Below are 72,089 nucleotides of genomic sequence, written 5' to 3' on the forward strand. Positions count from 1 at the left end.
TGCCATCCCAGCCAGCAGCTTTGGTGAAACCTCATGAGAGACCTTGGGTCGGAGGTATCCAGCTAACCAAATCTTGATTCTAGACACACAGAAATTATGAGATTATATGCTTGCTCTTTAAAAACAGAATTCTGGGATAAATGTTAAACAGTAATAGTTAACTATTTATACTATATGTGAAATCTTGCTTTTGATGAAGTATGGAATTAAGGCCTCCTAATGATCTTCTTATATCCTCTCTCTGTTGACTTGAGACAGAAAGGAAGCACTTCTCTATTCTTTTCCTCTAAATGGAGAGTGATTGAACTCAAAATGCTATAAACTCTTAAAAAAATTACCTTCTATATTTCAGTCACAAATATTTTGTATCTTTGATGTGGGCAAGGGGATTTTGTAGACCAGGTTTTTATAAACCTCTTTTCCAGAAGATTCTGAAATGACATATTTATATTCTTAAACCCTCAACCAAAATGTATCTAAAATCCTATTACATTTGACACTATTTTAATCTTATTATTGTTCAAATAATAAATATTCGTAAAATATACATTTACTTAGTATTATATGTTCTCAATACAGTAAAGAACGATTTAGGTTTTATGCTGCATTTTCTGTATAGTACTATGTTTCCTGAAAAGATAATTTTTAAAGTTTACTTACAGGATCCAAATTCCTAGCACAGAATTTTGCATATAATATGTTGCAAAGGTAGTAGATATTATACTGAATTAATGTCAAATAAATTTACTCCTGCAATGTGAGTCTTTGCTCTTTCCACCTCTTACTAGTGAGACATTTATATTTTGGGTTTTGCCACTACCACTGTATCTAGTCTTCTAATTGGTATCACACATGCATCAGGTGCATATATGCACCTGATGAATTCAAACTCTACATTCAGGCTTTTGATAACACAACTTTGAAGTAATTTTTTCATCTGTTTTTAAAATATTAGATCAAAGAGAACAGTCTTCTATATGTTTTCTTATCCCTGAGACCCAAATACAGCCCAAGAATTCTTATAGACAATTACAAAGGAAAAGATTATTTCACAATTTTGCAAAAAAGAGAAAGTGAGGAAATAAACATAATTTTGTTTCTTCTTAGAGAAAGGCTTTATTCGCAGTCCCAATAAATGGAAGGAAGGGTCTTCATTTTAGCAATTTTGAATCATAGATGAATCCTAAGAGTGAAACAGGTGATGATATTTTTATGAAGCTATCAAGTAGCTAGAAAATATCAGCCTAGAGAACATTCATGGTTAACATGTAATATGTGTTTCTTGAACTTAAAATGTAGAAACAGTAGGATCTGCTTAAATTAGGTGTAATATATACTATTTCTCAGAAACCAGTAAACAGCAAAGATTTCCAAATGTGTCTCAGAAATTTCCCTTCATTTGTATATGCTTTTAATTTTTCTTGCCTGAAGTTTGCAAAATTTCATCAGATGATCTCTAGTGCTGTGAAAATAGCTGAGTGGAAGTGGAAAAGAAAAAGACACAAACCCTTAAACCAGCAGGGTAGAGAAAATATCCTGCAGTCCTGGTGAGAAAGCCACTTTTCATGAGAAGGTCTTTTCATTAACTTATTTTTTACAAACTTAATAATTTTGATACTCTTAGATCACATATAGATAATAGATTTTATTCTGTCTAGAGTGAGAAAATAGAAGCAGTGGAAAAACAACAGGGTTCAGATTAATAGGAGATGACAACTTGACCAAACAGGAGGTGGCAGCCCTGCTGGCACCATGGCTCAGTGGCTGTGACAGGCAATTAGCGATCAGAGCAGACCAGGTGTAATGGAAGGCAGCAGCAATTCACTGAGTGCTTCCTGGTACCTCCACCAGCTTATATCATTCATATGTTTGCAAAGACAAACACTAATGCATGCCTTTTTATAAATAATATGTGGGTAAGAAGAGGCGGAGGGGAAAGAGAGAGGTGGGGAGAGAGTGAGAGAGAGAAACGATGTGAATAGAAAAAGTAAAACAAACTAGTTCTAATGAAAAAAGTGAGAAAATCTCCCAACCAACAACATCATAAAATAAAGATAAGCTGTTTAACAGCATTTTTAATTTTTTAACATGACATCATAGGCTTTGAAGGAATTTTTAGGAGTCATCTGGTATATCCAATGAAAAAAGAGTTATTTTTCTACACATGCAGCAGTTATGCTTTATTGTTTCTTAAAGTTTGCTCTACACATTTCTGCCTCAATATAAGTAAATAAAATTAGGAAATTTGTGTCAGTGAAAATAAAGGCTTATTCAGTAATGTGCCGGTTTGAATCTGTTGTGTATCCCCCAAAAACCAAGTTCTTTAATCCTTATTCAGTATTGCTGGGTGGGAGCTTTTTGATTGCATGGAGATGTGTCTCCACCCATTCAAAGTGGGGCTGCTTACTGGAGCCCTTTAAGAGGGAACCATTTTGGAAAAAAGCTTTAGAGCCCACGCAGACAGAGACTTTTTGAGACGAAGAAAGAAAACACCCCCGTAGAGCTTCATGAGACAAGAAACTGGAAGAGAAAGCTAGGAGACATTGCCATGTGCCCTTTCAGCTGAAAGAAAAACTATGAACTTCATTGGCCTTTCTTGAGTGACAGTAACCTCTTGGTGCCTTAATTTGGACATTTTCACGTACTTAGAACTGTGAACTTGCAACTTAATAAATCCCCCTTTTTAAAAGCTGTTCTGTTTCAGGTATAACACATTCTGACAGCTTGCAAACTAAAACAAATAATATAGTATTTGTTTAAAAAATTAATGTTTATTCTCTATAGATAGCTGAAGTAGGCATGGCAACTATTGTAATGTCCTGCCTAAATTTAACCATATAGTAAGCTAAATGTTATTTCTTTCATCATAGTGGTCCTAAAGATCTATCCTCAGAGACATACTACCTTCAACAAAATGGAGAATGAAATTAATACTATAGTTAGTAAACAGCCCTTTTCCCAAACAAGTTACATTTTTATTCTTGCACACACATTGTAGCCATACACTACTTACTCTCCAGCAACCTTTATCAACCTCTTTAAATTAAATACTGAATGTTTGAATAATCTTCATGAAATTAAATACTTGATATATAAAATTTTATTATAGATATAGAATTACGTAAACTACCAGAGAAAACCAGCAGCTGGCGTTATTGATATATCACATAATCATAACATGGCCTACAATATTAAAAAAACAAAAAAACAAAATGATGCACATATCTGCAATTAAGCAATGAGGAAGGCAGGAAATGTTAAGATGCTAATGTATCAGGTATATACATTCAGTACTGGTCCACTAGCACATGTAACCATTTTGAGTTTCCATGATGATTTTGAGGCAGGTGACTCTGAACACTCACTATTTAGATGCACTGTAAAGTGAAATGAAAATATAGAACATTTATTAGAATGCATCAGTTTTCCAAATCCAACTTTATGCTAAAGAGACTTTAATTTCTGTCTCCAAATGTGCACTAACATGAAATTATGGGATTTGAAATTTCTTTTAAGGTTAATTTAGGAATCATGTTTTTTTTTTTTTTTTTTTTTTTTTTTTTAGTTATAGCTCTATTTAGATCAATCATCTCATCACCAAACTAGGTTCCAAATTATTTTTAAGCATTTCAAATAAAACAAACTTACTTTTAGAGAATGAATATATAACATTTTTAAGGATATTGAAAAGAATGTGCCACAGGATTTTAATACCAATTTAAAAGTGAAAATAAAAAACAAAAAAGACATTTTTAAGCATGATAGTAACACTGATGTAATATGCTGTTGCAGGTGTTAACACACATGTAGATGCACATACTTCCCACAACAAAAGTATGAGTTTTTCCTAAGTGCCAGGGGTGATTCTCCTAATACAGGAGATATAAGAGACAGAAGTCAAGACCTTTGCTCACAAAGAGTTCATAGTTTCATGAAATGAAATGAAACCTAAGCAAATACATGATAAAATAGAACGATATTCACGGTACAGGCTAAAGAATAACAGGCGCTCATTGAAAATCTGGAAAAAATATCCCAGAAAAGCTAGTTTGTTTTCATGGATATATTAGCCTAGGGCTTTCAGTGCAATCATCCTTCAGAACACATCTAAACATGCTAGATAAAATATAAGATGAATCTTCTTAAAAACATAGAAGAGAGAGAAATATTGATACAAATTTGCTGGCAAAATTTAAGCACCATAAGACCAGAGGAATAAACAGAGCACTAAGCTGCTTTTGTCCTGATAAATTTGCCTTGAAGAACTTGACCCTCAGTATTGATAGTTTCACCAGCTATAGGAGACAGAAGTGATAATCTGCAGCCTGTCCCAAATGGAGAGTCCTTGGAGAACCTTGAGAAAGAACCTTGCAAAATTAATCTTAGAGCTATCTCACTGAGAGTTAAAAAATGAGGTTGAATAAAGCAGAGTAAGGATGTAACAAAAAGCTTACAGTAAAACTATAAACAGTCTTTTGATTTAGATCCCCAAGCCACAATTCCTGGAATTCCCCAAATAACTTTAGCCATCCATTTATTAATGTGGTTCTGGACTAGAAGAATCCAGGCATTCAGCCAAAGCAAATTTAAATATTCTCATGAGAAATTTACCCTCACATAGATTATATTATGGGTTTATAGGTTTCAAAAGTTAATGGAGATAAGTATCAAAGATTATTATCTGTTCACAGATAAGCAAACTAATTACAAGAACTAAACTGATTAATTAACAGAAATTATTAAGGAAGAAAAACTAAAAAAAAAATTGGCTAATTTCAAAATAATGAATGAAAACATCTGGTAATTAATAATGCAACAATTTAAATTATAAAAAAACAAGCACAACCATTGGGTTTGAAGCAAAGCAGATCCAGTTAAAGAAAAAAACAGCAAATAGAAGTCTAGTCAAAAGGCATTACTCAGAATGTATTAAAAAGAGAAAAAGAGATGGAGAGTAAGAGAGAGATTAAAATTGATAAACAACAGAGTGAGACTGTCCTGCAAATATTTGAGTCCTAGAAGTAAAGAGGAGGAAAACAGGACAGGTAATAGTTGAAATGTAAAAGGATGAGAATTTTTGTTACTAATTTAAAAAGGAAATATGAAGATTTAAGAAATACACTGAATCTCAAGAAGTATAAAGAAAAAAAGTCATGCCTAGACACATTTTTAGAGATATTGTGGAAATCCATAGTCAAAGAAAATAAATGTAACTATACAGAGAAAAGTAGGTTACCTTCAAATGCATAGCAGTTCCACTGAAAGCTGATGTATCAACAACAGAGAACAAGGAGAGTAGAATGAAATCTTTATTATTCTAAAGGAAAATAAGAGTCATCCTAGAATTATACAGTCAAAGCAAATATATTTCAAGAAAGAAGGTGAAACAGACAGTTTTAAATAACTATAAACATAGGGGGCTTACTAGGTGTCAGAATGCAATATACCAAAGATGGAATGGCTTTTAAAAGGGGGTATTTTTTTAAGTTGTAAATTTACAGTTCTAAGGTCATGGAAATGTCCAAATTAAGGTACCACCAAAGGTTACTTTCTCCCAAGAAAGGCAAATGAATTTCAGGGTTTTTCTCACAACTAAAAATATACGTGGAGAACACGGCGATGTCTGCCAGCTTCTTCCCCAGGCTTCTTGTTTCATGAAGCATCCTTGGAGACGTTTTCCTTCTTCAGCTCCAAAAGTCTCTGGCTGCTGGACTCTTGTGGTTCTTGTGGCTCTAAAAAGGGACTCTCTTCAAAATGTCTCCTCTTTTAAAGGATTCCAGTAAACTAATCAAGACCTACCTGGAATGGGTAGGTCACATCTCCATGTAATCAAAAATTAATACCCAAAATTGGGCATGCCACATCTCTGTGGAGATAATCTAATCAAGTTTCCAATCTATAGCGCTGAACAGGGATTAAGAGATCCATAAAATGGATCCAGATTAAAACATGGCTTTTCTAGGGTACATAATCCTTTCAAACCAGCAAACATACTCAAAAATAACACTTGATTATATGTGATTATGATACATGTGCACGTGTATATATTTTTATATATATACATATATATCTGCATATGTGTGCATATGAATTATATAAATGTGTGTGTGTGTGTATATATATATATATATATGCATATATACATCACACTGATCCTGTAGATAGCTACTTTTATTATCCACATTTGTTCTATACGAGGAAACCATAGCATAAAGGGTTCACTAATTTTCCCAAGACCACATAATTAGTTGATGCCATTGTGGGGGTGGGGTGGCATAAATTGAAAGCCTCCTTCCTCTAGAGTCTTTTGTCTTTACCATTATAATATTGTTCTTCCAAAAAATAAAAAAAAATTAAAAAGCCAACAAAACAACTAGTGAAGGACTAGTTCTTTATTAGTGAGGAAACACTAATTGTTATATAATTGAAATATAATTGTTAGATAAGCAATTTAAAATACCAATAAATTTATATCAGAAGAAATAATTCAAATTCTTCAAAATTTTGACTATCTTGTATAAATGAAATTTCTTAATATCCTGAAGTGAAATTACAACTATGAAATATTTACAAATAAAATTGAGTTCATGTATGTGAAAACACATCTTTGTCCAAGCAGAGTAGGTGCTCAATATATAGCTTCTTATTGGAAACAGTGAACTGTTCCCCATAAATTATTATTCTGAACTTAGAGAGAGATATTGAATAGATTCAGAGGATTACTAGTCATTTTTGCCTTTTTCCATTCTAGTTAGTCTTAGAAGAAAGGGTAATCCACCTCCTACCCAAGTTGAATTTCAGATTTGGCTCTGACTTCTATTCCTTCCTCCCTTCTTAGGGATCTTATTCCATTTGTTGCTACCTCTTATTAATACCTTACAAAATAAAGAGGTCTAAGTCTTTTCCATAAAAAAAGTTTTCCCTCTTTTGAATAGTCACAGAGAATTAGCCACTGACTTTACCAATACTATTTTCAAATCTTTGTCTTCTCTCCCTCACTCATTTCCTACTCAACTCTCTTCCTTTCCTGACTTCTTCTTAATTTCTTTTGAAATTCCTTTCACTAATGTCTAAATCTTTAAAAAAGTAACCAAGCCCCACTGACATTTTTCATTTCTCGCATTATTTGATTTTTGGTACAATTTGTTACTAATGACTACGTTGTTTCTAAAAATTCTCCTCTGCCAAGGAATCTTATTTATCCTTTCTGAGAGATAAAAATATGATTTCTTGAGGATATTTATCATTATAAATATATAATAGTCAACAACCTGGAATTGACAGATTAGTATTTCAAAAAAAAAAACTTCATTCATTCTCACACTACTGGCTAATTCCACTTCTGCAAGCTTATTTTCCTTGAATGAAATTTTGAACTGATTCCATAACTTTGGATTTCTATTTTCCTTAATTAATTAAATCTGTTTTTTATTGAAATAAAATTCACCTTATGTGAAACTCACCATTTTAAATAGTTTATTTTAATGATTTTTTTTTTGTATATTTTCAGTTTTGGTACCTTTTAGTCTTTCTAATATTCTCATTTCAGAAATGTTATTCCCTAGTCAAATAAAATGACCTAAATTCCAAACTCTAATTGCATTCATAGCTTTTAAATGCTGCTTCAGACCTGGAAATCTGTAAGAGGAGATGGTGGGATGATGGTAATGACTGGGGGTGTACGGTGTGTTTCTTCTGTACATACTCCTTCAGCTCCTCCCATACTTGATAACTGTTACTTTTGCCTCTTTCATTTTGGGGAACCTCTGTAGAAATAGAATTAGTCACAATGTTACAAAATAGATAATCTAATGATCCAGTGGAGGTGCTTTGGGATTTGGGAGGCAAGCTTGTGGGGCCCTTTTGAGGACATCTGGGAGATTTCTACCCTGGGAACCTCTAATTTCAATTTCCTTTCCTCAGTAATATTTACTCTTGCTAACAACATATAACTTGCTCCTTCAGTTACTGGTTATCCATTAATCCATGCACAAAGGTCTTCTGTTAAGGTTTGTATTCGTTGCAGTTATCTAGAGTAACAGAACCAACAGGAGGTATCTGTAAATATGAGATTTATAAAGGTGTCTCATGCAACCATAGGAATCCAAGAGTCCAAAATCTGTAGACCAGGTGAAGTTGGCAACTCCGAGGAAGGGTCTTGATGACCACCATAAGAAAGTCTTGCTGGCTGAAAAAGATCAATGAAAATTCTCTCTTCTTCCTTATAAGTCTTCAACTGACAGGATCAAATCCAGTTATCTCATTTGAGAGAGACACACCCTTAGATGATTGTAGATGTAATAACCCACAGCTGCAGTCAACTTGCTGATGATTTAATAAACCAGCCTTTCAGGTTGTCAACTAGATGCAAAATATCTTTGCAACAATGGCTAGCCAAGTGCTTGCCTGACTAGACGATTGGGCACCATCATCTGGACAAGTTGACACCAGAACCTAACCATCACAGCCCACCCATTGTCAACTTGACAGCTATACACCACATCTTGAAACATGCTTAATTTCTAAATAGAACGCAATAACAGACATATGTTTCACCTAACAATGCTCACTGTCCTGTGTACAACTGGAAACATACTACATCTCTCCAGAATAGAGTGCAAGTCCTTAGGAAACATTAACTCTTAAACTTGATGTCCTATAACTTAAATACTATAACATGAGTAATAAAACTTATGTCACATGACAAGAGGAAAACAAGGTATTTGCTATATGTACAAATATAAACATACTCATAACAAAACAGGGAGGAACTATTCATACCATCAAGTCTTCATTTTTGTAATTAGTCATGTGGTCGTAGTTCATATTTATGACTATTTTCTTCCACTACGCATTCCATGTTCCCTCTGCCCTCAGCAAGCACTTCAGCTAACAGTGGTTCTTTGATTAGGGGGATGACCCAAACTTTTGTTCCTGAAGTTTCTGAACTACTGGTAGTCCTGCCTGGATTGGGATATTGTAGTACTGAGACACCCTGGCGGTTCTCCTGTATTACAAGAAGACTTTTCTTTACCTTCATTGAGTAGCTGCAGTCCTATATCCCCTTGATAGGATCAACCACCCTACCTCAAACAATACTGCAATCCCCTTCCTTGTCTGTTGATTCAGAGGCACGAGAAGCACAAAGTGGGCAGTTGGCAATCATAACTTCCAGTACAATGGAATAGTTGATTTGTTTCCTGGTAGGAGCATTCTTCCTTTTGGAACTCAGGCTGCAGACCATCAGTGCTTAAGGTTTCAGGACAGGAAGCAAAAAGTTTTCTAGTGGATCACTAGGGTGATAGTGATTGATGCCAGCCCCATTTCCACTCCTTGATTCCTGGACCTGCAAATCCTGGTTATGGGGGAAAGAGCACCATACAGTGGATGCTGATTCAGAGCATACACAACCTCCTGGAGAACATTGCTCCAGCCCTTCAAGGTATTGCCACTTAGTTGGCACCATAATGGGGTCTTCAAAAGGCCATTCCAAACTTATATCAACCCAACTGCCTCTGGATGATAGGGAACATGGTAAGACGAGAGAATTCCATGAGTATAGACCAATACCCACAATTCATTTGCTGTGAAGTGGGTTCATTGATCAGAAGCAATACCATGTGGAATACTATGAGAGTGGATAAGGCATTCCACAAATCCACAGATGGTAGTTTTGATAGAAGCAATGAATGCAGGGAAAGCACACCCATATCGGGAGTATGTATCTATTCCAGTTAGAACAAATCACTGCCACTTTCATGATGGAAGTGGTCCAATGTAATCAACCTGTCACCAGGTAGCAGTGAGTGGTACCATATCAGCAATTGAGTATGGGTGTCTGTTGCTGGCAGATTGGGCACTCAGCAGTGGCTTAGCTAGCCTTGGTGGGTGGAAGTTCATGTTGCTGAGTCCATGCATAACTTCCATCTCTACCACCATACGCATTTTGTTCAAGAGCCCATTGGTCAATGGCAGGAGTGGTTGGGGAAAGAGGATGACTTGGATCCACAGAACAGGTCATCTTACCCATTTGATTATTAAAACCTTCCTCTGCTAAAGTCATCTTCTGGTGAGCATTCACATAAGACACAAATATCTTCATGTTTTTTGCCCACTCAGAAAGGTTTATTCACATACCTCTTCCCCAGATCTCTTTGTCAACAATTTTCCAATCATGCTCCTTCCAAGTCCCTGACCAATCAACCAAACCACTAGCAAAAGTCCATGAGTCAGGACACATATGCACCTCTAGTCAGTTCTCTTTCCAAGAAAAATGAACAAACAGGTGCACTACTTGAAGTTCCTCCCACTAGGAAGATTTCCCCTCACCACTGTCCTTTCAAGGTATCTCAGAAAGGGATTTTAGTTCTACAGCTATCCACTTCTGGGTGATACCTGCATATTGTGCAGAACCATATGCAAAAACGAGGCCAGAGTTTTCTTTTCCTCAGTCAACTGACCGTAAGGAACTCCCCAAGAGGCCATACCTCTGGTCTGGGAAAGAGAAGGTAATGTGGCAGGAGTACAGGCCATAGACATTTAGGCCACTTCCTCATGTAACTTACTTATGCCTTCAGGACCTGCTTGAACCCTATCTCTTATATCCCATTGGAGTGCTACTGGCATGCCCAACTTTATGGCTTGGTGGGTCAGACAAGACTCAGCTCATGATAGGCAAGTTAGGTCTCATGATAATGTGGGGGCCCATAGTTAAGCATTCAGTCTCTACTAAGGCCTAGTAGCAGGATAAAAGCTGTTTCTCAAAAGGACAGTAGTTACCTTCAGTGGTGGTAAGGCTTTAATCCAAAATCCTAAGGGTTTGCATTGCGATTCTCCTGTAGAGACCTGCCTAAGACTGCAGATATTATCTCTATTTGCCACTGACACTTCCAGCACCATTAGATCTTGCTGGATCACATGGCCCAAGTGGTAGAGCAGCTTGCATAGCCACCTGAACTTGTCACAGAGCCTCCTCTTGTCCAGTCCCCACTCAAAACCACACCTTTTCTGGTCCCTCAGTAAATGGGCTGGGGTAGCACACTTAAATGAGGAATACATTATCTCCAAAATTCAATGAGACCAACTAGGTGTTGTGCCTCTTTTTTTGGTCACAGGAGGGGCCAGATGCAAAAGCTTATCCTTCACCTTCGAAGGGATATCTCAACATGCCCCACACCACTGGACACCTAGAAATTTCACTTAGGTGGAAGGCCCCTGTATTTTTGTTGGATTTATCTCCTATTCTCTGACACACAAATGCCTTACCAATAACTCTAGAGTAGTTGCTGTTTCTTGCTCACTAGGTACAATCAACATGATATCATCACTATAACAGACCAGTGTGATGTTTTGTGAGAGGGAGAAATGATCAAGGTCCCTGCATATAAGATCATGACATGAGGCTGGAGAGTTGACATACCCTTGAGGTAAGACAGTTAAGGTATACTGCTGGTGTTGCCAGCTGAGTGCAAACTGTGTCTGGTGGTCCTTACTGACAGCTATTGAGAAAAAAGTATTTGCCAGTCTGATCAATAGGTGCATACCAGGTACCAGGAGATGTGTTATTTTGCTCAAGCAATGATACCACACCTGGAACAGCAGGTGCATTTGGAGTCGCCACTTGGTTAAGTTTAAGATAATTCATCGTCATCCTCCAAGACCCATCTGTTTTCTGCACAGGCAAAACAGGAGAATTGAATGGGCATGTGGGGGAAACCACCAACTTTGTACTCTTCAAGTCCTTGAGAGTGGCACTAATCTCTGCAATCCTTCTAGGAATCTGGTATTGCTTCTGATTCACTATTTTTCTAGGTCATGGAAGTTCTAGTGGCTTTCACTTGGCCTTTCCTACCTTAATAGCCCTCACTCCATGAGTCAGAGAACCAATGTGGGGATCTGCCAGTTGCTGAGTACGTTGACTCCACAGATAACCACAGAATGGGTCCGGGGATCCACTGAACCCACTATGAGATGATACCCGTGCTAAACTCCAAAAATCACCTGACCCTCTCAAACCCCTACACTAACTCATGGACCAAGGTGGCATTTTGGGTCTCCTGGAATTAGTGTCACTTCTGAGCCAGTTTCTACTACCCCCCCCACCCCCCCGCCCCCCGCACAGCTAACCTGGTAAAAGGCCATAGGTCCCTTGAGAAAGGCTGGGAGGAAGGTCAACAGTGTAAATTTTGGGCAGTGTAACAGTGTCCCTCCCCAAGCGTACCTGGTCCTCACCTCATTTAAGGGGCCCTGAGTCTGACAAGTATCTCAAGTCTGGGAATTGCTGAAGGGGCCATGAGTCTCTGCTTTTGTAAATCAAAAGTTCAACTTATGTTGAAGTTAAACTTATGTTCACTTGATCTAGAATTCTTCTTCAAGTACAGTTCACCCAACTAAGATCCTTTATAAATCTCATATTTTCAGACATCTTTTATTGGCTCTTTTTCTCTAGAGAACCCTGAAAAATACCTCCTGTGAAGTGGCTCTTGAGAAACAGAATCTTAAAAATGGGTTTTTACAATTTGTTTTCTACTGTGATTAGACCCTTAGTTTCACAAAACTCCTTAATGGTGTCAAAAACATTCTCACCCAGAGCCTCACCTCATATAAGCATACAATTAGCAGAATCTAGTGGTGATATTTCGCATATCTCTTTTGGCAACTCACCTCATGGACTGCCAGTCCCATCCTGATTATTGGAAACAGAGTCATTAGTGCCTGTGAGTCTAATCAGAGGAGAAAGTTGTCTCACACAACCATGGAAATCCAAGAGTCCAAAATCTGTAGGGCAGGCTGTGAAGCTGGCAACACCAATGAAGGGTCTGCACGAACTCTACAGGAGAGGCTTGCTGGCTGAAGATGCAGTGGAAAGTCTCTCTTCTTCCTTAAAAGTTTTCAGCTGATTGGCACAAATCAGCTGATTGGGTTATATCATTGTGGGAGGCATGCCCTTAGTTGATTGTAGATTTAAGCAGCCACAGCTGCAGTTAGCTGACTGATGATTTAATAAGCCAGCCTTCTAGTTCATTAATCAGCCACGAAATATCATTGCAGCAACAGTTAGGCCAGACAAGACAACTAGGCATCATGTCCTAGTTGACACCAGAACCTAACCATCACCAGGTTTCATTTTTTCTCTCACTTGACCTGCATCAAACTTAATGGAAGCAATGTAACTTTGTTGCCACAATACCCTTTCTATCTTTGTAGAAATGTAGTCATTCATAGAGCACTTAAGTAGGTCACCTTGCTCTCTGCTGTCAACATTTGTCAGATAGCAATCTGCTTCCTCAAACTCCAGAGAATATGTAGCAGGTATTAGAGGAGATTATGCAAAGTCATGCACCCTCCATCTTCTCTTGTGATGAAATCAAGACATCATAGCATGGTAGAACACTCTCCTAAGTAATCAACTTTCCAAACTGTTGAAGAAACTCTCCTTCCCACACCATTTTTAGTTTTATGAGAGATGGTTTCTAATGCTTGTGGAGTTTCTTTATAGGAACAATCAACCACTTTAATTCAGTACGTGGGGCTCTGTGGTGGCTTGGGTATGAACCCATTATGAATAGGACCATTTAAAGAAGTTTGGTTAAGGTGTGGCTCACCTGAATTATGATGGCCCTTATTCCCCTTACTGGAGGCCTTATAGAGAAGGCCACAGAGAAAGAAGCCACTAGGAAGAACAGAAAGCTACAAGTCAAAAGAACAGAAGAGAAAGGAGATGGTGCCATGCACATTGCCATGTGACAGAAAGTTCAAGGAACCCCAGAGATTGCCAGCCAGCCAGAAGATACCCACCCCTGAGGCAACAAATTCCTGCTGTTAAACTGAGCCCATGGATAGTATTTGTTTTAGCAGCTAGGAAACTAAATCAGGCTGTTAGCATCTACTGTACTGTTTCTTACTTTTTTTTTTGTCTAAAATGATTCTAATTTTAAAAGATCTACACTATTTTTGGAAGTATACACAAATCATGATTAACCATAGTAATTTATAAAGTGAGTATTGGAGGAGCAGGTACGGAATGTATGAGTGTCAAGGAGGCGCTTCCTTTTCTGTATGTCCACAGTGACTAAGAGAGAAAAAGTACAGATACTGTATGCAATGTCCTTGAGACTGAATCCTCATTCTATTCCTTACACTAGGGAGTGGATCTGAAGGGATTCTAACAATAATTTCATAGTGTTTATTTTTCATATTTTTATTTATTTTAATAAAATCAGAAGTATATAAAAATAAATACAACTTTCTTAACCTACTAAGACATGGAGAAAAAGAGTACAGAGATCAGGCATCTCATATATATATAGTAGGTAATATCTGTCAATTTCTCCATTTCTAGAGAATTATTATAAAGATAAATATGGAAAACAACAGTAACTTTCACCCTTGTTTATGCACACATTAGAAGCAGTTTCAGTTACTGCACAGAATATTTGATTATCTTTCATGTTTTCTTTCACAGAGAATAATGACATTTTTTCTGTAAGCTGTATGGTGGGGGTCACATTTCATTCTTTTTTCCATTTGACTATCCCGTTATTGCAGCACCATTTGAATTTTTTGTGTGTATGCTGTATGGTGGGGGGTCACGTTTCATTCTTTTATCATGTGACTATCCCATTATTGCAGGACTATTTGAATTTTTTTTTCTGGAGACCAGGAAGTGCATGGGCCAGGAATTGAACCCAAGTCTCCTGCACAGCAAGTGAGAATTCTACTACTAAACTACCCTTGCACCCCCCCAATAATGACATTTTGAATGACTGACAATCAATAAGATATAATGAATACAGGAATCTGATAGCATCATTTTAGAGTCATTCAGATAAGATATAATGAATACAGGCATACAATAGCATCATTTTTAAGTCATTCAAATAATTGGCATAGTTACCTTAATAAGAGGATACAAAGCTACATATTTATGTAATAACACTGATTTTTTTTCCTGTTGCTCTGTATTCAGGGTAGATTTTACATCACATTTAGTTAATTTCTTACATTTTAATTCCTGTTTACTATTAATATTCTAAACATTGTTATAAGGCACATTTTTTCATACTTTCATCTTATTTGCAAGCATATTTAAAGCTTATTAAACCTTTTGTGCATGCAAAATTATAGAAGATAGGGATAATAAACACTTGTAGACCCTCAACCCTGCTGAGGTCATCAGACCTTATGAATACTACCTGTTACTCATACCCTTTTCTTCTACCCTGGGGAAAGAACTATTTAAAATATTCCATGTGCATGCTCACTTTTGCATGTACACAAATGGCATATTTGCATGTGTACAATGTACATAAATGGTATCACAATGCATGCATCTTTATGCAACTTGATTTCTTTTTCATAACTTCAGATTGCTAGTGTGATTTGTTTTTTTAAATTAGAGATGTTGTGGGTTTACAGAACAATCATGCATAAAATACAGAATTCTTATATACCATCCTATTATTAATACTTAGCTTGGAGTGGTATATTTGCTACAACTGATGAAAGCACATTTTAATTAATTGAAGTATTAATTATAGTCCATGGTTTATTCAGGGCTCACTGTTTGTGTTGTGCAGTTCCAAAGATATTTAAAAAAAATTTAATCTAGTAAAATACATATAACTTAAAATTCTCCTTTTAACCACATTCAGTTATCAAACTCAATGCTGTTAATAATGTTCAGAATGTAGTGCTACCATCACCACCATCCATTTCCAAACTTTTCCATCATCCCAAATAAAAACTCTGTATATTTCAAGCCTTAGCTCTTCTAGTCCTTATATCTGAGATTAAAGTGAATAAGCTGAATACTCTTATCAATATAATATATACACATACACACATTCTTATGCATATAAAAGTACCTAAATCCTATAAGCAAAACACATATATGTGTAATAAGGGTAAAGACTTTGATAACTATGGAGAGTTTACAGACTTCATTCTGAAATTATATTCCAATAAAATTATATCAAAACCAAAATTAAATACCCAATAATTAAGAAATATTGTTTAAAATAACCTCTAGATTAGAGGGGAAAATAGCATTAAAATTGCAATTTTTTTGCACATTGACAGAGTGTACCACATCAACTATGGATTAGGGAAATTAAAAAGTTTATATGACTACTCATTTTAAAAAATTGAAAATAAATGAACTAACTATTGAAATTAAAGGAGATAAAAAATAAAAAAGAACAAAATATCAGGGGTTCTCAGAGAGAGGGAAGGATAAAATTAAAAGATGAATTAATGAATCCAGAGAGAAAAGTAGAAAAATAAGTAAGCCAGGAAGACTAAAACATTGCATTTAAAAGAACTTGAAGATACTTGATAAAGACTTGTAATTTAAAGGGTGCCACTCTACGGTTCTTTCTTTTTAAGGAATTAATACTTTTATTTGTGTTTATTCTCAGCAATATTACTATACCTACACAGAGGAATACTACTTGGCAATTAAAAAAAAAGTACTGAAACATGCTACAAAATGGATGATCCTTGAAAACATTATGCCAGTCACAAAAGGTCCGATATTGTATAATTCCATTTCCATGAAATGAAGCAGAAAGGAAGTTAATGGTTGCTTAGGGTTACTGGATAGGAGGGAGTAATGGGGATTGACTGCCAATTAACAAGGTTTCCATTAGATGGTATGAGAATGTTCTAAAGTTAGATATATGTATATGTATAAGATATGTCATTCTAAAGATAAGTCTCTCTAACACTCTTGTGTTCTAAACTATGTCCTTGTTGCCATTAAATAGTTTGCTGGACATCATTATAATGAGTATTACTGAAAATATAAATGGCTTTGAAAAAGTAGACTTTTTGTTTCTTATCGGTGGTATGCATCGATTTCTTTGAGGTATCATCAATAGAACATAAAGTTTAAAGAGTTGTGCACCATTATGCTATTTAATTTGAAATCCAAGTCTGGAAAACAAAAGTAATTAAGGTTATAAAATCTGTCATTTCACTTTCAGTTTATATCAGAGCTAGATTGTGAATGTCTTCAAGACAGACGTCATCTGACTTGTCATTTTAAAAATCATTGTGGTCAGAAATTGCTCATTCTTTAATTTGATGAAATGCCAACAAAATTTGAATAACCAAAACAATATCTATCATCATTTCTTTAAACTATATTTGTTAGGCAAAACTACTCCTTTGTTCAGATTTTATGGTCTCTATTTGCATTTAGTTTACCTGCACTTTTAGAGGACTTAATAAACACTAAGCTATTAGCCATTCTAGAAATCTAGGTAGATGAAAAATATAATTATTCTTATAAAAGAAAGAAGGACATATCAGAAGAACTACATTTGAGAATAAAAAATATTTTCTAAGTCACTTTGGAGGACTGGGGAGATAGGAGGAAATATTCAATTTCCCCATCTGGGGGAATTCCTGATATTCTCACAAGCAGTGGGAACAACCCATTCAATAGTTTGAGCTCTTGAGCTTAGGGTTTGCCTCCATGAAGCTTATTCCTGCAAAGAAGAAGGTAAGCTTACTTAAAATTATGCCTAAAAATCACACTCAGAGAACCTCTTTTGTTGCTCAGATGTGGTCTCTCTCTCTCTCTCTCCAAAGCCAACTTGGCAGTTGAACATACTGCTCTCCCCATTATGTGTGGCATGACTCCCAGGGGTGTTAATCTCCCTGGCAACATAGGACAGGACTCCCAGGATGAGCTGGAACATGGCATCATGGGGTTGAGAAAGCCTTCTTGACCTAAAGGAAGAAAAGAGAAATGAGACAAAATAAAGTTTCAGTGGCAAGAGATTTCAAACAGAGTTGAGAGGCTATCCTGGAGGCTATTGTTATGCTTTATATAGATATTCGTTTTCAGTTTATGGTATATTGAAGTGGTTAGAGGGAAGCACCTGAAACTGTAGAACTGTGTTCCAGTAGCTTTGATTCTTGAAGATGACTGTATAGCTATATGGCTTTTACAAGGTGACTGTGTGATTGTGAGGACCTTGTATCTGATACTCTTTTTTTTTTGGTTTTTACATTTTATCAGAAAATGGACCCAGGTTTCTGGCATGGCAGGCAAGAACTCTGCCACTGGGCCATAATGGCCCACCCTGATGCTCTTTTTATCTAGGGTATGGACAGATGAGTTAAAAAAAAATGGACGAAAAATACATAGTGGGGGGCATAGAGTGAAAAAATGGGTAGATTGAAATACTAGTGGTCAATGAAAGGGATGGGTAAAGGATGTACATGTTTTTTCTTTATGTTTCTTTTTCTGGAGTGACGTAAATGTTTTAAAAATGATCATGGTGATGAATACACAACAATGCGAAGATATTGTGAGCCACTGATTATATACTATGGATGTACTATATGTATGTGAAGATTTCTCAATAAATATATATATATATATTTAAAAAGGATGGCATTCTATAACTTTTTTTTAACTACAGTACAAATAATCATTTATTTTGTTGCTGCATTAGTTATCTATTTGCTGATATAACAAATTATTACAAGCTTGGTGGCTTAAAACAACACAAATTATCTTACAATTCTGCAGATCCCAGTGTCTCACTGAGTTAAAATCAAGGTATCAGCAAGCCTATGTTCCTTTCTGAAGGTTTGAGTGAGACTCCATTTCCTTACCTTTACCTTGCCTAGAGACTGCTTACATTCCATGGCTCATGGCAGGTTGGGTCTTTTCTATGTTATATCACTCTGACCTCCTGTTTGCCTCCCTCTTCCATTTTTAAGGATGCTTATGATTACCTTGGGCCCACCCAGATATTCCAGGATAATCTCTGTATCTCAAGGCCCTTAATTTAATCACATCCGCAAAGTCCCTTTCGCCGTGTAATAGAACATATTCATCGGTTCTGGGAATTAGGAGGTTGGGTTCTTTGGGGCAGGAAAGACACATTATTTTTCCTACCACAGTTGTCCTTGTCTTTAAATAAATAAAAACATGTCCATAATAAACTAAGCAAACAGCAACAACAAAAAGACAGTAATGCTTTAAATAGAATATAGAATTTGAGATGAAATTCCCTTTAGATTTGTACTGGCGTCCTGTTCTAAAGATGAATCATAATTAGATACATGAGAATAAAAAGAATAGGTTAACATTCACTACCATGAAAGGAAATACAACTACCCAAATGAATCTGTCAACTATTTGAATCTGAACAGAAACCACAGAAGCTTTCTATCTTCCCATATACTATTTCGCCTTGTCAGTCAGTCAGGAACTACCATTCCCACAAAAGCTATAGTGTGTATTATAAAATAAGATGTTACATTAACTCAAACTAGAGTAAAAGTAGCTGAGAGGAATATACTTGGGCATACTGACCATAAGTTGCTATAAATCTATAAAATAAAATGCCCAAATGATTATTTTACATATATATATATATATATATATATATATATATAGATAGATAGATAGATAGATAGATAGATACATATATATATATGTATGTATGTAGTTGAGAAATAGGACTTACCCTTTTGAAAGGCCCAAATTCAACATGAAATGATATCATTACATTATAAGACATTTTTAATTCCCCATAATATTCTATCCATTTAACTTTTTCAATTTCGCTTCATATTGTTTTTGACTCCAAGAGTAATGTTGGATGTACTCAAATTATAGCCAGCATCTATCAGTTCTTTGAGTCCACTGTTAAAAGTACTTATGCTTGAATCCAGAACCCAAGGATCTTCAATTATTTGTGAAATGATGATTTTTCTTGTATAAAACAGTCTATTTTATTATTAAACTTTTTCTCTGCCAAGAAGATCACGTCTGGATAGTTTAAAACAAACTTCTGTACCTCATGTTCAGCACTATCAGGAGAAAACAACTTCTCTTTGATATTTGTGTAGTTTCTTTTGGCATAGTCATAGGAAAGGTCTAGGATTTCAGTTCCTGGACTACATATCAGAGCAAGCAGTTCCTCATTGTCCAAGTTGAAAGTTAATTGCAAAAAATCAATGTTAGCTTTCACCCATTTGGTGCTTTGAATTAAAATGAAAGCGTTTTTAAAAATTATCTTCCTGACCAAATCTCTGGGATCATTGTGGCCCAAGGACAAACAGATGTTTTGCAAAAGTTAACCATCTGTTTATTCACATCAGTATTGTTGGAGAAGGTATGTAGTGCATTGGTTAACTAAAGACAAAGGAATTTATAGGTCAATCCAGCTGAGCAGAAGAATTTTATATTATTCTCTAAGTTTAGATTGTTATTGGACAGAAAACAGGATTCTGGAGAACGTTCCAAAATATTTACAATGTCAGATCTGATGTAATCTTTCTCCACAGATCTCATCGTTTTGAAAGACTTTCAGATGTGAGTGTAATGGCTTGTGGATATCTTGATATGATGCTTGCAATCACTTCTTTGCTAGCTCCTTTGGCCAGAAGAAATACATTCAGATCCTGTTCATTAGTTACCATGCTATTCAAACTCCAGGCTGTCTTTTCTTTGCCATGTCAATATTCTACTCCCATTATCAGTAAGTTGTTTAGAAGCTCATCATTTTCTGAAGGCTTATTGGCTACATTATCATACTTCACACTATAAAGCCTAAAAGAAACTGATTTGAAGAAGATTTCTGTTGGAAATTGGGTCATCCAACATCTTGAACCAAAGAGAAAGTTATTTCTCATCCATATGAGTTTTCTTGGGGCCAAAATGCTCAGGTAGCTCAATCCTTTTAGAAAACTCAATTGTCTTAAGGAAAAGGGACTTTACATCCTTCCAGAAAAATTCAAGAACATCTGTCTTTCCTGAACAATTGAGCCTATGCACTGTAGATGGACTCTACAGTTCTCTTACAGTTATTTCTATCAACATGTTTCATTAAGTTTTTGCTAATCATCTATCGTAACTCCTATTAACTTCAGTCTAATATATAATAACATATTTATTTAATAAAGATGGCACAAATTCGAGGTTTTATTTAAATTTGATAAAGATAAAACCACAGTGAAACTATAGGCACTTTTTCTTATCATTTTGGATGAAACATTCTTGAAAAAAATGTAAGCCAATCAGTTATATACCACTATCAAGATAATTCTTCAAGAATGACAGAATAGCTCAACATTAGAAAATCTATTAATATGAAGTATTAAATAAGCACATTACAATTATATTAATATGTCAGTAGATCAGGAAAAATAATTGAATACATTTCTAAAATATTCTTGAAGAAGAAGGGAAAAAGTTCTTTAACATAAAGGAGTCTATTACTGAAAGAACAATAGTGTAGATAATGTTTTGAATGCATTGCCATAAAATTACAAAGAGGCAAATGATACAAGAGAAAAAAATGCATAAATATTTATAAAAAAGCAAAACTTCTTTTAATTTGATGTGTTTTATTAGAATGAAAGATCACTGTAATAGTTGTAGTTTTTACTGAAATCTCCTCCTTTACTAGGAAAATATAAAAATCTCAGAAAATATTAAAATCAAATGTAATGGGGAAGCAGTTTCAGAATGGTGGAATAAGGGCATCTGGAAATCTGAACTCCATAGGAGCAGCAAAATCACTGGCAAAAACAAAAACAAGTTAAAATACACTCTGACAGAATTCTGGAAATTAACCAAAGGCTCACAACAATTTGAGGAACTTTTTTTTCAAGTAAAAGAGCTGAATATCAGGGAAAACAGCAAGATTTATGGTGTTTTAATATGTCCTATTTCCATTCTCTTCTTCCAAATCTTCTGAAGCCCTGAAAGGCATAGCTTCAGAACCATACCAGCAGAGAAAACTAGAAGCCTAGGAGACATGGGAGGAGGCAGCAGAATGGATATCCCCAGAGAATTGTCACTATTTGACCCATCTGCCAGCTTTGTATAAAAGCAAAGTTTACATGGTTTGTCTTTTTGACCTAATAGAACTTACACAGAGCAAACAGCCATGTATTTTTAGCAGCAAATTTTAACACAGCTTCCTGAGGCCATGGTGACATTTTAGGGAAAAAGAGAGGCTGACCAGAAACTTGAAAGAAAAATCTGGCAATGTGATGCTTATAGAGCGCTTTCAAATGCAGTAACACATTTCTCTGAATCAAGAAAGCAATGCATATACGCGGTTGCCCAGACGAAATTTGAAAGGGCCCTGATCTCTCACCTCTGGCTGACCCTGAAGCTCTGGGCAAGTGGGAAATGAAGGCCAAAGTGGAGTTGTAAACTATTAGAAGGTTGAAGATGTGCCCCAATAATCACGTAGTCCCATAGCAAAAAATCTCCCTGCAAAGAAAATCTCAGGGCCAGATGGTTTCACAGGGGAATTTTGTCAAACATTCCAAAAAGAACCAACACCAATCCTGCTCAAACTTTTCCAGAATATTGGGGAAAAAGGAACTCTACCTAACTCATTTTTTTGAAGCTAATATCAGTTTTATACCAAAATGGGGTAAGGATGCTATCAGAAAGGAAAATTACAGTCCAATTTCCCTAATGAAAATAGATGCAAACATTCTCAACATAATATTAGCAAACTGAATTCAATGACACATTAAAAGAATGATACACCACAACCGAATGGGGTTTTACCAGGATTTCATATAATCATATAAGTGATTATATGAAAACCTGATAGCCAGCATCATACTCAATGGGGAGAGTCTGAAAGCTTTCCCCATAAGATCAGGAATGAGATGAGATAATGATGCCTACCTGTCAGAACTATTATTCAACATTGTGCTGGAAGTTCTAGCTAGAGCAATAATAGGACAAAGAAATAAACAGTGTCCAAATTGGAAAGGAAGAAGTTAAAGTTTCATGATTTGCAGATGGCGTGATACTGTACTTGAGAGGTCCTGAGAAATCTACAAGAAAATTACTTGAGTTAATAAAGTCAGCAAGGTGGCAGGATATAAAATTAATGTGCAAAAGTCAGTAATGTTTCTATACAAAAGCATAGAAACTGAGGAGTCAGTTAAGGAAAAAAGTCCATTCAAAATAGCAACTAAAAGAAATAAGTACTTAGGCATGAACTTAAATAGGGAGCTAAAGGACTTGTACACAGAAAACTGCATAACATTACTAAACATTGAAAACTATATAACATTACTAAACATTGCTAAAAGATCTAAATAGGTGGAAAGACATTCCCTGCTCATGGAGAGGAAGGCTAAATATAGTTAAGATGTCAATTCTACCCAAATTGATCAACAGATTCAACACAGCACCAATAAAAATTCCAACAACTTACTTTGAAAATTTGGAAAAGCTAGTTACCAAATTCATCTTGAAGGGAAAGAGAACTCAAATAGCTAAAAGGAGGCTAAAAAAGAATGAAGTGGGAGGATTAACAGTCTTTGACTTTAAAAGCTATTGTAAAGCCACAGTGGTCAAAACAACATGGTACTGGCACAAAGAGAGAAGCACTGACCAATGGAATCTAATCAAGAGTGCAGAAATAGATCACCAAGAAATAGACCAACTGATTTTTGCAAGGCCCCAAATCCTCTAAACTGGGACAAAATAGTCTTTTCGATAAATGGGCATGGAAGAACTCTGTATCAATAGCCAAAAGAATGAAAGAGGATCCCTCTTACACCATGTACACAAAAATGAATTCAAAGTGGATCAAACACCTAAATATAAGACCTAGCACCATAAGGCTTCTAGAAGAAAATATAGGTAAACCTCCTCAAGGCCTAGGAATAGGAGGTAGCTTCCTAAACTTTATACCAAAAGCACAAGCACAAAAGAAAAAAAAATACACAAATGGTAACTCCTCAATATCAAACATTTAGCACCTCAGAAGACTTTGTCAAAAAGGTGAAGAGGCGGCCTGAACATGGTGGCTCAGTGGCAGAGTTCCTGCCTGCCATGCCTGAGACCCAGGTTTGATTCCTGGTGCCAGCCCATGTTAAAAATAATGTGAAGAGGCAACCAACATAATGGGAAAAATTATTTGGAAATTATATATCAGACACAGATTTGATATCCTGTATATGCAAAGAAATCATACAGTTCAACAATAGAAGAACAAACAACCCAGTTATAAGATGGGCTAAAGATATGAATAGGCATTTTTCTGAAGAGCAAATACAGATGACTCAAAAGCACAAAAAGATGTTCATTTTCATTGGCTATAAGGGAAATGCAAATCCCTTATAATGTAATGTAATGTAATATATAAAGTAATGATGTGAATGAACGTGTGGGACATTTGGTGAGGCACAATGAAATACCACCTCACCCCTATAAGAACAGCTACTATTAAACAAACAGGAAATTATAAATGTTGAAGAGTATGTGGAGAAATTAGGACACTTATGCATTGCTGGTGGGAATGCAGCCACTATGAAAGACTGGTGGTCCCTTAGAAAACTAAATATTGAGTTGCCCTATGACCCAGCAATAGAACTACTTGGCATATTCCCAGAGGAGCTGAAAGCAATGACACAAGCCAACATTTTCACACTGATGTTTTTAACAGCATTATTCATAGTCATCAAAAGATGGAAACAAACCAAATGCCCATCAACTGATGGGTGAATTAACAAAATTCCATTAACATACAATGGAATATTATGCAGCAGTAAGGTGAAATGATGTCCTGATGCACATGACAAGATGGATGAGGCTTGAGAACATAATGCTGAATGAAATGAGCCAGACACAAAAGGACAGATACTGTATGATTCCACTTTTATGACCATGGTAAAGGTAATATCAGAGGCTTATAATACAGAATACAGGGGACTCAGAGATACATAGAAGCTAGTGAAAGGTTAGCTAATGAGGTTGAATTCCAATGTAAAGGAATAGATAGAAGTGAATGCACTTCTCTAGTGGGTTTATAAGTAACGTTACCGTATTGAAGATGAACAAGACTGAAAAGGGTTGTATAGATCTATGTGTCCCACTGATTAACACTTGAAATATACATTATTTCTTGCAAGAACTACTTCAAAGGTATGATTCATTAAGTCCAGGGCAAGAGGGAGAACTGCTATTGCATACTGTGGGCTATGTTTAAAAGGAAACCCTCATTAGTATCACAGCAACACCAGGGATAAATAATGGGAGGAAGAACAAGAATTAAGGGGAGATTTAGATTTCCTATTTGGAGAGGGTGTGTGCATTGGTTATCTCTCTCTTGGGAACAACAAAATTATCTAAAATTGAGAGTGTTGATGGACTGTGGACTTTGGGCACTATGCATGATCTCTGATGAATGCAGGTGGCTCCAGGATGCACTGACTGAGAAGTAGATTGGTGAACAATGGTGAATACTTATGAATGAATGTTGTGGTACTACAAAAAAGGAATAAAGTCGTGAGGCAAGTAATGATGTGAATGAACGTGTGGGACATTTGGTGAGGCACAATAAGCCAGAAACAAAATAACAACAATCGTCTAATCACCTTTAGAAAATGCTTACAAGAGAAAAGGGGCCTAGATTGTAAACTTTTATAGCAGACACATTTAGTCCAGAGTGGTAATTATAATTTCTGGATTTTGAGAGTCTGTTATATATACTTATGTAATATAGAACTTGATATATATAAAACCTGATATTTAGAGATAAGAACAGAGCCCATCATGTTGGGATTAAAGTTATTCAGAATGGGGCGGGGAATGTTGGTGCAGTGGCAGAGGTCTCACATGCCATGGCAGAGACCTGAGTTCGATTCCCAGTGCCTGCCCATGCAAAACAAAAACAAAAAAAACAAACAAAAAAAAACAAAGTAATTCAGAACACAGAGGTAAGGAAGACAATGTCTATGTTTTAGAACACACATAATCTTTTGAGACCAAAGGAAGAAAGGTTTATTTGGTTTGGAACCAAAATTTTCTGAAGCACATATTTAACTCAACCTATCCAAACTATAAGATTGCTATGGATTGCTATGATAATTGGGGGTAGGGGTGGGGTGGAATTGTTAGGATTATCAACCTCACTGGAGACAATTAAACAAAGAATACTCTCCTAAGGATTAACAAATAATACATCAAAATAAAGAAGATTTTAAAAGAAGTATTTTTTAATTACTGGTGAGATTAATGCAGCAAACAAAAAATAATAACTCGTGTTATTATTCATGGACAAGCAGATGTGTCAAAACAAGATGAAGTAAGAAAATAAGATGTAGAGACTTAAGTAAGAAAAAGTGTAATTTTTGAAATGAAATACATTTTTAAATATCTTGACTACCATACTAGGCACAATAAAGTAGTACATTGGTGAATAGAATATTGAATAAAGAATAATTTTCTAGAACACAGCATAAAAATGAATATGGAGTAAAGTATAAAAGCAAAGCTAAAACACAATGGACAGACCAGAAGTTCCATCATTTGTCTAATAGGTGTTCTGAAGGAAACCCCAGAAGAAATAGTGCCTGCTAGGGATTCCGAAAAAAGAAATTTAAATTTTTATATTGAAAATTCTCAGTATGTATTCTGCAGAATATACAAAAATAAAAATGCACATATACATATAACAGTAAAACTCCAAAGTGCAAGGATAGATAATAGAAAAATCTAAAGTGATATCAGAAGGAAGAGCAGATTACTTAAAAAGTAACAAGATTGAGTTGGCATCAAATTTCTTGTTGGCAATGTAGGATCTGTGAAGACAGTGGACTGAAGCATTCAAAGGCAGAGGGAAATAAAACTTTGAACATCTACTCTGATACTCAACTAAAGAGTGAAGGGGAAATAAAGGCATTACGGCCAATAAAGTCTCAGTAGCTTTACACTACACACTCTCACTTGAAAAACTACTATCATTTTAATTCAAGGAAGAAGAAAATTGATCTTAGAAGGAAGGATAGAATGGCAAAGAAACAGTAATAAAAGATAATAGTAAATTATATTGATAACTATCAATAACTTAATTCATATCAGAATTATCAGTGGGGGCAGCAAAAATTCCCTGAGATGGCATTTTTAAAACCCTTTGTGTCAAGATGATAGAGGGCTGCTATTAGCATTTAGTACTTTGAATACATGGGACATTTTTGAACAAAGAGGTATTGTCCTATCCCAAATGGCTGTAATGCTATGGTTAAGAAATGCTGCTGTAAGCAATGATACTTACAATAAACAAAACCCAGCAATTTAACTTGTTTATACAAATTGTAAATAAATTTCAGTTCACACTAATATGGGAGAAGGGAGGGAATAGAGTTGTAGGCCATTGTGATGAATATATCACAAATGCTGAAGTTCATATAGTCACGTCCTACAGGATTGAAAATCTGAATTCTACCTTTCAAGCTAAACCAGCAGGGAGGTAAACAGAATAGGAGAAAAAAAAAACAAAACTTGGATCCCAACCAATACTGCTGGACCACAGAGAACACTTGATGAGAAGGAGCAATGAAACAGTTATATAATAGACATTCATGGTAAATAAATTAATATAAATGATGGTGGTGTCTAGGTGCTGGCAATATATTAGTATTTTCTTTTTTATGTTTCTCTATATTTTAATATGCCAAACATGAGATGTAAACAGAGACTTAAATAAATAAATATTAAAGCTAATTAGGAGTCTGGGTGTGGAATAATTATCTCCAAAATAATACATTTAGAACTTCCAAAAGTGATTATAAGTGGAAATGGACACAAATATATGGTAATGCTTAATGAGAAAGTTAGGAGTACATAATGGAAATTATAAAATTTTATTTAAGGACATAAAATAAGAACTACATAAATGTGCAATATTCACATTTCTAAATGAAGAGAATTAATACTTGGAAAGTGCTAATTATTCTCAAATCTATTTTAAGTTCAATGCAATTTTATTAAAAATCCCAAAAGGATTCCAGGAAGAATTAGACAATGAAGTTTCTATCTGTCTCTGCTTTTATAGCAACTCCTTCATTTTACAATAATTGTGTTTGATCTGTTTACCTAGGAGAAATTGATAAGGCCTCTCACCATTGGCAGGACTTAAAAAACCCAGGACTGTCAGTCCTGTGATTCCACCTTCCTGGCCATAGTGAAATATTCACATGACTCGAACCAGTCTATATTTAGGGTAATGCCCTGGATTTCTATATCATAAATAGCAAAAGGAGCTAATGCCTTAAATGGGGGAAAATAGAAAAATCAATCAAATCTGCATGGCATGTGAACCTAGTTCCAAAACTCATTCTTGATTTAACAAACAGTTTTACTTTGATAATATTTATTTTTAAGTTTTTAAAATTTAATATTTAAATTTAAATTTTAAAATTTTCTGATAAAAGTTTTCCATCATAGAGAGGCATGTTCAAGACTTTAATTATTGCTATGATTGATATATTAAATATTCATAGGTGGCCTTTTATATAGAAATATGAGTATACCAAAGTGATTGCAAACTTTGCAAACTGCTTATTGCTACAGGCAATACTCATTATTTGATATTTATTATAAAATAAATGTTTATATTTTTAAATATATGACAAATCTTAGAAAAATAGAATTTGATTGCGCAAAAGTGGAAAAGTTAAATCAAATCAATGGCCCTTCCATAAAATGATCTGTAGTATATGATTCAACTGAAACTATGGCATTTGACTTCACATTAGAATTCATATAAGTATGATTAAAGGTAGAGCACAGCAAAAGAATATATCATAAGCAATAAAACAAAATAAGTCTATTTGCCTTTGAGGTTCTTATGTGACTTATAGGTTGAAACATATTAGATTCATGGGGAGAAAATCCCAGGCTAGGTAGATGAAAAATGAATCTATTGAATATTTGGTAGAATTAAAAAACAATGTTGAAGCCTAAGGAAATGTCATTGAGTGAAATAACATTAACTGCCTGTGGAATAGAGCATGTTTCGCTCTGAAATGGATTTTTAGTAGACTTTTTCTCATCATTTCCGAAGGTATTAGCCAAGAGTGTAAAAAATGAAAAAGCCAGGCAGCACACACACTTACATCACTGTTCTTTCCTACTGCCCATCAAGCAAAGTTAACTGTCACTGCAGTGGGAGGATGGATTAATGTATGGCTTACTGTAGCCTGACAGTCCCATCTGTCTTCAACTGTCCTGCGAGCTTGAGGCATGTCTAATGGAAGATCGCCTAGAAATGGTGCCCCTCACTCATTCTACAAAGAACTTTTTATCCATACAGCATTTGGCCAAAGCCATGGGCCACGTCTGAATTCAATACGGAAAAAAAAAACAACAAATAAACCGGAGGATGAAGGAAAAGAACACAAGAGAGTTGTAAGCCATAATTTGATTGCGTGAGCTTTCCTTTGTGTTTCAATTTGGACATCAAATAACGTTGACTGAAATCGCATGCTGAAATCTTCTTCCTTATCTGCTGATATTTTTGAAGAAAAAAAAATAATCTCCAACTACAATAAAACCTTGATTTGAGGAGGATTCATATCTCTGTTTTTTCTTCTTTTCACCTCCCCCTTCCTTACTGATTTGTTTTTGCTTTCTGGTGAGTCTAGTCACGGTTGAAGGATCGGCTGGGACCTTTTTTTTCCATCTTTGATTTCAGCTGTTCTTGAGGATATTAGAGATGTTTTAATGAAATAACATGAAGCTAGTTTCTACATTAGCATCTTGCTACAAAACTTCACTTGCGTTGGAGACAGTGCAACCTGGGTTCATATTCCAGCATCCTGCTTTCTTGCTGCATAACAGACTTGTGTGTCTGAACTTCCTTGAATGTTTTCAGAGCTCAGAGAGTCCATACTTGTTTTGTGACCATGGGAGATGCAGTATAAAAATGCAGTCAATATAGATTATATCAGATTAAGTCATTCCTAGTAAGACTCAGTGTAATCAGTTTTTTCCACAAGTATTCATTCAATTGAAGCTATTTTTATTCTATGTGTTAGGCACTGTGGGAAAAATAAGCAAGCAAATAAACAAATGAAGAAAGCAAAATATAGTGGACCTACTTTTTAGAAGGCTAAAATCTGCTTGGCAACGTAGAATTTTGAACATGGGCCACAGATTTAGAGATTATCTTCTTTAACGTGTTTATCTAGTAGATGAGACAACTGAATTTTGAGAATATCAAAGTACACGCTCAACATCACATAATAAATGTGCTAACACTAGAAAGTAGATTCCTAAATGCCATCAGCGTTCTTTACCCTGCTGTATAGATAAGAGAGTAATAACAAGAGTGGGGATATAGGAAGGGAAAGAAAAGTACAAGCATGTTGAAAAACAATAACATATAGATAGTCTAGGGATGAATTCTTTGAACTGAGAACTAGGTAACAAGAAGATGTATGGACACGAATTGGGCAAGAGACGAAGGAAAATAATTCACAGAATGAAACATGCATAAGCTTTAGTACCAGAATGGAGATAAAATAAATTTATTTGGGAAATAGTAGCAGACCTCTATGAGTACAGCACAATCTTATCTTACATGTATGAAATGGGTTGCTAACAGACAGGAAGCAAGCCAAGCTGTGATTAGAAAGATATTGAAAGTTTAACTGGATAGCAGGTCTAAAAAATAAAACACAAATGTCATCAAATTCTTTTAAGTTAGTATTTAGTTCTGTATACTTATGTAAACATTAAGAAGAAAAATAAAATAAGAGAACTCACCCATCAATATTTATCCAAGAGAAAGCCCTTCTGAGAAACATAGTAATATAAAAAGCAGACCATAAAAGAATAGAGTAATACACTTGACTACATAAGCATTTTAAAATTTTTGTATAAATTTTAAAGTCAGTGTACAACACTAAATTCAGTTCAGAGATATAGAATGTTGGAATAATAATCATGTTTATCATAACACCAAGATAATAGGAAAAAACACACAAATTAACAACTTTCCTTGAATCCATCAGAGTAGTGAGGTCTCAGGACAAACAACTATCCCACAATTTGGGGAGAGAGGCAGGTGCCTGCAGGGAGAAAAAAGACTGGAACATTTGTTGGCCTGTGATAGACACTTTCGAATACCACATAAGCAGGTGAGAAGATTCAGCTACAATAACAAATTTCTGAAGGTGAACTGCAGACTGATGTGACAGTGCGAAGTTTCTGTGGGTCACAGACACAGGGGAATTCCTACCCTCTTCCAGGTGTTTTCTTGGGTAAACCCACCAGGAGCTATCATACACCCAGAAGCTCACATAGAAGATCACACAGAGTCCTGATATAACATCCCCTGTAGTCCTAGATGGAGGAAAGAACCTGGTCCTATCACCTATATCTCCCTGTAGTAGGCAGTGTTTTAAGAGGGTTCCCAAGATTTCCCTTTCTGCAAGTGTCCATGCTCTGAATACTTCCCAGGACTATGAATATAGTGGATTTTATTTCTATCATTAAGCTGATTTATGGCACCACAGACCATAAAATAAGGAGATATTCTGGTGGGCCTGATCAAATTACACAAACTTTTTGCATGCAGAATGTTTGCTCTATGTGGTGGTTTAAGGGGGCATCAGAGAGATGGCACACATTAGCAGGATTTGACACACTGGCTTTAAAGATGAATGGAGTCACATGACAGGGAATGCAGGTAGTTTCTAAGAGTTTAGGGCAGACACTTGCTCAGAGCCAGCAAGGAAAGGCAGATCTCAGCCCTACAATCACAAGCATCTGAATTCTGTCAGTAATGAGAATGTATGTGGAAGGGGATTTATACCCAGAACCTCCAAAAAGAACTATCTTGCTGATTTCTTTGGATTTCAGCATGCAATAATTGAGTAAACACCCCAGTGACATGATGCCAGACTTCTGTGAGAGATTAGAGAAGATAATACAGATATAATGCAAAAAAACTGAAAGATAATAATTTGTTTATTTAGGCTACTAAGTCTGTGATAAATTGTTACAGCAAAAGCAGAACACATTCACTCCGCAGTGGAACGAAAGTTTTAATTTAAAGGGGAAAGGACAACAAAACTGTAGGCTGTGGGTACTGATGGAGCCCTACGTCATCTAAGGGAAGGAGGTGGGGCAACAAACAAAAGAAAAATCAAAACGACAGCCAGCCAACTTAGTGCCCAAGAGGGACAGGAATAACTGCTAAGTCCAGTATTACATCTGGAGGAGGGGCGGGATCATTAGTGAAGATCGTTTCCCTAAGATACAGGTTTACAGCGTCTGCCTACATCAAAGGCTTACTTGAAAGCTCAGACAATGTACCCCTTTCTACCCCCACCATGCTAGCAAAATACTATACACCATAAAAACAAGATCATAAAAGGAATTTGAAATCTCTGTTTAACTTAGTGTAATGTTAGCAACAACAAACTTCAAACCAAGTTCAGCTCTTGATAAATTGGCACAAGCCCCCACAGTAAAGTCACAGTAGAAAAAGTGTGCTCATATCCAAGCAAAAGCACTTACCTTACTCTCTACTATCCTAGACACAAGGATTTCAACAAGTTAAGCAGTAAACAAAGGCCTCAAGCACATTATTGGAAAATTGATTATGCAAATTAAAAATTTCATTTTAACCGTAGCTGTTGTGAAATCTTTAGAACTGTCACAGCCACGTGAAATATCTTTATGCTTAGAAGGAGGTCAATAGGATGTGGATATTATTATCAGATAACTCATTTTCATTAATTGAGTTATGCATACTTGTTTATTTCAAGGTGAAAGGCAAAGCAGATCTTGTGATAACTCAAGTCTGTAAACTTTAAAAGGTATTTTGTTCAGTATGAGCTAATTTAAAGACAGATTCTAAAGAAAACCAATCACTAACAAGCACTATAGAGAATCACAAAAAATTTAGAGAAAAATCAGTTTAGCTCTGTGAAGAATAAAACCCACCAAGTTATTCTAAAACTAAAAGTCCACTATCAGGGAAACAAAAAATGTGGTCGATGTTAGCTTCAGAAAGGCTTTAATTCAGTACCATTTTATACTCTTTACCAGGGCAATAGGGTTTAGATTAGAATTTGAAGCGGATAACTTCACCAGTTGAGATTCATGTGCAAAATATCTGAGTTGTGGAACATATAAAAATCTACTTTTATTGTTTTGAGATACACATTGTAATTAAAAAAAAAACTTTTAAAATGTTTGGCAAAAAAACTAACTTTGAGGACTTACATTTAAGGAATAAGCTAAGCACCTGTTCTAGTTTGTTAGCTGCCGGAATGCAATATACCAGAAACAGAATGGCGTTTAAAAGGGGGAATTTAATGAGTTGCTAGTTTACAGTTCTAAGGCCAAGAAAATGTCCCAATTAAAACAAGTCTATAGAAATGTCCAATCAAAGGCATCCAGGGAAAGATACCTTGGTTCAAGAAGGCCGATGAAGTTCAGGGTTTCTCTCTCAAGTGAGACAGCACATGGCAAACACAGTCAGGGCTTCTCTCTCAGCTGGAAGGGCACAAGGCGAATACGGCGTCATCTGCTAGTTTTCTTTCCTGGCTTCTGGTTTCATGAAGCTCCATGTGAGGCACTTTCCTTCTTCATCTCCAAAGGTTGCTGGCATCTCATGGCTACATCGTTCTGCTCTCTCTGAATCTCTCATTCTCCAAAATATTTCCTCCTTTATAGGACTCCAATAAACCAGTCAAGACCCACCCAAATGGGTGGAGACATATCATCCCCTAATCCAGTTTAACAACCATTCTTGACTAAATCACATCAACCAGGGAGATGATCTCATTAGCGTTTCAAATATACAGTATTGAATAGGGATTATTCTACCTTTATGAAATGGGATTTATATCAAAACATGGCTATTTTTAGGGGGCATACTTCCTTTCAAACCAGCACAGCACCATATAAGGAAAACAGTACATTTGCAAGAAGGCCAACACAAGGTAGAGCTAATTTTCCCAGGCTGAAAGAAAAGCATTGTGCAGGTCAGGAGACAAAAAGACATGCCAGCCTGCTCTGATGCAGGTGTTGGGGTTGCCAGCAAAAGCACAACTCACACAGGATTTGATGGAAAGAAATCTTACTCAAACAGAGAGGAGATAGAGCAAGGTCAGCTTCACTAGTGGGGTTTGGTTACCCAAAACCTTTGCATCTCAATGGATGCCAGATGCAGGAAGATGTTCTATGCAGAGCACCCCTCTCTTGTGTCCATGTGCTGTTGTAGTGGAGGAACCCAGCAACCTTCCCACCAGAAACAAATATAACACCAGGATGTGAGCTGGATGTTGTAAAATATATCCGCTAGAATCTTAGTGTCTCCAGTTAATATTCATATATGTTTAGACAATAGGGAAAGCCCGGCATTGGCAGTTCCTTAATTAGGGACTAGGGGATTGGGTTTTATTCCTTCAGGCTAACATAACTGGTCCTGAGCACAGTTGTGTTTCTGGGTTCAAGGGAAAGGCAGCAGGCTACACTACGAGTGCCCCCTACTGCACTTAAGAAGTATAATTAAGAAAATTTAAATGAATTGAAATAAAATAGCACTAAAAGCGCTTTTAATCTAGTAAAAATAGGCTGTACCTTTTTGAAAAAAAATTAAAATCAAACTTTTATTTCTGTGCATATTTTATCAGACAGCTTGAAGAGATTGTTAAGGTTGGCGTATTTTGATAATTTTCATATAGCACTCATGTAATTAAAATATTAGTTAAAAGGAAAAATGTAAAATGTTTGAATTTTAAAACTGTTCAGAAAATATATATTCCAATATGTGGTTATAGAGTGGTGAGCAAAAGGGGAAACTATTTTGGGGGGTTTTTGGAAATACTTTGCACAAGAGTAACTTTAAAATATAAAAATAAAATTGGAGTGAGCAACTTTTGTGGGTATGCATTAATTACGCTTTAAGAATCAAACAAATATAAATAATAGCAGATCTTACTTTTTTAGGTTATATATTACAATAGTTACGTGGAAAACTTGTTCATAAATTACTGATAAATATTCCATTTTAATTTGCCTTATCCATATTTCCTAATGGATGTGGTTCTTCTTAAAAGCAGGAATGGAGCTAAACTTACACTTCATAAACGTAATCTTTCAACATTAAACTGTGAGGTTCATATAGTCACTGAAATTCTGGCAAAATAAAGAAATTCTTACTTTTCTTTCTTCACTTCAGATTTTATTATAAATCATCAAATTAGTATGTGCCCCTTTTAATGGAAATTTTTACAGAGAGTTAAGACTGGCCTATGGTTTTATTTTTCATATTCTGTTTTAATTAAGGAGAGACTTAAAATTCAGAGTTTTTATATAGTCATACCTAATACAAAACTAATACTGCATAGTAATATAAAAGAGACTCTCTTATGACTACAGAAAGGCAGAGCTATGCTTAAGGTTGCAAAGAAGAAAGAAAAATATGTGATTTCCTTACATGATTTATGCATAACTTTGCCTGGAGAAAAAACGTTGTGAAAATGCAATTTGAAAGTCAGTTTAAGCCTTTTGAATCTATAATTGTGTATTTGTCTTTTTAATTTTTTTATTATGAGAAGGCATATGAATAATATTGATGTTGGACAGAAAATTATACTTTCCATTTGATAACAGGGGTAATTCCTTTGTATTTATCAGAGACCCAGTGTTATGTAATTGTGAACGAGCAGGTTGCAGCACTGGAAATGAAAAATCTTTACACAGTAGAGGGAAAGGTAACAAATAAATTTTGTGCTCTCATTGTAGGAATGCTTCCTATGATATTAATTAGCTATCTGTAAACAGGGGCGCATGATGGAGTAAATAATTTTTATCAGAAACTCAGAAAATGATTTTTCTTTCCTTCAGAGCTTTCTCTAGTCCCTCTTAGCCACATAAATTCACCTTCTACTCTAGAACTCTAACCTAACTTTTGATTTTGTGCATAGCATTCTTCACCACCTAGTCTGTGCTCTGTGTTTTTAACCCTGTGTATTTCTGGGCAATGAGATCCTCATTTACAAAACATTTCAGTACAGACATCTTTTCCAGAAACATGCACAGTAGTAGTTCCTCACCTAGCCTGTGATTGACACAAACACTCCAGACTACGTGTTGTTCCATTTCCTTACTTATCACACTAGCGTGTGACCTTTCTTTAATATTTTATCTTTTACTCAAAGACTTGGTCTTTGAAAGAGCATCATTTTATGCTTTTCTTCAGATACAATTCCTAAGATATATATACCAAACTTTATTTGATGTCATATGCAGAATATCTGATGCTTACTTACCTCCATAAAAAATTTGAAGAAAAGGGCTATGTATATACATACATATAAGCTAAATGTGCTATATATATATATGCATGCATATTTTATATATACACACACATACTCACACTTTCACACGTAGAGCCCAGAGAGAGAGAGAGAGGCAGGGTGAGAGGAGGGAGGGATTCATTAGATCTTATCTCTAAATAATGCTTAAAAATGTATTTTCTCAGTTAGTTGAAAGAAAATGATATTGAACAAGAGATTTTTATTTATTGTAATATTTCAAACAGGAGCACAGATATTGCAGAAGCAAATCAATCAGAACTTCAATCTTGGGTGGACTATGAGTATCATGACAGAGCTGGCTAACTTTTGCTCAACTAGATGGAAAAGATGAACCCTTCAGAATCAAATTTTCAATTGAACAATCTCCTGGTTTACTAATGTGCTCTCTGAGGAGTCTTGAAGCTTTAGCATAATTATCATGATGAGCTCTGCAAATCTGGATCTGGAATGAGCAAGTGGAATTATCTCTTAAAATGGATGTTGCTGACAAATATTCTCTTCAGTCCAGTCTTAGCAGTTCCATTAGACCCCTATTTCTCCTGAAGAAATTGAGTGTTGTATGTGCAATGAGGGGTAAAAGTACAGAGTAGGAGGACTCTGTAATATACATGGAATGACATACACATTTCATGTGGCACTTACATCTTCAGTACACTCACTCTTTTTATATAACAAATTTAACTAAACAACTAGTAGTTTGCTAGACAGAGTCACTGTGCTCCACAAAAGATCCATGCACCAAAGCTTACTTAGAAATAACCTTAAAATATGGAATTCAGAGAGAATTTATGCATAGATATTTTTTGGACTGGGAAATTTTCTTCAATGATTTACTAAGGTGTGATGCAAGTTGGTGCAGTGCAGCAAATATCAGATCATGCAAACATTTTGAGATATAGTAAAATCTTTTACTACTGTATTTTTAGTTTATTAGATTTAAATTTTAAAAACATCACAAGACATTGTTTCCAGCCTACTTTACTCTGTAGTTCTTCAAATGATTTGCCTTGTGAGGACCCCGATTTCCATGACCCATGTATTCCTTTCAACATTCTATCAAATAATTATGATGAGTAACAGTGATATATTCATCTTGGCAGAACAATGATGCCTATTATTTCTCAGGTAAGAGGCATGAGAAATGTTGTCTATAGCATACTGCCATCTGCTGAGAAGGCTCATTCTGCTATAGCAGTGACAAAAAGAAAACATTTGCACCAGGATTGGGATGCTGTAAAATCCCCCATTCCATCAATGGTGTCAAAGGGAGATTTCTTTCTAGGCTGGATATAACCTAATACTAAAAACTCATATATTCAGCATAGGAACCAAGAGCTATCCTCCTGGTAGTGACATATTTTTATGAATTGCTTTCATGTGGCAATAGTGGGATCAATACATTATATAATGCCGAATTTTTTGGCTACATTGTGAGGGAAAGAAGCCATTGTGAGGGAAAGAAGCCAGTAAAGAAGTCTTTACTGTCAGCATTTTTGTTTTTCTAAAGATCGGGGAGAAATCCAAAATCTATCCCTTTCCTAGGAATTTAAGAGTCACCATTTTAAAAAGTCAATGTAAATTTCAAGTGTCAAATTGTAATCTTCCTTCTCTAGAAATATACATTTAAATTTTCTATCACATTAAATGTGCTGGTAAAATGTCTGTCATTAAAAAGCATATATTCTTATCTACTATCATTAAAGAAAATGCATATTTTTCTAGATATTTGAAATTTTAATATACTGTGTGTAAAGCCAATCAAATTCCAGAGTCCTCACGTGAAATCATTTGTGTTTTACAAACCACTTTTAACTTCTACTTAGCTCCAGCCTCTCAGGAAAATTATTATTATTTTTTACCTAATTGACTAATCTTTCGCTGTTTCTTTTTATAATTAGATTATTGAAAATGACATGTGCCCATTTTCTATCTTAAATTATGAAAATATAACAATAAATATTATTTTCTGTTTTGAAAGAAATATAGGTCTACACTTTCAATCTTGGGGTAAATGTAGAGATGACTTTTTTTTCTTTCTATCTTGTAGGAGTCTTATTGTCTTGTTTCTTTATTATCTGTTGTTATAAAGTGATTTTCCTATGGTATTCTTTTACCATTAGTATGAATAATTTTCTAATTCATGTTTTGAAGAACTTTACTTCATTATCTTTCCCATTTGAGTATCTCTAAAGCATTGTGAAATTTTTCCTTGTCTCCAGATGATTTCATTAAATAAGGAAATAATACTATAGGAGTAGCTTATCCCAGCAAATGTCTGTTTCAATATTGTTTCCACCTAAATGAATATTCATTGCAATATATGTCATATTCCTGAAACTTATATGTTCACTGCTTGAAAGTAGTCTACTGTTGTGATGAGCCATACTAATTAAATATGTTTTTATTAGAACTTCAAAATTCAAATTGATTCAGAATATTATGATTCAGAATATCTTAGTGAATGAAATAGATCTTAGTAAAGAAATTAAGGAACATATCATTTTATATATGCCAATATTTATTATGAGACACATTCATTTGGATTTTTTTGTTAGAGTAAATAAATATGTAAATCAAGGACATGCCAGACATAGTCAGATGTACATGTAGATTTAGAGCAATATTTGATTTTTAGCATGGTAATTTATTTCTTGTATTTTTAAATTCTACTTGATTCTCTTAATTGTGTAAAGAATAATTATCAAATAAATCAGTTGACTCAGATCCAAAATCTCTTGTCATTGTTTGTTAAATTATATCTTTTCTCTATAAAGAATAAGTATAGAGAAGATATATAAAATAAAGTTATTTATCTATGTATGAATATATGTATATGTGGTGTGCGTATGTAAGTGTGTATGTGACTATACTTAAAGAGAGAGAGAGGTAGTTAAATTGGGGTATTTAAAAAGTAACTACAGAAAATGAAGAAGAGAAGAATACAGCTGCAGGTTAACAAGCAGTGAAGAGAATAAGGTAACACCTGAATCATTTTGCTACTTCTTTTAGCCTAACATCTGACACTTAATAGGCACTCAATAATATTGGTTGAATACGTGAATAAGATTGAATTTGTGAAGCAAAATATAATTTGATTAGATGGGCATACCTAACTTATCTAAATGAATTCAGCATGGTTAGTAAACACCATCCCAACTCTTGAGAAAATTAACAGATGCAATATTGAGCTTTAGTTAATATTTCTTGAGGAGTCAAGGAAAATGTATCATAATCGTCACAAAAGGAAAACAAATGCACAGAAACCATATCCAAAATTGTTTGATAATAATTTAAATGGTCTTGAGGACTTAGGAAGGAAAGTAATCTTAAAAAAAAATTATTTTAAAATGCCATCTAACTTACAAGACAGTTACAAAAATAATGCAAAATCTCATATGAGAACTCCAACACATTCCTTATTTCCCTCAGATACCCAGATCTACTAGTTTTAACATATGCCACATTTTCCATATTATTTTAGCTAATTATTCATCACTCTATCAATCCCTCTATCTATCTAACCATCTATCTATTTATCTATCTGTCCATGTATTTATCAATCCATTCTCTGGACACTTGAGTATTGTTTGTATACATCATGTTCCTTGAACCTTCAATATTCTCATGCACATTTCTTAAGAACAAGGATATTCACTTACGTATCAACCTCAAGTGCAGTTATAAAGTTCAAGAAATTTAACATTGATATAAATGTATGGTCTATATTCCATTTTTTCATACATGCCCAAAATGTCTTTTGAGCCTTTTCTCCTTCCTTGTTCAATCCGAGTACATGTCCAGGATCATGTATTGCCTTTAATTGTCATTGTCTATTTTGTTCCTCTTTGTTTTTTTTCTTTTTGTAAATTGTGAGAGCATATATACAACATAAAATTTCTCATCTCAACCACTCCCCAAGTGTAGCATTCAGTAGGATTAATCACATTTACTATTCTGTGTTATCCTCACCAACTTCTGCGACAAAAACTTTCCCATCTCCCTCAAAAGAAACTCTACACCTATTTTACATTAGTCCTCATTTCCTCTGCCCTCCCCTCCAAAATTTTTATGCCAATTTCTCTCTCTATGAGCAAGTATGGTCTCTGATATCTCCTTTGTAATTACTATGGGGCTTAAATTTAACATCTTAAATTTGTAATAATCTTGATTGCTTTGATACCAACTGTGGTAGGGATTGGAGCTATATACCCCAGAGAAATATGTTCTTAAACTTAATTTATTACTGTAGATATAAACCCATTGTACATAGAATCCTTTGATGAAGCTACTTCAGTTAAGTGTGGCCCATCAGAATTAGGATGGCTCTTAATCCAATTACTGGAATCCCAATAAGTAGAATGAAATTCAGGTGAAAAGAGAGAAAAAGCTAGGGGAAAAAACTGGAAGTCAACAGAACAGAGAACTCAGGGGATGCCACCATGTGTGTATAGCTATGTGACAGACAGAAAAGCCAATGACCAAGAACTCCACAGTCTTGTAGGTGAACGCATTGCCTTGATGACGCCTTGACTTTGGTCTCTTCTTAGCTTCAAAACCCTGAGACAAAAGTTCCTGTTTTAAGTCATCCAATTGCATTGCATTTGTTTTACCAGCTAGGAAACCAAAACCCCAATTTATCTTCAATAGTAAACACAGTTTATGTTCCTATAGCCTTCGATCACCCCATTGTTATATAGTTCTTGTCACATATTACATGTTTATATGATCTGAATCCAAAGCCACTGATTTCTCATTACATTTTATGCATTTGCCTTTTAGATCCTATAGGTAGTAAAACGTGGACTTACAAGCTAAAAATGCAATAATACGGGTGCATATTTACCCTAGTCTTTACTCTTACTGGAGGTCTTTATTTCTTTATGCAACTTTGGTCTATTATATATTATTTTCCCTCTTGTTCTGCAGACCTATCTTTAGCATCACTTTTTGGGCGTCTAATGGTGATGAACTCCTTCAGCTTTTGTTTATCTGGGAATGTGTTACTCTCTTCCTCTTCTTCAAAACAGAATCTTGCTAGATATAGAATTATATTTCTTTTTAGGTGGGGTCTATTTTTTTCCTGTAGCTGCCTTCAACATTTTATCTTTGGTTTTGGTTTTCTTTAGGTTGAATGTGTTATGCTTTGGTGTAAATTTTTGGTATTTATCTTGTTTTGTATTCCTTGAGTTTCCGGTATCTAAGGTTTATTTTTTGTAATTAATTTGGAAAGTTCTCTGGCAAAAAGTAGAAAACTGAAGAAAAGAATATTTGAAATAATAATGGGTGAGAATTTTCCAAAATTATTGACAGACACCAAATCACAGATACAGAAAGCTCAAAGATCGCCAAGAAAGATAAATACCATAAAACTAAGACAAAATTAAAATCTTAAATGAAGCTAGGGTAGTGGTAGGGGTGGAACACCTTAGTTACAGAGAAGAATAAAAATTATATCAGACTTCTTTTAGAAATAATACAAGAAAGAAAGGAGTGCAATGATATATTGAAAGTCTTCAAAGAAAAAGACTCAGCCCCATTAGAATTCTCTATCCAGTGAAATTACTCTTCAAAAGTGAAAAGACTCTCTCAATAAAAAATTGAGAGAATTTGTTTCCATTAGAACTGCCTTGCAAGAAGTGTTATGAAGTTCTTCAGAGAGAAGGAAAATGATATAGATGGGGAAACCAGCTCTACATAAAGAAAGGAAGAGCATTTGACAAGGAATAAATGAAGGTAAAATAAATTATGTTTATTTTCAAAATAACACAACAACAACAATATACTGGGTGTTCTGTAGTTTATGGATGAGTGAAATATATCACAGCAATGTTATAAAGAGATGGAAAGGAGGAATAGAAAATATTCTGTCAGATGGTACCTGTGCTGCCCATGAAATGGTAAAGTATTATTTGGAAAGCGACTTAGATTAGTTGTAAATATTTATTGCAAACTTCATAGCACCCACTAAATTGTTTTTTTTAAAAAAAGAAGTATAAATGATATGCAGGAGGGGAGAGAAATTGGAATTATATAAAATGGTCAATTAAAACCAGAGAAGATAAAAAATTAGGAAAGAGAGAAAGCAAGAAGGAAAGAAAGAAGGGAACAATAAGAAAGCAGGTAAAAGTATTTTAGATATTAATTAAATTATATCAAGAATTATTGAAATTTGAGTAAACTAAATACATTAATTAAAACACAAAGACCAGATGGGGAATGGTGGCTCAGTGGCAGAGTTCTCACCTGCCATGTCGGAAACCCGGGTTTCATTCCAATGCCTGCTCATGTTAAAGAAAAAAAAAAAAAATGACTACGAGAGTCGATAAAAAACAAGACCCAAATATATATCATATATAAGAAACTCACTTTAAATATAAATAGCTAGATTAAAAGTAAAGAGATGAAGAATGATACAGCCTGCTGGTTCTAAAGAAAGAAAGATGGAATAACTATTAATGTCAGACAAAGCAGATTTCCAAGCAAGAAAAATTTTCAGGGATAAAGAGGGGCATTACATAATGATAAAGGAAGAAGTTTTTACAAACCTGAATGTGTAGGTTACCTAAAAAGAGAGTCAAAATACTTGAGGGAAAACTGACAGAATTATAAAAAATAGACAAATCTCTGTTATTTTACTTAGACATTCCAGTGTTCCTCTATCAGTAATAGTCAAACTTAGATGCACCATTAATCAACTGACTCCATTTCACACCACTAACAACAGAATATGCATTCTTCTTAAGCACACATTGGACATTCATCAAGATACAACACACATTGGCCATAAAACACACCTTGACAAATTAAAGGAATAGAAATCATGCAAAGTGTGTTCTCATGCTAGAATGGAAGTAATTAGAAATCAATAAAACACACACAATACACACATGCAAAAACTAGAAAATTCCCCCCAAATTTGAAGATTAAATGGCATGATTCTAAATAATGCATGGATCAAAAAAGAAGTCTCGAGAAATTTGAAAATATGTTCAGCCAATGAAAATGAAAATACAGCTTATTAAAATCTGTGGTATATAGCAAAAGCAGTTCTTAGAGGAGAATTAATAGAATTCAATGCATATATTAGAAAAGAACAAATATCTAAAGTCAATAATTTGGGTTTCTGTCTTAGGAAACTCATAAAAGTAGAGCAAATTAAGCCTAAAGTATGCAGAAATGAAGAAATAATAAAGATTAAAGCTATAATTCATGAAAACAGGAAGTTAATAGAGAAAATCAGTGCACCCAGAAGCTAATTTTTAAAAAAATCAATAGAAATGATTAAACACTTGTCAGGCAAATCAAGAAATAAAGAGAGAAGACATATATTTATCATATCAGAAATGAAACAGGCCATCACAACTGACTCCATTATCATATAAACATGGAAGTTCAAATGATAAACATGGAAGTTCCATGATGAACATGGAAGTTTAAATGATAATGAAGGAATATTATGACTAACTCTATTTCTACTCTATGCCCACAAATTTGATAACTTTGATAAAATAAAACAATTTCATGAAAGACAGAACCTACAAAAACTGACACAGGGAAAAACAGATAATCCTTAAAGGTCTATATCCAGTGAATACAAAGAATGAACAAGTGATGAACTTTTAAATATTAAACAACAGGTCCATAGCTGATGAAATCTACAAGATATTTAAAGAAGAAATGATACCAATTCTCTACATGATTTCAAGAAAACAGAAGAGAAGGAACACTTTCCAGTTCATTCTTTGAGACTAACCTTGCCCAAACCAAAGGTGTTATAAGAAAGGAAAACTATAGACACAATATTAGTTATTGCATTCAACAATGTATAAAATAATAATATACATGACCAAGTGGAATGTATTCTGAGTATGCAAGGCCTAGTTAAAAATTTGAAAATCAATTAATATAATACATTACATTGACATGCTGATGGTGAAAAAGCAGACACTCTCCCCCCACGGACCAGGTGCAAGGTAAAGATGTCCCATCTTATCACTCCTATTCAGCACTGTACAGGAATTTCTACTTAGTTCCATAAGGCAAGAAAAGGATATAAAACTACAAAGATTGGAAGGAAGAAATACAATTGTCTTTGCTTGCATATGATATGACTGTCTATGTAGAAAATCGCAAAGAATATCAACAACAATAAAACCCTCCAGAAACTAGTAGGTGATCATAGCAAGGTTGTAGGATATAAGATTAATGTGCAAAAGTCAATCGATTTCCTATATACTAAAATATAGGTATATAGGAAGATATATTTGACATAAATATATGTCAAAATATTTGACATAAATAACCCAATGCTATGCATATTGGTGCACATGCAAGCACACACAAAAGCACACACACACACGAAATTCTGAGGTATAAATATAACAAAATATATGCAAGTTCAACATGAGAAAGAGGATATAACAAAGAAGGTTAATAAAAACTGTTGTTTTTTTAGAAATGCAATTTTATTGAGATATATTCACATACCATACAGTTATCTAAAGTATACAGTTAGTGGTTCACAGTCTCATCATACAGTTGTGTGTTCATCATCACAATTGATAGTTGAACATTTGTATTACCCCATAAACAATAAAAATAGTAAAAAATAAAAAGTAAAAGAGAATACCCAAAACATCTCCAATCCTCTCCCCTACTAGTCACTTATTTATTGTCTTTATTTTTTTACATATCTGTCTGTACACTAGATAAGGGAGTATCAGTCACAGGGTTATCACAGTCACAGCATCACAGCGTAAAAAGTATGTAGTTATACAATTGTCTTCAAGAATCAAGACTACTGGATTATTGAGGATGGGAAACAAGGAACCTTAGGAGTTTCTGATGGGGGTGATAAAAAATTCTTAGTGATGGCTGGTGGTGATGGTGACATAACACTATGAATATAATTAATTCTATGTAATTGTGTACTTAAAAATGATTAGAAATCAGAGCTTTGTCACAATAGGGCCAGAATAGAATTTCTTTGCCCTTGGGTTTGGGAGAAAAAGAATGTCTTTGAGGAGGAATTAGAGAAGGAACATGCGATAACCACTTTAGTTCTAATAAAAGAGGAACCTCAAGAGGAGCATCAAATGGAACCAAGTACTTCAACTGCAGAAGCTAAACCAAAAAAGTCTAAGAAAGAGATAAATTTCCTCTTCCTCAAATGAATAAGCAATTCAAAACTTGCTCAAAACCTAAAGTACAAGTGCTTCCCTTGCCATCCATTTTACCTTCAATTAATAAGGTACACCGGGACACTTTGCAGAAGTGGTGCCGACATTTTAATTTGAGTGCCAATGGCCCCAAAACAGAGGTTTATCTGAGGCTCCAGTGACATGCTTACCCTGAGCAAAAACAGGATATTCTTGATATACCATGGAAGGCCAAGTTGCAGTCCTATTCGAAGAATTGCAAGACGATGAGCAAGACAGGAAGAGGTCAGGAAAGGCAGAGAGAAGAAATGACTAAAATAACTGAAGTGATAACTTCAGTTCAGGAGGCAGTACTGGCATCATGGACAAGAATTGCTGCAAGAGCAGTTCAGCCTAAGACTGTGAATTCATGTCCCATACCTACTTCTGTTGAGATCTTTTTGCTGCAAGCCTCTGGTGTCAGATGGTGTGTGGTCCATGAAAGGGTTCTCCTTGAAGACAGGAGGTGTTGGTTTCACCTATAGTTCCATGCAGGGCAGTGTCAGTACCTGACACTCCCAAGAGGATGATCTCTCTACCAGCTTGCACTTTTGCATCTGCAGATGTAGAAGATAGTTATGTTGTGCACTGGATGTGTGAAGAGGGACAAGAAGATAATGAAAAGATTAATTCTAATGGGGAAGGAGAAACAATCTGCTTTGAACACATTCCCATCTCTCTCTTTTTTTTTTTTTTTGGGTGGACAGTATTTAAATAAAGAACAAATGACTGAGAGATCATAGTTAAATTGACTGGCATCCTGATGAGTGATGTGCTATATCCTAATCATCCTCAATGCTGCTTGCTTTCTTGAGTAAAAATGTAAATTTCTGGATTCTGAACTTTGGATTTGCCAAAAAGTGACTGCTATTCCTGCTTTTTAAGAATTGGGTTTAGGAAGAGGCTTCCCCATCCACTTCAATTAAAATGTTCCTCTGTATACTGGTTCCATGTAAATTACTGCTAGAATAGAGTTCCATTACAGAAAAAATATCAGTAAATATGTTAACATCATGTGTAGCTATATAGAATATTTTTTGCTATTTAAAAAAAATTTTACTTGTGTATTGCATATTCACAATATTCAGAAAGTACTTGGGGATATAGAGTGAAATATTTCTCATTGTAATATTGACACAATTAGCCTTGTTGAATCACACTGGGTATGTGTGTATATTTGTACAATGAAATTTATACATGTGGGTTTGCTGCTGAATAGAATTTCTACAAGCGGAATTGCTGAGTAAAAAAACAAAAAGGTTAAAAATGGTCCTTTTATGGTATGTATCTTTTCCCACAATAGAATTACACGCACACACACATACACAGGGGCTCTGCAGGGGTTAGTGGTAGAAAGGAAGAGCCCTTAGTCAAGGAACCCTTGTATAGTGAGCCTGAGACCTTTAATTTTTGCTTATCTGGTAGTTGAGCAGAGAGTGTGACCCCGAGGCGGCGGGAGCTGCAGCAGGAGCACCGCCTTGGGGGAGCTCAGAGCCGGGAAGTCGCGGGAACATCACCCGCAGGCCTGGCCGCAGCCTCGAAGCTGAGAGCCCAGCAGAGGTACCTGCTGGGCTGGAAGGTCAGCAGCGACCTCTTTGGACTTTCTCGGTATGGGCCTTGCTGCGGGAGATGTTGCAATCAAGCTTGAATGTGTCAAAACCAGGCACCTGAACTCCACACTGCAAGTGAAATCTACACAGGGAGGCTGGGCGGATACATCCCCGCCTTTAGGTGGTGCGGGACCGGGGCGGCCATAGGGCCTGTGTTAGTTAGGGTTTGCTAGAGAAACAGAATCAACAGGGAACACTCTCAAATATAAAATTTATCAAAGTGTCTCCTGTGACCATGGGAACGCAGAGTCCAAAATCTGCAGGGCAGGCTGTGAAGCCCACGATTCTGATGGAGGGTCTGGACAAACTCCACAGTAGAGGCTCGCCAGCCAAAGCTGGAAGACAGCCTGTCTCTTCTGAATCTTCCTTAAAAGGCTTTCAGTGATTAGACTGAGCATCACTCATTGCACAGGACATGCCCCTTGACTGATTACAAATGGAATCAGCTGTGGATGCAACTGATGTGATCATGATCTAATTCTATGAAATGTCCTCATTGCAGCAGACAGGCCAGTACTTGCCCAACCAGACAAACAGGTACCACCACTTGGCCAAGTTGACACATGAACCTGACCATGACAGGGCCCAGCCGGAAGGACCTCTTCAACTTCTAGCCGAGAAAATTTAGTCTCAAAACTGCCTGCTGTTTGTAGACCAGATGACTACTCACATTGAAAACAATCACTGAAAGAATTTTATGCACCGACATGTGAAACCAGAGAGCTTTCTCATAGGGCTAGGCAAGAAGGGCAGCCGGGTCTGCACCATAGTCTCTGGGCTGCCCATCAAGTAGCGGGACCCACAAGCTCTTCCCCTATCGTGAGAACAAAAACCTCCCAGGAACTGCTGGGCATGCCTTTACTTGGTGCGCTTGATTGAACATTCTGCAGGAGACAACTAGGAGCCCATAGCCCAGAGGATCTGGGCTCTGGGCTCTGGGCCCTGGTCCACCAACTTGTCCTCTCTTCCCTGGCAGGGACAGAAAGTCACCACCAAGAGACAGCAATGGGAAAGGATTCGTGAGGAGATGTCCCCTCCCACTGAAGTGTTATGTAAAGGCTATCCTTCTGAATTTGCCACATACCTGAGTTTCTGCCGCTCCTTGCATTTTGAGAATGACCCCAACTATTTCCCTCTGAGGCAGCTCCTCGGGAAACTCTTCATCCCCCGTGGCTCCTCCTGAGCCTGCCTGTTTGACTGGAGCATTCTCAGATTTGGCCAGCTGGGCAGGGGATGATGCTGAACCAGAATGGAGGGGTCCAGAGGGGCGATTGGGACACTCTCAATCCAGCCACCCGGGGTAGCCCTCCCGATTGGGACACTCTCAATCCAGCCACAGTGGGTGTCTCCCCACGCCCCTCAGCCTCCCTCACACATTGCGAGCGCCTACCCCTGGAAAAGGGCTGAAAATGAGCAGGAAGCAGCCTGGCATTGCCGGGTCAAAGTCTCTTCTCAGAACCCACCGACTAGACATGTCCCTCTTGATTGTCCACTTTACAGAATCCCTGGGAGCCTTTTTAGGGCCTGGCTTCCCAGCTGTGCCCTGCACGTGTTGTTCCAGTGGCTCAGAGTGAGTTAGTAATGTATGTTCTGAATGTGGGGATTGTCAAAGGCATGGTGTGATGTAAGAGCGATTAAAAAAAAGTGGAGTTATCTATGAGAACTGTCAGAAGACCAAAATGAATAGGGGAAGAGTCCCCTACCTCGTGTTAGTTCTTTGAGTGACCGTTAACATTCCAATTAGAAATTTAAACTCTGGTTAACAAATTAACAGGGTTGTGGAACTTAATAAAAAGCTATGTTGTCCTAGTGACACAGAAAGAGGTTTAAAAAGGGACAGATCATGTGATCAGTTATCTAACCACACCACAGAGATGGTGGGTGTCCTGTGAGGGATTATGGTGGGGAATTGTGATACCTCAAGGATGGAAAAGGTGGCTCTAGTGTCTTTCAGAAAGGTGACGGAGTACCCATGGCCTGGGATGTTTGCTTCTCCTAGAATATTTAAGGGTAATTGAGGGCAGATAGGAGCAAATCCCTTAGAGGGGAGTCACTGGAACTTCTATAATTGTAGTTTAATTTTTGTCTTTAAAATTGGACAATCTTAATTTCCATTTTCAATTATCTATGTTAAAGATTTTATTGTAGTCAAAGTTGGCTCTAAAACCCTGGGATGATTTTCCTTGAAGGTTGTTTGAGGTTGTTTAAGTTGAAGAGCTATGAGTTTATGTTGCATGTGTTCAATTTTGTTACCTTATATTTCTTCGCGGTGTTGTTTTAAAGCATGGGTTTTAGAGTAAGGGTTATTTTACTAATTAAAATGATGTTTTTCCAAGACTGTCTTAGTTTTGCACAAAGCCCATTGAAATAGTTGGTAACTAAAGCAGACCTGTATAGTCATCCAGCGTTAGGCATGAACAATCCACCAAGTGTTTTGTAAGCAATGCCTTTAGTTAGAGGCCAATTCATCACTTTGCTGTTTGCACTCTTGGATTTTTTGACCAATCAGTTTTAAGTGGGAAGTCTGTAGGGTTGGGATCTAAGTGTTTTTCTCTAATTTCCTTTGCTGTTTTTTAAACCAAGGCCTAAGACAGAGCTGGAGCAAGGAAGAATTCCCTTTCTCCAGCTGGAAAGAGATTTCAGAATTATGCTCTGACAAAGTCCTTTACTCCATAGAGTAGGACTTTATTATGGAGAAGATTTTAGTCATGTTTTACTGTATTTACTCTTCCCTTCCTTGGTCAAAATCAGGAGGCGGTCTTTCTTGGGTCTTCATTGTGAGGATCTGGTGGGGTGCTCAGAGTTAAAACATCTGTGAAATTAGACTATGTCTATGACAAGTACTGTGGTCTCCAAGAGTTTCTCACTTTCGTGCTAGCCCACACTCAGACTCTAGCAGTGTCTCAAAATGTCTATCTAAGTGTTCCTACACATTTATATCTTTAGCGATTCTTGTCTAGGTAAGCAGATTTCAGTTTGTGTCTTTCAATACAAAAGGAAAGGGCATTGATTATTTTAAAATAAAATGTTGAGAAAGAAGATTTACTTATGAATTTTGCATTGCAGCCAAAATATTTTCAACTGAATTGAACATTCCTTAGATACTGGGAATATATGTGTTATTCACCCTTATGTCCCCTAAATCACTTCATACTGAGTCTCCCACTTAAGAAAATTTCAATTTACTTGATTGACATGCTTATTGCAGTCAGGCAATGAAGATACCTGAGATTTCTGTTTAAAAGATATGTAATGGCCATGTTAGGCCAACTTGAATAATACTTGTCATATTATCACTATGATATACTGCTTATGAAACACGTTACAACCCTTAAATCGATTTGTCCTTGCAATCACATTTGGAGGTAGGTAGGGATTTTTAGTCTCAGTTAATCATTGAATTAGTCTTACTTAATCATTGAATTAGGCTGGAATTTTCACTTTAATTCTATTAAGGTAAAAAGTGAGTATTGTTAATTGTTTTTAAAGAATGAGTTTCCCAGTTAACACATTTTTAATTAGGAGAATTTATGACAGAGACCATCATTATTTCTACTAACCTCAATTCTTGACACACATGCACAAACATTCACAATTATGTATGATTAATCAAACATGTTTGTCAACTTATCTTATTTCTTTCCTTCCCCTTCTATGATTATCTATTGCCGTACACATATGGAAATTGAGAATATGACAAACCAATATTATAAACTTATAATTTGATTATTTCTGCAGCAATATCTTACAGTCAACTGTGTAGCACTTTTTTAAAGAAGCTTAGATGAGCACCTACAGTGATTATACTGAAATATTTGGTAAGATCCTTCCTCTGTCTAGAGGCTTTTAACAAATGACTATGGTGAGACCAGGCTTTTAAAATAGATTAGGATCTGGGATTACAGGAAATATTACATAATTCTGGATATATTCATATGTTTTTTAAAGAATTTTACAAGAAAATCTAATATGCCACAGCATTTTCTTTGGAATTCTCAATACTTGTTTTAAGAAATAGCCGATATACACTACATTAAATACCCAAATATTTCTACCTTATTTTTTTCCATACTCTGTACTCTATAAGCAGCATTTTCTTAAGAAGTGCTCAGTTCTCTTTATGTTTGGCAATTTTGTTTAGTCATAAACATAATGAGGATAAGCAGAAGTAGCTCATTGTCATTTAATTGGAAATTTCTGTCATATCGGTATATAACTCTTGTTAAACTGAGATGAAGTACAACAAACCTACAGATTTCTCATACACCAAGGTATATATTTAGTTTTTAATCACAGAGTATATTTCTCCAGTTGAAATGGCAATGATATGTCTGCAAATTCAAGTCCAAATTCAGCTTGTATAGTAAAAATGAATCAGAAAACTCACTTATGGTGTTTCCATTTTGAGAAACCAAATAAAAAGATATAAGAATGTCCCTCACTGCCCAATTCTTTCCACTTATAAAAATGAAGTTTTACACTGATGACTTTAAGCATATATTCTACAAAGCAATTTAAGAAGATGCAAATGTTATATTGAACTTAAAGTACATTTGACTGTGAATTCAAGGACAGAAGCACTATCTAGTGAACGTCTTGTCTCGTGACTTTCTTGTCACAAGCACTATCTTGTACATAGTTTCATGCAATTTTTTTTTTTTTTACTTTGCATGTGATGAAATGATGTTTCAAAATTAAATAAATTACATTTTGGCAAAGAAAGTCTCCTTATGTTCCTTCTTAATGTGATATTCATTGATAAATGGAAATTATTAAAAAAATTATTTGTATTCTCCACTAGCCAGGTATAAGTAACTCTCAGTGTGCATAAAATTTGGGCATATACACACAAGTTTAATCCAAGGAACAGTTTTACCTTTAAGTGAAAACTTTTAATATTAATAAATATTAGGAAGACTAAACAAATAATGCTAGAGGAGGAATACATTTTGTTTTAGTTTGCTAGCTGACAGAATGCAACACACCAGAGATGGATTGGCTTTTAATAAAAGAGGATTTATTTTGTTAGTTCTTCAGAGGAAAGGCAGCTAGCTTTCAACTGAGGTTCTTTCTTACATGGGAAGGCACTGGGTAATTTCTGCTGGCCTTCTCTCCAGGCCTCTGGGTTCCAACAACTTTCCCCGAGGTGATTTTTATCTGCACCTCCAAAGGCCTGGGCTGAGCTGCGAGTTCTGAGATGAGGTATGCTGAGTTGCTTGGGCTGTGCTACGTTGAATCTCTCATTTAAATACCAGTCAATTAAGTCAAACATCATTCATTGCAGTAGGCATGCCTCCTAGCCGACTGCAGATGTAATCAGCAACACATGAGGTTCACATACCATTGGCTCATGTTGGCAGCAACAGAACTAGGTGCCTTCACCTGGTCAAGTTGAGAACTGAATCTACCACATATATCATAAAATTTAAAGTTTTCAAAGATACATTGGTTGAACTTATTTTGCTTGAGATATTTCAAAAATTGTAAACGGGGAAAAATGCATCGTTCCTATCATTAAGTTCAATTTAAAGATTATGGTATATTTTGTCCGACCTGTGTAAAGATTACGTTATTTATCATAAAGAAATAAATCTGAGATATTGAGAAAAAGGTATTATATTACATTAATGAAATTTTATTATTATTTATTTAGTGTTTGCTTTTACATTATGGACCATTTATAAGATGGATAACAGCAAGCATTAGGAATTATCAGTGTTGAATCTTTTGTAAATATTTTTACTTTAAACTTGTTTATAAGTGGTTTCAAATTAATTGTTGTCATATAGAGTGTTATGAGAGAGGTTTAGGAAAAGAAGATTAGGATAAATTTCCCCTAAACCTGACTTGAAATAAATTCAAATCCCTTCAAAAACTGTCTGGAATCCCAAACCTCAAGTGTGTTACATTTAACCTGGAAAACAGAAAGAAAATAATATTATACTGATGACCTCAATAGCCTTTTATGTGTTGGGGCCCAAGTGCAGGCTCCACAGAATTTGTGTTTCCCCAGCTGCAGATGGTGGCATCACTCACACTTCATCAGCATCGAGATCTGTGAAATGCACATTTTCACATGTAGCATTGACACCAAACCTCAGGAAGGAAATAGAAAATCCAAATATTTTTGCAGTAAAGACTATTTTTTTTAATATATGTTGTCTGAAATGTTATTTCAACAAATGAAATATTAAAATAATGATCCTCTTACATTGGGTAGAAACCATTCATATCATATCAAAGGAAAGATTTTGGGTATCATTTATAAATAAAATAGAAACCTATGAATAATCATGAATTTAGGGTAGATTTATTTTGCACGTTTAAAATTATTTTAAAATACCTGACAAAATCACTGGTATGTGCACATTATATTTGCATGATTGCTAAGATTTCAGTTTTACTGAAATCATAATGTAGTTTACCTCAAATATATTAGATTTGTTTAATCATCCACATTCTCATTTTTTGCAGAAAAACAGAAAAGACGGAAATGTGTATTAGCTAGGATAAACCTAGCTGCTGTAGTAAACCCCTGAATCTTAAATAAACCATAGGAGTTTATTTAAGAAATCAGTGCAGATGTTTCTTTTTAGCAAATAGCTTTTTCCACATGATAATCCAGGGATATGGACACTTTCTATCTTGGGTCATCATCTTCTGCAATCAGTTAACACTAAAGGGAAAAAAAAAGAGTATAGAGAAGGCAAAATCACTTTGTCAAAGCTCTTACTTGGAAGTGACAAAATTCAGTTCCACTCAGATAAGACTTGCAAAATACAGTCAGAGCTACACCTAAATGTCAGGAGGTTGGAGAACATATTCTCTCGACAGGACTTTCACTATCTTGTGAAAATCACAATCAACATAATGGAGGGGAAGTCCAAATTTTGCAAAGCAGCTATCTGTGCTTGTCACATCCTGGATACGTATGGTATAAATTTTACGTAATGGTGTCTACTCCATATCTATTCACAGTTCCCTGCTTTTGTGACGTCACTGTGATATCATATTGGTAGCTTCCACTGCATCAGCCAGAGTGACAATATGTATAACAAAGAAATTATCAAACACTTAAAATCAGTTTTTTTTTTTTTTGGTACAGACAGTTGTTAAACATTTATCAGCAAACACCACTGAGTGAAATGTTGTAAATGCATCTATGTCTGTATCTTTGTGTTTATCTCTATCTCTATTGTCATATATCCATTTCTTTCTCTACCTTTATTTATAACTATATTTAAATCCCTCTCTAAACATATATATTATTTTATAAGCTTTGATTTTACATCAAACTGCCATAGATATCTTTCTTTGCCAATTTATCTACATTGCCAAATACTATCTGTTGATATTTAGTTAACTTTCTAGTGTTAGAAAAGTAGACTCTCTCAAGATGGAAGACGTGGAACCTTATCGTTTCTTTAAGTGGATTGATTTATATAGAAATAAATGTGTGTGAATATTATATGCACATATATATAAATTATATTCACATAAATATACACATTAGGGGATATAGTTTTTATACATACATCATTCAATCTATTGATTAAGAGATTAGAAACACTTGTAAGGCTTTTGATTGCTGGAAGCTTGTACTATTTTAAATCTCCCTTAGAATAAAATGCAGGGCAATGGTTTGCATCCAATCGAGCTGTGGGAATTATTTTTAAGTATTGATTCATCACCCCTAGAAAGGACTCTAGCACCAACTTTTCTACTATATCTTTGCAGAAACTGTATTCCAGTTCTAGTGCCTGACCTATAATCTCTTCTCTATACTTATGTAAAAAATCTTATGGGTATAGGCAAACTTTGAAGATATTGCTACTTTGGTTCCAGACTGTTGCAATAAAACAGATATTATAATAAAGCAAGTTCCACAAATTATTTGGTTTCCCAGTGCATATAAAAGTCAGATTTCACTATACTGTAGTCTCTTAGCATTATCTTTAAAAAACAATGTACATATCTTAATTAAAAACACTTAATTGCTAAAATTGTTAAACATCATCTAGGTTTAAAGAGAGTCATAATCTTTTTTGTTGGTGGAGGGTCTTACCTCACTGCTGATTATTCAGCAACTGACTGATTAGGGTGGTGGTTGCTGAAGGCTGGGGTGGCTATGGTAATTTCTTAAAATAAGACAATGATAAAGTTTGTCTCATGAATTGATTCTTCCTTTCACGAAAAATTTCCCAGTAGCATGAGTGATGCTGTGCAATATCATTTTTCCCATAGTAGAATTTCATTCAAAATTGAAGTCAGTCCTCTCTCAAACCCTGTCACTGCTTTATGGACTAAGTTTACTTAATACTCTAAAACCTTTCTTGTTATTTCAGCAATGCTTATAGAATTTTCACGAGGAGTAGATTCTATCTCGATAAACCACTTTCTGTGCTCATCTGTAAGAAGCAACTCTTCCATATGTTCAATGTTATCATTATATTGCAGCTATTCGGACAAACTGTTAAGCTTCACTTTTAATTCTAGTTCTCTTGCTGTTTACACCACATACGCAGTTATTACTTCCACTGAAGTCTTAAATCCCTCAAAATCCTCCATGAGGAGTTTCTTCAAAACTGTTAATGTTGATATTTTGCCCTCCCCACATGAATCATGAATGTTCTTAATGGCATCTAAAATGGTGAATCATTTCCAGAAGGTTTTCAATTTATTTTGCCCAAATCCATCAGTGGAATCACTATCTATGCAGCTATAACCTTACAAAATATATTTCTTAAATATTAAGACTTGAAAGTCAAAATGACTCCTTGATCCTTGAGTTGCAAAATGGGTTAGCAGTCATAAAACCAACATAAATCTAATTGTACATCTCCATGAACTCTTGGCTGATCAAGTACATTGTCAGTGAGCAGTAATATTTTGAAAGGAATATTTTTATCTGAGCAATAGGTCTCAACAGTGTGCTTAGTATATTCAGTAAACCATGTTGCCAACATATGTTCTGTCTGTTCCATAGATAGAATAGATTTAGCATAATTCTTAGGGACTCTGGGATTTTTGGAATGGTAAATGAGCATTGACTTCAATTTAAAGTTACCAGCTATATTAGTCCCTAAAAAGAGAGTAAGCCTGGCTTTGAAGTTTTGAACCTAGGCCCTGGTTCCTCTCCAGCTATAAAAGTCTTAGATGGCATTTTCTTGCAATAGAAGGCTGTTTCATACATTTAAAATCTGTTATTTACTGTAGCCACCTTCATGAATTGTCTTAGCCATATCTTCTGATAAATTGCTGCAGCTCCTACATCAGCACTTGCTGCCTTACCTTACACTTTTATGTTATAGGGATGGCTTCTTAAACTTCATTAACCAACACCTGCTGGCTTCAAACTCTTCCTTAGCAGTATCTTCACCTTTCTCAGCCTTAATATAATTGAAGAGAGTTAGGGCCTTGTTCTGGATTAAGCTTTGGTTTATGGGAATGTTATGGCTGATTTGCTCTTCTGCCCAGAACAATAAAACTTTCTCCATATCAACAATAAAATTGTTTTGCTTTCTGATAATTTGTGTGCTACTGAAGTAGCACTTTTAATTTCAAGACTGTTTCCTTTGCACCCAACTTGGTTAATTATTTGACACAAGCCTCCCAGCCTTTGGCCTATAAGCTTAATCACTTCTAACTTTTGATTTAAAGGGAGAGATATGTGATTCTTCCTTTCACTTGAACACTTAGAGGCCATTGTAGGGTTATTAAATGGCTTAATTTCAGTATTGTTGCAAGCCCAAGGAAAGGGGAAAATATAAGGGAAAGGCTGGTCAGTGGAGCATTCAGAACACACACGAGATTTATTGATCAATTTCATCATCAAATGTAGGCATGCTTTGTGGCAACACTAAACAATTATAATAGAAATGTCAAAGATCACAGATCACAGATCAACGTATTAGATATAATAATAATGAAAAGTTTTGTAAGTTTGCTTTGAAGTAAAATTGATTCTTAAAAAATAGATGAAGCAGTTTTGTCAATGTGAATGCAAATAAAAAAGTGTGTTTTTTTTGTACTCAGTTTGGTTAGTGGAGAATATAGACATGTAAATGGACTTTTTCAAATGCATGATTTACAAAGTCTAAACATGGGTCAAGTAGTTGTGATGAAAGTTTAGTATCTTAATTGAGATATGTAATTATAAAATATGCACTGTGTTGAAGGCTTAGTTAAAAAGTTATATTTAATTAATATTTTATAGTGATAACACATCAAAATTATATTATTTGGATATATTTGACTAAATAAATGCATAATTTTTTAACTTAGTCCATGTTTTCTTTTTTAAAAATGTATTTTATTGGGAAAAACGTTCCACATGTGACTGTTATGTATCTATAATACAGCACTATTGTCTAGATAATTTGTGTTTGCTTTTATTCTTATGCAGTCCATGGGTTACAGAAACTTTTCTTAGCACCATACATGTATGTGAGTTGTGTGGATTGTCAGGGTCTCATGTGCCTCATCTTCCTTCCCAGTTTATGCAGTCCCTAATGGATTGATAGATATCCTCCTGGACACAGTTAAAGTAGAAACAGAAATACAATTGCTTAAGATTGATATGATGGGTAGAAAGTTTTGGCGACCATCATCCATTACCAAAATTTTCCATCAACTCAAACAGAATATCTGTACCAATTAGGTATTAACTCTCATTTTCTACCCCTATCATGGTCCCTGTTAACCTGTATTATACTTTTTTTTTTTATGGTCAGGCCTTGGAAATCGAACCCAGGTCTCAGGCACAGCAGGCGAGAATTCTGCCACTGAGCCACCAGTACACTTCTCACCTGTATTATACTTTTGACTCTATGAATTTGCTTCTTCTAATTATTTCATATCAGTAAGATTATGCAATGCATGTATTTTTGCAACTGGCTTATTTATTCAACAAGATGTGTTCAAAGTTCATCCAGGTTGTCACATATTTCAAGACTATATTCCTTTATATGTATGAATAATAGTTCATTGTTTTTAAAGATCACATTTTGTTTATCCATTCATCTTTTGATGGACACTTGAGTTGCTTTCATCTTTTGGCAAGTGTGAATAATGTCACTATGAACATTGGTGTGCAGATACCTGTTTAGTCCCTTCTTTCAGTTCTTTTGAGTATGTATCTAGAAGTAGGGTTGCTGAGTCTTATGGTAATTCCATACTTAGCTTTCTGAGGAACCATGAAACAATTTACCACATAGTCTGCATCATTTCATATACCCACCAACAATAATTGAGTGCTCCATTGCTACACATCCTTTCCAAAACTTGCTATTTTCATATTTTAATAGTAGTCATTCTACTATAATATCTCCTTGTGGTTTTGATTTGCTTTTTTCATAATGGTTAATGATGTTGAACATCTTTTCACATGCTTTTTTGGCCATTAGTTTGAAGAAATGTCTATGCAAGTCTTTTGCACATTTTTTTAAAAATATTTGTCTGTCTTTTTGTACTTCAGTTATAGGAGTTCTTTATATATTCTAGATATTAAACCCTAATCATATATGTAGTTTCCAAATATTTTATCCCCTTCTGTAAATATTCCATTAGCTTTCATGAAGAAATCCTTTAATGAACAAAGTTTTAATTTTCGTGAGGTCTTATTTGTTGTTTTATTTTCTTTTGTGGCTCATGCTTTGGTGTAAAATGTGAAAACCCATTGCCTAATACCAAGTCTTGAGGATCCTTCCATGTGATTATTTTAAGGAATTTTATAATTTTCATTCTTATACATGGTTTCTGATTCATTTTGTGTTAATTTTGGTAGATGATGTGAAGTAGGGATATAACTTCATTCTCTAGCATATAGGTATCCAATTTTGTCAGTACCATTTATTGAAGGGACTATTCTTGCCCAATTGAGTGGATATTGCACCCTTGTTAACAATCAATTGGCCATAGATACAAGGATTTATTTATAATCCTTCAATTATATTCTATTGTCTATACATCAGGCTTTGAGCCAATATCATGCTGTTTTGATTACTGTGTTTGTAATACGTTTTAAAATCAAGAAATGTGAAGCCTGCAACTTTGTTCTTTTTCAAGATATTTATGAATATTTGGGGGCCCTTATAAAAAGTTCCATATAGATTTGATAACTGGCTTTTCCAGTTTTACAAAGAAGGCTGTTGGGATTTTGATTGGGATTGCACTGAATCTGTAAATCACTTTGGATACAGCTCCTCTCTTAATATTTAGTCCTCTGTGAATGCAGAATATCCTTTTGTTTATCCAGCCTTCTTTTATTTGTTTTAGCAATGCTTTGTAGTTTTCCATGTACAATTATTTTACATCCTTGGTTAAATTTATTTGTAGAGATTTATTTCTTTCAGTTGCTCCTGTAAATTGAATTCTTGACTTGATTTCCTCTTCAAATTGGTCATAACAGTGTGTTAGTAAGTGCTGAAATGTGATATACATAATTGGAATGGCTTTTAAAAAGGGAAATTTAATGTTACAAGTTTACAGTTCTAAGCCCATAAAGTTGTCCAAACTAAGGTATATAGGGAAAGATAGGTTAATTCAAGGAAGACTGATGGATCAGGACAACCTCTGTCAGCTGGGTAGTCACATATCTGGCATCTGCTGTTTCCTATCTCCTGGACTCCATTGCTTTCAGCCTCGTTTCCTGTGGAGTTCCTCACTTTGCTTTTCCAGAGTTGGCTTTCATTTCTTGGCTTCCCTTGGCTCTCTTCAGGTTCTGGCTTGCTTAACATCTCATGGTGACGTCTGCTGGGCTCCAAACATCTGCAAACATCTGTGTCTCTGTTCTCCAAGTGTTGGCATCTGTGTCAGCTCTGATCTGAAATTTCGGTCAGCTCTGTCATTTCTGACTCTCTCCAAAATGTCTCTTCTCTCAAAGGATTCTAGTAAAATAATCAAGACTCACTTGGAATGGGTTGAGTCACATCTCCATTTACGTATAGGACACCCCACAATTGGATGTGTCACATCTCCATGGAAATAATCTAATTGAAAGTTTCCAATTTACAGTATTGAATCAGGTTTAAAAGAAATGGCTGCTCCCAGATTTGATCAGGGTTAAAACTTGGCTTTTCCATGGTACCTAATACTTTCAAACTTGCACAAACAGTATAAATAGAAATATTACTGATTTTTATCTGTTGATCTTGTACCTTCCCAATTTCGTGAATTCATTTATGAGCTCTAGTAGCTTTGTTGTGGATTTCTCAGGAACTTAACGTCATATAATCTGCAAATAGGGAAAGTTTTACTTCTTCCTTTACAGTTTGCACATATTTTTGTTATTGTTCTTCTTGTCTAATTACTCTTGCTAGAATTACAGTGATGGATATCAGTGGTGACAGTGGGCATCCTTGTCTTAGAGGGAAAATGCTCACTTCCTTACCATTAAGCATGGTGTTGGCTGTGGGTTATTCATGTATTCCCTTTATCATGCTGAGTAAGTTTCCTTCTTTTCCTAGTTTTCTAAGTGTTTTTATCAAGAAACTAGAATGTTGGATTTTGTCAAATGCCTTTCCTGAATCAATAGAGATGATTACATGGTTATTTTTCTTTGTTTTATTAATGTAGTATATTAAAATAACTGATTTTCTTTTTTTTGAACCACCCTTACATACCTGGATAAATTCTTCTTCATCATAGTATATGATTCTTTCAATGTGTTGTTGGATTTTGTTTGCTAGTATTTTGTTGATTTTTTTTGCACGTATGTTCATAACACATATTGAACTATACTTTTCTTTTCTGTATGGTATTTTGTCTTTGGTACGAGGGTGATCTTAGCCTCATAGAATGAGTTAGGGAGTGATTCCTCCTCTTCAATTTTTTGGGGAGAATTTCATCAGGATTGGTTTTAATTCTACTTAGAATGATTGATAAAATTCCCCTGTGAAGCCATCTGGTCTTGGGATTTTCTTTGCTGGGACACTTTTGTTTACTGATTCAACCTCTTTACCAGTTATTTGTTGAAATCTTCTGTTTCTTCTTAAGTCATAAGTAATTTGTATGTTTCTAGGGATTTGCCATTTCATCTAGGTTATCTAATTTATTGGCATAAGATTGTTCATAGTATCCTTTCATATTCCTTTTTGTTTAAGTGAGGTAAGTAGTAATGGCCCGCTTTTCATTTTTGATTTTATTTTTTTGTGTCCTCTCTCTGAGTCTCATAAAAGTTTGTAAATATTTTTTTATCTTTTTAAGGAACCAACTTTTGGTTTGTTGATTCTATTTTTTCAATTCTCTTTTTCATTTATCTCCACTCTAATCTTTGTTATATTCTTCTGTTCCCTGTGGGTTTAATTTGCCCTTCTTTTTCTAGATCTCCAGGTTTGAGGTTAGGTTTTTGATTTGAGATCTTTTTCTCTTTTTTAATGTAAGCATTTACAGCCGCACATTTCCCTCTCTGCACTGCCTTTGCTGCATCATGCCAGTTCTTGTATTTTTCATTTTCATTAGCCTCAAGGTATTTCCTAATTTCTCTTGTGAGTTCTTCTTGCACCCATTGGATGTTTGAGTGTGCAATGTTATATTTCCACATATTTGCAATTTTCCATTTTTCTCTTTGATTTCTGGCCTCATTGTGGTCAGGGAAGGTACATTGTATGATTTCAATATGTTTTAATTTATTGAGATTATGACCTAAAATATGGTCTGTCCTGGAGAATGATCCAAATGCCCTAGAGAAGAATGTGTATTATGCTACTATTGAGTGAAATGTTCTGTATGTCTGTTAGGTATAACTGTTTTGTTCTATCATCCAGGTCTTCTATTTCCACGTTGATTTTCTGTCAAGATGTTCTACCCATTATTTAAAGTGGTATATTGGAGTGTCCTACTGTTAATGTGGACCATGAATATCTAGTGGGATCTATAACCAATTGCTACATATATTTGGGAGGTCTGTCATTATTAGCACATATATTTGTAAGTGCTATATTTTCATGTTTACTTGACCCATTTTTCAGTATATAATGACCATCTTTGTCCCTCACAAGAATTTTTGGCTGATGATCATTTTTATTTCATATTAGTTTAGTTACCCAAGTTCTCTTTTTGTTTCTACTTGCATGGTATATATTATTTCTATCACTTTGCTTTCAACCTACTTGTATCTATGAATTTAAGCCTAGTGTTTGTAAACTCCAAATAGCTGTACCCTGTTGTGCTTTTTATCCCTGCTGCCAATCTCTGCCTTTTGGGGAGAGTTTAAACCATTTATATTTAAATAACTCTTACAATGCAGGGCTTTCTTTTGCTGTTTTTTTTTTTTAGAGGAAATACCTGAAATTGTTGAACTATAATCCAGCAGCCGGTTGATTCTTTTTTTAATTAATTAATTATTTTTTTAAACATAACAACATACAAGCACAAACATTCATACCATATGATCATTTCATTCTTGATATATAATCAAAAACTATTTTGCAAATTGTTCTTCATAGGTCTTATACCTCTTTTGCCCTCAATTCTTCTGTTAATGCCTCCTTTTTATTTGAGATTTTGTATTGTACATATTAAGCCATTCTCATTTCTTTTTGTATATATTGTTCCTATGTTTTCTTTTTAGCTATCATGGCACTTAAATTCACCAACTTAAATCTATGACGTATCGTATTAGAACTGATCCCAATTTAATTTCAGTAGCATCCCCATACACTATACTTCTCTGCCCCCTTCATATTTTTGTGGTAGATGTTACAAATTATATCTCTATATATTTTATTTTGTCCCAAAGCCATAGATTTTTCATTACTTTTTACATAGTCACATTTTAGAAGCTGAAAGAAATAAAATTGAGTTGTGTAACAAAACCTACAGTACAATGATACTGACATTAAGAATTAATTATCCAGTTGGTGACCTTTACCAGAGGTCTTTATTCCTTTGCTACTTTGGTATACAAAGGAATGTATACTGACTGGTGTACATTATTTTTAGTCTGAAGATCTCCCTTTAACATTGCTGGTTGGGCAGGTCTTGTGGTGACAAACTCCAACAGCTTTTGTTTATGCTGGTCTTTTTATTCTTTTTCTCATTTTTGAAATACGGTGTTGCCAGGTATAAAGTTCTTGATTGACAATTGTTTTCTTAAAGCACTTGAAATATTTTGCCTCACCCCCTTCTTGTCTCCATGGTTTCAGATGAGAAACTGGGACCTAATCTTCTTGAGACTCCCTTGAACATAATATGTTGCTTTTCTCTTGCAGTTTTCAGAGCTCTAGCCTTCTCATTGACATTTGACAGTTTGACTGCTATGTTTCTGGGTGTGGCTTTTTTCAAGATTATCCTGTTTGGGGTTCATTAGACATAGTGAATGTGCATACTCATGACTTTTGCTCGTTTGGGAAGTTTTCTGCCATTATTTTCTTGACTATTCATTGTTCCTCTTCCTCTCTTTGTTCTCCTTTTGTGACTCCCATAACATGTGTATTGGGAAGCTTGATGGGCCAGATGATTGGCCCAGAGATCTCTTGGGCATTTTTTTTTTCTTTCTGATCCTCAGCCTGAATCATTTCAATGTTGTCTTCAAGTTAACCTATTCTTTTTTCTGTCAGCTCCAATCAGTGCTGAAACCTTCCAGGGAACTTTTCATTTCAGTTATTATAGTTTCAAGTCCAGCATTTCTGTTTGTTTCCTTTTTGTAATTTCTATCTCCCTATTGAGAGTCTCATATTGTTCATTCATTATATTCTTGATATCTTTTAGTTCTTCTCTTTGTTTTCCTTTATTTACTTGAGCATATTGAGGATCATCTTTTTAAAGTGTTTGCTCAGTATGTACAAAGTCTGTTTCTGTTGTTGTTGTTGATGATGGCTTCTGGATATGTATCTTGTTCCTTTGGATGGGCTATCATTTCTTGTTTCTTTGTCTTAAAACCTTTTGTTGTATGTTGAAGTGTTATCTCTGGTGAGCTCTCTTCCTTAATTTTTTATCCGGCTAGTGATATGACAGGGATTTTTTTGTGTCAGGAGCTAACAAAAACAAACTAATGCAAAAATAAACGAAAGCATCTTTCACAGTCTTTGCAAATTTTCTCTGTTGGCTGGTGATCTCCTGAAGTTTAACCCTCCTGTCAAGATCAGCTGGATGTGAATGTGAAGTAAATCATTGTTTCTGTCTTTTCTGAGCTAGAGTCTTGTCCTGGGCTTGTGCTTGCTCCTGGCCTTAGCAATTTCCCCATTTGCAGGAATTCAAATATCCTCTGTATTTCCTATGAAACAGACATTTTCCCCCTCCTGGGTCCTCTGTTTCATATGATTTAAAGTAGGTAGTCCATCATTCCAAGTGGCTTTGACTGAATTGTTTCTTATACTGCTTTAGCTGTTAATAGGCTGCTTTTGTCTTCAGGGTTAGTTTTATGAGAGTGAACAACCCAGTAGATTGGCACTAACATAAGCATCCTAGTATCCATGTAGGGGTTACTTTGCTCACCCTGGAACAGGGTTGCACACTTCCATGGCAGGTGTGTAGTGGAGGGTCCAACTAGGGCATGATCGTTTTTTCCAACCGTTTTAAAGCTGTTTTTTCTTGTTTCGTCACTTGCCCAGTTATGATCTTTTAATTGTTTTCTTGAGTGTTGTGGGAAATGGCTCTGCCAGATTTTTATAGTTGTTCCAAGATTCTCTGGGAAAATGATTCCCTGGAACATCTAATGTAGCCATCTTAATCTCATTTAATTCTTTCCCTTAAATCTTAAGCAAGAAAAAGAGCTGTAAGATGTTCAAAGCAGAAGGTTTAGGACATAAAATGTGGCCTAGAGGAAAATATCTGATTCAGTACAAGCATGTTTCCATTCTCTGTTCTCAAACCAGTCATAGATGAAAGATTAATCACGGGGAATGAATTTAACTTAAATACTGAAGCATTTCTGTGATATGGCTTCTGTACAATGTTCCTTACAATTCAAATGCTGGTGGGTTTAGAATATTGGCAGGAATACCTGGATCTATTTGAGATAATCTCTGGGTACAGATTTATATATTACATTTCCATGTGTACCCCAAGGGACAAAAAGCCTTTTCTAAAATTACCAGGTCCAGCACTAAAATATCCTGATACCAGAATGCTAGAGTAGGAAGCACTTAGGCAAAGGCAGAAGTTGGAGGCATGATTTACTGAATAGCTTTACGTGGGGTTTTACCAATGTAGCTTCATAGAAGTCTTCACCATGTCCACCTCTGGAGCTGTTCTTTGATTTGGTGTTTCCTTTTTGTTTGTTGTGATAGTTGAAAGCAGTCGGGGTTCCATGCCCATTTTTTGTCAAGTACATTTACCAACATTCATAGCTTTTTTTTCTTTTTTTTTTTAACATGGTCAGACACCGGGAAACGAACCTGGGTCCTCTGGCATGGCAGGCAAGCATTCTTGACCACTGAGCCACCATGGCCCGCCCCATTCATATCCTTTTGCTTCATTTCTCATTTCTGACTTCAAGCCTAAGTGAAGATTAATAAGAAATAATCATGTCTCCACTTGTCAGTCCTGCAGGGAATGTTGAAGTTCTGTGGACTGCCTTATATCCAATCCTTACTCCAAACCCCTGAACATCTGAGCTGGGAATTACTAGGGGCTATTCTTAGTTAAAAAAAATTAATTAATCAATCAGTTAATTAAAATAACACTACCGGGTCAGGATTAGAAGTATACATACAAAAACTCGTATCAGCTTTTCTTAGTTTTCCAATGATATTTTACATACCTGTCTGCAATTTCAATAGAAAACTGTGAGCTTGAATATTACCATATAGTTTTAAATTATCTTCTTGAAGGTAGATTCTAAATATAATATTAGAAAAAAAATTAAAGAAGAAATGAGAGTATAATAGTGTAATACACAACAGTTGGTAGAATATATTATGATGGTGAGTGTTTAGAAGATTGTGAATGTTTATAAGTATGTGACCTCAGATCAGGAACTTTCCATGTTTATATCTCTATTATTAATGTTTGTAAACTTATTTCTTATTTGGCTCATAGAAGGGTCAATAGATAAATGTATTTAATTAAAAAATAAAAGATACATATACGTTGTGTTTGTTTGAATCTATTATGTAATCCAGAAAAGCCTATGTTCCTTTAATGTATCCCAGTGGGTGCTGACCTGTTGCAGGTAAGACCTTTTGCTTAGATTGTTTTCTTGGAGATGTGACCCAGCCCATTCAAGGTGGGTCTAAGTCCCCTTGCTGGAGTATTTTGTGAGAGCATAAAAGACAGAGACATTTTGGAGAGTGCGCAGAGAAGCTGAGAAAGAAAATGCCCTAGGAGAGGCAAGAAGGACCCGCCGAGATTGAGAGGGCCGGTTTGAAACCAGGGCCCAGGAAAGAAGGATCAAAAGATGTCATCATGTGCCTTCCTATGTGACAGAGGAACCCCAGATGTCATCAGCCTTTTCTCAGAAAAGGTATCCTTTTGTTGATGCCTTAGAATTATAACTTGTAACTTAATAAATCCCCATTATTAAAAGCCAACCTATTTCTGGTATATTGCATTCTGAGAACTTTAGCAAACCAAAATATGCATATATGTGCTAAGTAATATATAACATCATTTGTCAAAAAACATAGAAAATGAATATATTTGCATATATTATATTATATGGTTGTATGCATCTTATATGTAATATATGTATTTATAATATATTTTATATAGTGTGTATATTTGTTATATATTTATAAATGTAATTTCCCAATATACATATTATATACTTAACACACAAATGCATATATGGAATATATTTTATATTTTAAAATATATAAATGTAGTCTACCTAATTATACATGAATGATATATTAATAATTCACATATCATATTATGCTTAATATGCAAATAAATACAGTTTAATTTGCTATTTTAATTTTGGTAAATAAAAATGGTAAATCTAAGTGTACAAGGCTCACAACTTTCCAGCTAACATATGGACTTTCATATTTGTTCATTAAAATCACTCTTGATGTGTCAAGAATAATGAAAAATTAGAGAAGTGATGAAAACTGGACATGGAAACATGCTCTGATGTTTCAAAAGAGAGAAAACAGTATTTGAGAAATTAGAAACAATTAAGTGTAACTACTTAATAAATAGTAGAATTATTTAGTTAAAAGATTGTTTTTAGAGCGCACAGGTAGTTCAGTGGTTAGAACGCCCACCTTCCATGCGGGAGACCTGGGTTAGATTCCCGGACCATGCATCCCCCCAAAAAAGATTCTTTTTAAACTGTAGTTTAATAAACATATCATTTATTAAGTAGAAGTGATTAAGAACTAGTAAGTATAAGTTAATAAAATCTTTTTCATATCATTAGATAGTGCATCTATTATCTGCTATCTTTTGACAAGTGAGCCATAAAGAATTTTACAAGTGACTTATAGCCAAGAGGAAAATATCAACCTAGTAATAAAAGGGTCCAGTAAAGATATTGCTGGTTGAGAAACCAAAGAAGCCCAGCTGAAACACAAAGCAGTCTATGAATTATTCTGTCTAATACTTGTAATCAGCCATTTAGTTGAAGGGAAAAATACACAGTCATTAAATTAGTATGTAATACAAAAAAAAGAAGGCTTAATTTTGCTTTTTATAATAAATGTTTAAAATAAGAAAGAAAGTAGTCAACATTAAAGAGGATGTTAAGTAGCTAGTGTGAATATATGCAGTTAGAATACTGTCCAAGCTTAGAATACTGTCCAAGCCTGAATGATGGGCCTCCAAAGATATCTTTGTCACATCTCAGGAATCTATGGATGTTAATTGATTTTGCAAATGTGATTAGTTTAAGGAATTTGAGATGGGGGAGATTATCCTGGATTATCTGGGTGGGTCCAATATAATCATGTGCTCTAATAGGAAAGCAGAAGGATTACAAGAGGGAGGCAGAAGTAATAGAGAGACATACAAATGAAAGCAGAAGTCAGAGAGGAAAAAAGTTACTCTGCTTTTAGAATTGAAGATGGAGGAAGGGACCAAAATTCAAAAAATGTAGGGGCTTCCGGAATCTGGAAAAAGCAAGTACATGGCTTCTCCCTAGACAAGCCTCAGAAATAATGCAGACCTGTGAACCCATTTTAGACTTCTGACCTCGAGAATGGTAAGAGAATCAATTTGTGCTGCTTTAAGCCATTACTTTTGTGGTAATTTTTTATATCAGCAATAGTAAATTAATATAATTACAAATCAAATGATTGACTATTGAATAAGGTCAATGCTATCTTAAAATGCTTATTTGAAAAAGTTCCAAATTTCAATAAATATTTGTTAAACATGTGTTCTCAGGTGTTTAAAGTCAGGAATAAAAAGATAAATTGTGAATAGCTCAGTTTTTAAGAATCTCATAACAAGCATATTATTTACATACACCATGGTAGGCATTATGATACTATTGGTGTAGAGAAAGGCTGCTAACCCCTAGTTATGAGAATAGGAAGTTACCAAGTTTGTAGAGGAGATACTAGGTCCTGAGAAATACATAAGTGACAGTGTAGACATAGGAGTTTCTCTAAAACTAATGGATAGCATGAATAAAGTATTAAGACATGAAATGTCACTGAATTTACAAGGAAAATAAGCATTTGCTATTCCCAGAGTATGAATTACTTTGCAGTTATGTGGTTGAAGGAGCAGAACATATTCAGTGAATACTTATACATCTTGGCCTTTGAAGTTGTATTACAGGAGTTACAGCTGGAAAATTTGAGGTACTACAAATAAGAGAACAGATAAAATTTCTTAATGTAAAATACGCAAGAATAAGAAGAGTAAAGTGTATCTCCTTATTTCATTAAGATAAGAATTTGTTAGATATTGAAGACCTGGATGATTTTGCCATGATGGTTGCAATGGCTGTGTGTGAATAGAAGCCACAAATGAAAGAGATGAAAAGTAATTCAGAAATATGGAAATCATTACAACAAGAATATTATTCTTTGTCACTAATTTATGAGAAAGGAAAAAGAGATAAAATGATCTGCATCATCAGGGCTTGGTTTTCCTTCTCTTTTTCTTGGTAATGATGGTGAAGACATAGATTAATGAAAAATCATCAGTAGAAATTTGAAGGGAAGGAGAAAATCCCTGGAAGGAACATAGACATGAAAAAATTGGTATCATCAAGTATGGGAAAGACCTTACCATCTGTGTGGAATGAAGACCACTGTGGTGGTTTAAACCTGTATGTACCTGTGGTTATTTGAAGCTGTTATGTACCCCAGAGAAGGCCATATTCTTTTAACCCATTCTTGTGTGTTCAGACCTATTATAGGTGGGACCTTTTGATTAGAATATTTCATTGAGATATGTCCTGCCTCATTCAATGTAGGTCCTAATCCTCTTACTGAGCTCCATTATAAGGGGATAAAACACATACAGAGGCTAAGAGATGAAATTAAGAGAAGCACATGGAAAAAGTCACAGGGAAACTGAAAGACAAAAACTCACCCACAGAAAGTGAGAGAGGAAGCCATAGAAGTCAAAAGCTGGAAGCAGCGAAACCTGGGAGAGAGGACCAGCAGATGTGGCTTTGCTATCTGACAGAGGAATCCAAGTTTACTGGTAGCAGATTTTCAGAGAAGATATCATCCAGTAACTGTCTTCATTGGGACATTCTCACAGCCTTAGAACTATAAATTTGTAAGCTAATAAATATCCATTGTTAAAAGCCAGTCCAGTCCTGGTATATTCATTTCATCAACTTTACCAAACCCAAACATTCTTGTGGGTATGAATCCACTGTAAGCAGGATCTTGTGATGACATTGCTTTAGTTAAGGTGTGGCCCACCTCAATCAGAATGGGTCTTAATCCTATTATTGGAGTCCTTTGTAAGTGGAGCAAAATCCAGGCAGGGAGAAAGCAATAAGAAACAAGAAGTTGAACTTTAATGGAACCCAAAAGAGAAGGGAGAGACCAGAAGACACTGCCATATACCTTGCTGTGTGACCAAGAAACCAAGGATCACCAAGCAGCCAATCTTAGAATGCCAGAGCCTTCAGGAAGAAAGCAACACTTGATCACACCTTGATTTGGAGTTTCTTTTATCTTGAAAACCTTGAGCAAATAAATTCCCATTGTTTAACCTGGCCCATTTCATGGCATTTGCTTGAGCAGTCTAAGAAACTAAAACAGATTTTGGTACCAGGAGAGTGGCTCCTGCTTTTGCAAGTACCAAAACTGTGGAAATGACTTTGGGATTGGGCAATGGGTAGAGCTGTGAGTGCTGAGATGAGGTATACTGAGTTTTTTGGGCTGTGCTGCATTGAGCTCTCTTCTGATCTCTGTATTTTTAAGCTTTCAGCCAATTAAATGAAATATCATTCATTGCAGTAGGCACTCAGCTTAGCTGACTTTGGATGTAATCAGCCATAGATGAATTTGCGATGATTCAAGTTCACAGAAACCGATCTCAGCACCATCATCTGGCCAAGATGGCATCTGAACCTAACTACCACAGTAATGAAATGTACTTTATTGGGTTTTGGGAATTGTTTGGACTCATGAACCCTGTTTTCCTTCCAGTTTCTCCTTATGGGAATGGGGCTATTTATCCTATGCCTATCCATCCATTGCAAGTCAGAGGCATGCAACTTGTTCTCTAGGTTTCATAGGTGCACAGATAGAGGGGAGTTGTGCCATAATTGATTTTGATGTTATGTAAGTATTGTTTTTGAAATGACTTAAGGTATTTGGAATATTATGATGGAATGAATGTGTTTTGCATATAGAAAGAACATATCTTTTTGAAGTCCAAAGGGTGGAGTGTAGCGTTTGGAGCTTTATGTACCCCAGCAACTTGTTTTTAAATTTAATCCATTCCTGTGGGTATAAATCCATTGTTAGTAGGGCCTTATTGGTAAGGCTACTTCTTTTAAGGGTACATTCTACTTTAATCAAGATGGGCGTAATCCTATAACTGGAGTCCTTTTTAAGTGGAGTAAAATTCAGAGAAAGAGAAAGAGCCACAGGAATTAAGAAAGCGGAACATCAGCAAAACCTGGAAGAGAAGGCAGAGACCAGGAGATATCACTATGTGTCTTGCCATTTGGTAGAGGAGCCAGGGATCACTGGTAGCCAGCCCCAGCATGCCACAGACTTCAGAAAGAAAGTATTGCCTTGGTGACACTTTGATTTGGAATTTCATTTAGCCTCAAAATTATGAGCAAATAAATTCCTATTGTTTAATCTCATCCACTTCATGATATTTTCTTCCACATATCTGGTGGTTTAAAGCTGTATACAGCCCAGAAAAAAACATGCTCTTAAATCCAATCAATTCCTGTAGATGTAAATCCATTGTCAGCAGGATGTTTTGATGAGCCTACTTCAAATAAGGTGCTACCCACTTCATGAAAGATAAGACTTAATCTTATTACTGGAATTCTTTATGAAAGGAATGAAGAGAGAGAGAGAGAGAGAGAGAGAGAGAGAGAGAGAGAGAGAGAGAGAGAGAGAGAGAGAGAGAATGAGAATGAGAATGAATGCACTATTGAAGCAATGAGCTGAATGCAATGAAACCCAGAAGAGAAGGGAGAGGACAAAAGAAGGCACCGTGTGTCTTGCCTTTGGCAGAAGAGTCATGGATTATCAGTAGCCAATGTCCAAGAAGAAAGCATTACCTTGATGAAGCCTTGATTTGAACATTTTCTCTGCCTCAAACTGTAAGCTAATTCATTCCCATTGTTTAAACCAACCATTTCTTGGTATCTGCTTTGAGCAGCCTAGGAAACTAAAACAAATGTTGGTACCAGAAGAGTGGAGTGCTGATATTCCAATAATAAATATGTAGAAATGGCTTTGGAATTAGGTAATGGGTAGAGGTTGGAAGAAATATGAGGTGTTTGATAGAAAAGGCCTAGATTGCTTTGGTGAGACCATTTGTAGAAATATAACTATTAAAGCAAGCTCTGATCAGGCCTTAGAAGAAAATAATTATTGTGTTATTGGAAACCGGAAGAAAGGTGATCCCTGCCATCTGAAAGCATCAGAGAACTTGGATAAATTGAGTTCTATGTTGAATGGAAGGCAATATTTGAAAGTAATGAACTTGGATATGTAGTTGAGGAGATTTGGAAGCTAAGTGTGGAAAGTGCAGCCTGGTTCACTCTTACATCTTAGAGTAAAATTTTAGAGAAAAGAGATAAGCTAAGGACTGAACACCTGGG

General features: G+C 35.3%; 2 pseudogenes; one reads left to right on the forward strand and one right to left on the reverse strand.

The window, feature by feature from the left end:
* Positions 1-19,564: 19,564 nt before the first annotated feature.
* On the reverse strand, positions 19,565-42,382 carry LOC143680571 (transcription termination factor 1, mitochondrial pseudogene; annotated as a pseudogene).
* A 5,120-nt stretch (positions 42,383-47,502) lies between these two features.
* On the forward strand, positions 47,503-48,243 carry LOC143680572 (casein kinase I pseudogene; annotated as a pseudogene).
* Positions 48,244-72,089: the final 23,846 nt, after the last annotated feature.

Source organism: Tamandua tetradactyla, chromosome 4 (genome assembly GCF_023851605.1).
Source record: "Tamandua tetradactyla isolate mTamTet1 chromosome 4, mTamTet1.pri, whole genome shotgun sequence".
NCBI lineage: Eukaryota > Metazoa > Chordata > Mammalia > Pilosa > Myrmecophagidae > Tamandua > Tamandua tetradactyla.